The 62127-nt window shown below is 40.9% G+C and overlaps 1 protein-coding gene across 1 annotated transcript; it reads right to left on the reverse strand.

Annotated features, from left to right (window-relative positions):
• Positions 1-16296: 16296 nt before the first annotated feature.
• On the reverse strand, positions 16297-52351 carry LOC121855013. Its single transcript, XM_042349849.1, is given in 7 exon segments — positions 16297-18445; positions 19891-20048; positions 20162-20393; positions 22211-22344; positions 29047-29182; positions 52150-52264; positions 52266-52351. Coding segments are annotated over 6 exon segments (729 nt in total). The 5' UTR covers positions 52298-52351; the 3' UTR covers positions 16297-18445; positions 19891-19968.
• Positions 52352-62127: the final 9776 nt, after the last annotated feature.

Genomic DNA, 62127 nt, shown 5'->3' on the forward strand with positions numbered 1-62127 from the left:
CATTATGCTGTCGCCTAACAACCTCCCTCTTAACTACTGTAATTAATCACTTTAACCCTTGTCTCACACGCTGTTAATATCACCACCACACCTCACTGTCCCGTGACAACCTGACCTAACCTGACCTGACCTGACCTAACCCTCTCAGGTAGCTACGTGTACTATATATTCATCCCACGTTGATGATGGCCACAGGTGCGTTAATGATGGCCACAATGTGCGTTGATGATGGCCACAATGTACGATGGATAGGTCATTAATGTAAGTGGATGATGGCCACAGGTGCGTTAATGACCACACAGATACACAATGTACATTATGGCCTCAGGTGCGTTAATGATGGCTACAGGTACGTTGATGATGGCCACAGGTGCGTTCATGATGGACATTAGTACGACAGGGATGATGGCCACAGGTGCGTTGATGATGGCCACAGGTGCGTTGATGATGGCCATAGGTACTATACGTTAACTTTTCTCTTTCACCACACACTCCTTCCTTCCTTCTTTCTTTCTTTCCTTTTCCTCCTCCTCCTCCTTCCCACTTTCAGCCCTCAACACACACACATCCTCTCTCTCTCCTTCCTTCCTCCTTATTATCCTTCCTTCTTCACTCCTCAAATTCTCTCCCTCCTTCTCAGTTTCCCTCCTTCCTTACTTCCAACTCTCCTTCCTTCTCCTCATTCTCCTTCACATTACTCTCTCTCTCTCTCTAAGTGTCAGGCAATTAGTTAGGCAGTGGAGATGAGATGGTCTGGTGGCCGCTCAGGGAGAAGACCATCAACAACAACAACAACAACAACAACAACAACAACAACAACAACAACTAGAACAACAAAAATTACATCAACAACAACAAGAACTACAACAGGAAATACAAGAACAAATACATCAACACCCTAAAACAACAACATTTACAACAACAACAACACCGCCACAACAACAACAATAACAATAACAATACAAATACAGAAACAACCTAACCTAACCTAACCAATTGTATAGGAATCAATACCATGAAAGCTATACTGTATTATGGAAGCTATACTGTACCATGGAAGCTATATGCTGTACCATGGAAGCTATACTGTACCATGGTATCTGTCATGGAGTTATACTGTCCATGGAAGCTATACTGTACCATGGAGCTCTACTGTACCATGGAACTATACTGTACCATAAGCTATACTGTACCATGAAGCTATACTGTACCATGGAAGCTATACTGTATTATGGAAGCTCTACTGTACCATGGAAGCTATACTGTACCATGGAAGCTATACTGTACCATGGAAGCTATACTGTACCATGGAAGCTATACTGTACCATGGAAGCTATACTGTACCATGGAAGCTATACTGTACCATGGAAGCTCTACTGTACCATGGGCTATACTGTACCATGAGCTCTGTACCATGGAAGCTATGCTGTACCATGACTATACTGTACCATGGAAGCTCTACTGTACCATGGAAGCTATACTGTACCATGGAAGCTATACTGTACCATGGGCTATACTGTACCATGGAAGCTATACTGTACCATGGAAGCTATACTGTTCCATGCAAGAGTAAACGTAGCCATTAAGTGATTATCATATTATATGTTGACCCGCCTGAGTATTGAGGCATAATATAAAAGGCTCTATTTTGGCACCGTGGCACTTTGAGTACATATTTATTATTGTGTGGCACTATTTGACACTGTATTTGGCACTATGAGTACTTTTATTATTTTGTGCTATTTGACACTGTATTTGGCACTATGAGTACTTTTTATTATTTTTTTACTATTTGACACTGTATTTGACACTATGAGTATTTTTATTATTTTTGGGCACTATTTGACACTGTATTTGACACTATGAGTACTTTTTATTATTTTTTGGCACTATTTGACACTGTATTTGCACTATGAGTACTTTTTATTATTTTTGGCACTATTTGACACTGTATTTGACACTATGAGTACTTTTTATTATTTTGGCGCTATTTGACACTGTATTTGACACTATGAGTACTTTTTATTATTTTTGGCACTATTTGACACTGTATTTGACACTATGAGTACTTTTTTTATTTTTTGGCGCTATTTGACACTGTATTTGGCACTATGAGTACTTTTATTATTTTTAGTGCTATTTGACTTTTGGCACTATATACTTTTATTATTTTGTGGTGCTTTGACACTGTATTTGACACTATGAGTACTTTTAATATTTTGGCGCTATTTGACACTGTATTTGGCATAGTACTTTTATTATTTTTGGCGCTATTTGACACTGTTTTGGCACTATAAGTACTTTATTATTTTTGCGCTATTTGACACTGTATTTGGCACTATAGTACTTTTATTATTTTTGGCGCTATTTGACACTGTATTTGGCACTATGAGTACTTTTATTATTTTGGTGCTATTTGACACTGTATTTGACACTATGAGTACTTTTATTATTTTTGGCACTATTTGACACTGTATTTGACACTATGAGTACTTTTATTATTTTTGGCGCTATTTGACACTGTATTTGGCACTATGAGTACTTTTATTATTTTTTGGCTATTTGACACTGTATTTGACACTATGAGTACTTTTATTATTTTGGCACTATTTGACACTGTATTTGACACTATAGTACTTTTATTATTTTTGGCGCTATTGACACTGTATTTGGCACTATAGTACTTTTATTATTTGTGGTGCTATTTACACTGTGACACTATAGTACTTTTAATATTTTTGGCGCTATTTGACACTGTATTTGGCACTATGAGTACTTTTATTATTTTGGCGCTATTTGATACTGTATTTGACACTATGAGTACTTTTTATTATTTTTGGCACTATTTGACACTGTATTTGACACTATAGTACTTTTTATTATTTTTGGCGCTATTTGACACTGTATTTGACACTATGAGTACTTTTATTATTTTTTGGCGCTATTTGACACTGTATTTGACACTATAAGTACTTTTTATTATTTTTGGTGCTATTTGACACTGTATTTGACTATGAGTACTTTTATTATTTTGGCGCTATTTGACACTGTATTGACACTATAAGTACTTTTTATTTGGCACTATTTGCACTGTATTTGACCTATAGTACTTTTATTATTTTTGGCCTATTGACACTGTATTTGGCACTATGGTACTTCTTATTATTTTGTGGCACTATTTGACACTGTATTTGATAGACTTTTATTTTGCCTATTTGACACGTATTGCATAGTACTTTTTATTATTTTGTGGCACTATTTGACACTAGTAAGCAATATTTTTTGGAACTTGTAGCGCTATGTAATTATTTTTGGCATTATTCTGATATTTTTTTTTATTTACGGCACCATTTGGCACTAATTTTGACACTAATATGGCACTATTTGGCACTATTTTTGACGCAAATATGACACTATTTGGCACTATTATTGACGCTAATATGACACTATTATCTCATATGTGGCTCTACAAATTGTGTTGCTTCACTGTGCTGTACTAGAGTCTCTCAGTTACGTCAGCAGCTCTATGTATGTGGTTTGGTCACTGACTCGCTCAATACATAGGTATATTTTTACACCCAGGAGACGCTCAGCAGGTCACCTTCAGTAGATCGCCTTCAGTAGGTCGCCTTCAGTAGGTCGCCTCAGTAGGTCGCCTTCAGTAGGTCGCCTCCAGTAGGTCGCCTTCAGTAGGTCGCCTTCAGTAGGTCGCCTCCAGTAGGTCGCTTTCAGTATGTCGCCTCCAGTAGGTCGCCTTCAGTAGGTCGCCTTCAGTAGGTCGCGGTAGGTCGCCTTCAGTAGGTCGCCTCCAGTGGGTCGCCTTCAGTAGGTCGCCTCCAGTAGGTCGCTTTCAGTATGTCGCCTCAGTAGGTCGCCTTCAACAGGTCACCTTCAGTAGGTCGCCTCCAGTAGGTCGCCTTCAGTAGGTCGCCTTCAGTAGCTCTCGCCTCCAGTAGGTCGCATTCAGTAGGTCGCCTTCAGTAGGTCGCCTTCAGTAGGTCACCTTCAGTAGATGCTTTCAGTATGTCGCCTTCAGTAGGTCGCCTTCAGTAGGTTAATTAATGCCGCGTCTTGGCCTGGGCGTGGAGGGGATAGCAACCACCTCCTTACCTGATGAGTGTGTAGCCTTGGCACCTGTAGGAAGTAGTCGTGGAGAGTAGTCTGGGGCGTGGGGGGTAGTCTAGGGCGTGGGAGAGTAGTCTAGGGCGTGGGGGAGTAGTCTGGGGCGTGGGAGAGTAGTCTAGGGCGTGGGAGAGTAGTCTGGGGCGTGGGAGAGTAGCCTAGGGCGTGGGAGAGTAGCCTAGAGCGTGGGAGAGTAGCCTAGGGCGTGGGAGAGTAGTCTAGGGCGTGGGAGCATAATCTATAAATTCCTCACTAACTTGAACCAATTAAGGGATTTCCTGGTGAGAGTTTTGATGTCTGTCTGTCTGTCTGTCTGTAGTGATCATAGACATATAAGGAGCTGTCTTTTTCTATGGTTCGTCCCTTTCACGTGTTCAAGGTTCTGGTTGTCAGATTATTAGTCTGTCTACCTGTCTGTTTACTTATCAGTCTTTCTACCTGTCTATCTGTTTATCAGTCTTTCTACCTGTCTGCTCATATATCAGTCTCTGTAAGTCTTGGGTATGACGGAACCATCTGTCTCCTCATCGGTCTTTCGTGTGAGACAAGAAAGATTAGTTTATCCTCTTCATATAGACAGATCAGCTCATGGTGATCCTGTCACACCACGTCTCCATATTGTCTGTATTAGTGTTGCAGTGACCATGAGTTCTCTCTCTCTCTCTCTCTCTATCAGCGTGTGTGGGTGTGAGGCTCCCCCCAGGCATCAGAGGCTACGTCAACACTCCACCTTAAGACTCTATGAGGGGGAATTCCCTACAGTCAGCTGGAGGATATATACAGCTCTTCATCCTCCTCCTCCTCTTCTTCTTCTTCTTCCTCTTCCTAGTCTTCCTCCTCCTCCTCTTTCTCTCTCTTCCTCCTCCTCCTCTTTCCTCTCTTTTTTCATCCTCTGCTTTGTTTTGTTTCTTGTTTTCTTGTTTTCTTGTTTATTATTATTATTATTATTATTATTATTATTATTATTATTATTATTATTATTATTATTATTATTATTATTATTATTATTATTATTATTATTATTATTATTCCTAATATTATTGTTATTGTTATTAATATTATTACATATTATTATTATTTATTCATTAAGGATAATCTCGACCAGATTAACCTAATGACCATAATAATTTACGTTAACTCAATAATGACATTTAACCCCAGTAGGTAATTATTGTTCTCTCACTTAATCGTTAATTACGTCTTTATATCATTAATTGTATAAACTCAGTGAAATTTTAGGGGAATAAACTAACGAATATCATGGGAAAAAACTCAAGCTTACTGTTGGGAAAAAAACGAATGAAGAATATCCGGGGTAAAAAACTCAAGCTTACTGTCGGGAAAAAAACGCACGTAGAATATCCTGGGAAAAAACTCAAGCTTACTGTCGGGAAAAACCGAACATAGAATATCCTGGGAAAAAACTTTTCTGTCGGAAAACCGACATGAATATCCTGGGAAAAACTTACTGAAAGAATAAACAAACAAAAGAGAAAACCTGATGGGATAAAAAAAAATCAGCTTATTGTTAAATCGACTATTAACTTAATTGTCAAACTTTGGAAAAATACTCAGATTATTTATATATTTTTTGGGGGGGGAGGGGAGGGAGGGGGGACTGATAAGCATCGCACGTAAACCTTGTATTAATGGTGCTTTCGTCTCTGATTGAGTGTGTGTTGTGTGTGTGTGTGTGTGTGTGTGTGTGTGTGTGTGTGTGTGTGTGTGTGTGTGAAATATCTCTCACTACACCAGTCACCACCTACACTACACTAGTCACCACCTTACCACTACACCAGTCACCACCTACACCACACCTACACATCACCACACACCACCAACCACACCCACTACACTAGTCACCACCACCTCACAGTCACCACCCTACACCACCAGTCACCACCCTACACTACACTAGTCACCACCCTACACTACACCAGTCACCACCCTACACTACACCAGTCACCACCCTACACTACACCAGTCACCACACTCCTTGTTCAGGTGTGGTAATAGTCACTCACCAAATAGCCGCTTAAATTGTTACTATCTCCGTCATTAAGACACTAAAATGGTCTGGTTCGGATACTAGTGACCAGGGACGGTGATTTAGACCTGACATGGTGGCAGACAGGAGTAAACACACTGTCTTAGGGATCAGGGACAGTAGAGGTACGGTATACAGAGCGGGTACTACATGGAACTCTGTACTGTCAAAGAGTGAGTTATTTAAGTAAGTATTAAGCTGTCAGGGAAGGATGGAGGAAGGTATAGAGTGAGACATGATGAGAAAGATATAGATAGAGAGACAGAGAGAGACAGAAAGAGACAGAGAGAGAAACAGACAGAAAGAGAGAGAGAAACAAACAGACAAACAGAGACAGAGAGAGAGAAACAAACAGACAGACCAGAGAGAGAAACAAACAGACAGACAGAAAGAGAGAGAGAAACAAACAGACAGAAAGAGAGAGAAACAAACAGACAGACAGAAAGAGAGAGAGAAACAAACGGACAGAAAGAGAGACAGAGAGAGAGAAACAGACAGACAGACAGAAAGAGAGAGAGAAACAAACAGACAAACAAAGAGACAGAGAGAGAGAAACAGACAGACAGACAGACAGACAGAGAGAGAAACAAACAGACAAACAGAGGCAGAGAGAGAAACAGACAGACAGAAAGAAGAGAAACAAAGCAAGAGACAGAGAGACAGAGAGAGAGAAACAGACAGACAGACAGAAAGAGAGAGAGAGAAACAAACAGACAAACAGAGAGAGACAGAGAGAGAAGAAACAAACAGAGAAGACAGAGGACAGAGAGAAACAGACAGACAGACAGAAGAAGAGAGAGAAACAAACAGACAAACAGAGAGACAGAGAGAGAAACGAACAGACAGACAGACAGACAGAAGCAAACAGACAAACAGAAGAGACAGAGAGAGAGAAAACAGACAGACAGAAAGAGAGAAACAAACAGAGGACAGAGAGAAAACAGACAGACAGACAAAAAGAAGAGAGAGAGAAACAAACAGACAAACAAGAGAGACAGAGAGAAGAAACAGACAGACAGACAGACAGAAAGAGAGAAACAAACAGACAGACAGACAGACAGACAGACAGACAGACAGACAGACAGAAAGGTTAACTTGTAATTGACAGTAAACCGAACATTGTGGCTTCCGTGTGATTGTTTTAATAGTGTGAGATAGCATCCTTCTCTCTCTCTCTCTCTCTCTCCGGTATAATTTTTCCCATTTATCGACGTTTACAACAACTTACAAAATGAAATTCTCTGAGAAGTTTAACTCGTTCTTGTCCCTTCCCTCCCTCCCCTCCCTCCCTCCCTCCCCCTCCCCTCCCTCCCTCCCTCCCTCCCTCCCTCCCCCTCCCTCCCTCCCCTCCTCCTCCCTCCCTCCCTCCCTCCTCCCCTCCCCTCCCTCCCTCCCTCCCTCCTCCTAGTATATTTCTCTCTGTATAGTTCACGAATATATTTATCTCATAGTTCAAAGAGTGAGGTTAGGTTAGGTTAGGTGAGGTTAGGTTAGGTTTGGTTAGGTTAGGTTGTTAGATTAGGTTAGTGGTTAAATGGGGTTTTACTGTATACTGTAACCAACCATGTGTATGTCTTGGCTAGATGTGTTTAGATATTAATGTTAGATTTTACCTTCTTTCTTAAGTATTAGTCAGACTTACGTAGATTTGTTTTACTGATTCTTCTTCATTATTTGTTTATTGTTATTCTTGATTCGTTTATTCTTGTTTTGATTTGTGTGACCTTGTTTTTATTGTTTGAGTAAGAATTTATTTATTTATTATTATTTTTATTATTATTATTATTATTATTATTATTATTATTATTATTATTATTATTATTATTTATTCAAATTAGTTTAGTGAGGTTAGTTAGTAAGTCTAGTTTAGTTGAGTACATTCATACACACACACACACACACACACACACACACACACACACACACACACACACACACACACACACACACACACACACAAAAACACACCCACACACACACACACACACACACACACACACACACACACACACAGTTCTACCTATCTATAGCTTCACCAGTCTACCTACAAGTCTTCCTCCTCTGCCTCTCACACCACACCTGAGTCGCCTCCTTAATCACCTTGTTAACCTGGAACTACTACTTCAGTGATGGTGTGTTTATGTCGATGTTATGGACTAGAGTTGTTTTGAGGTGTTGTGGGAGGGTCGTTTTGGAGGTTGTGAGTGAGGGTCGTTTTGGAGGTTGTGAGGGAGGGTCGTTTTGGAGGTTGTGAGTGAGGGTCGTTCTTGAAAGTCCTGAGTGAGGGTCGTTCCTTAGGTCCTCCTCTCGCCTACACTAGAACCCCTTGGCCCTCTCGTGGCACTCTTGGCCCTCTCGTGGCACTCTTGGCCCTCTCTTGGCACTCTTGACTCCACTGGCACCCGTTGTTTTCCTCTGACGTAGATATTGGTATCTTGTGTTAGGTCAGGGATGAGGGTTGAGCACTGTGAGGTCTCCCATAAGCGAGGTCAATGTTGTTATTGTAGTGCCACCATTACTACTGTTACATGTATACTGACCTCATATGATCTGACCCTCTCTTACTCCTACCTGACCTGACCTAACCTGACCTGACCTGCCCCACCATAGGAGACAGTGCCACCATTATTACTCTTACATGTTCACCTCACCTCACTTGACCTGACCATCTCCTACCCCTACCCCTCCCCTCTCCCCCTGAGTCTTGGGCCGGAGAAGAATGGGAAAAGTGTGGAGTCAATTGTCTTTGTGGTCTTAAAAATAGTTTTCCAAATGGTGGTGATTTATGGCCCCGTGGGAAAGATTGTTAATAAAAAGAAATACGGCCCAAGTTTGGTGGCGGCCATTATGAATCACGCGCCTCGGCCATGTGTCTTGCTGGCCATTCCTTCCTTCACCAAGTTGTGGCCACTGAGGTGAACTTCCCTTCCTCTCCCCTCACCTCCCTCCCTCCTTCCTTCTTTTCTTCCTTCCTTTCACCCTTTCCTCTCTCTCTCTCTCCCCCTTCATTATGTCTTTTTTCATGTCAAGATTATCTCCTTCTGGCTATTATTATCTTTACACACACACACACACACACACACACACACACACACACACACACACACACACACACACGCGGAATTTACATGTGTTTTTATGTCGAACTCTGTCTAAGGATGAAGGATGTAAGCAGAGTATACCCTCCATCCTGGCATCTCCCACCTCCTCCACCCTCCCTCTCCTCACCATCCCTCTCCTCACCCTCCTCTCTCCTCACCCTCCCTCTCCTCACCCTCTCCCTCACTCCCTCTCCCTCACCCCTCCCTCTCTCCTCACCCCTCCTCTCTCCTCACCTCTCTCCTCACCCCCTCTCCTCACCTCCCTCTCTCCCTTCACCCCCCTCCTCACCCCCTCTCCTCATAATTCTGCCATCTAGTGGATGAAATTAACGGCAGAAAACGGTAAGATTTGAGAGCCTCTGGATCTAGGTCGTCTTCACCTTCCCATTTCCTTTTATCACCTCCTTCCCATTTCCCTCTTTTATCACCTCTTTCCCATTTCCCTCTTTTATCACCTCTTTCCCATTTCCCTCTTTTATCACCTCTTTCCCATTTCCCTCTTTTATCACCTCCTTCTCATTTCCCTCTTTTATCACCTCCTTCCCATTTCCCTCTTTTATCACCTCTTTCCCATTTCCCTCTTTTATCACCTCTTTCCCATTTCCCTCTTTTATCACCTCTTTCCCATTTCCCTCTTTTATCACTCCTTTCCTATGTATAAAAAGGACATAGAAAGGGGGGACAACAACGAAGGAGTTATAACGTGTAAATAAAGGAATCAACAGAGACTACTTGATAATATTTAGTGTTATGTGATATGATGCTCTGGGCTGGTGTGTGTGTGTGTGTGTGTGTGTGTGTGTGTGTGTGTGTGTGTGTGTGTGTGTGTGTGGAAAATATTTAGTGAATATCCTTAACGACACACACACACACACACACACACACACACACACACACACACACACACACACACACACACACACAGACGTAAACTTTTCATCCATTTCGTAAAACAAATTATCGTCCTCTCTGCTCCAATCAGCTAATGTCCTCACTTTCATCTGTAATCTCATTGGCTAGCTGGTCGTGTTAACCTTGTGTCCACCCGCTCAGGTAATGTATCCGTTGAAATGAGTCTTTTACTAACTATATCCCAGGGCGGGTTCACTGTGGGCGGGTTCACTGTGGGCGGGTTCACTGTGGGCGGGTTCACTGTGGGCGGTGTCACAAAGACGGATTCACTGCAGTTGGGTTCAGTCTGGGCGGTTCACAAAGGCGGTTTCACTGTGGGCGGGTTCATGCTGGCGGGTTCACTGTGGCGGGTTCACTGTGGGCGGGTTCACTGTGGCGGTTCATCAGGCGGTGTCACAAAGACGGATTCACTGCAGTTGGGTTCAGTCTGGGCGGTTCTGGCCAAAAGGCGGTTTCACTGTGGCGGGTTCACTGTGGGCGGTGTCACAAAGACGGATTCACTGCAGTTGGGTTCAGTCTGGGCGGTTCACAAAGGCGGTTTTACTGTGGTCGGGTTCACTGCGGTCGGGTTCACTGCGATCAGGTTCAATGCGGTCAGATTCACTGCGGTCGGGTTCACTGCGGTCGGGTTCACTGCGGTCGGGTTCAATGCGGTCAGGTTCACTGCGGTCGGGTCACTTACCTCCAATTTTAACATTCTAATTTTAGCAATACGTCACTTCCTTATTCCAGAACACAACTTATTTCCCTCAATGGGTTTTGGAATAAGTCTCAGCTCAGGTTTATTAGACTTCAAATGCTAAATAAGACTCTACATTATATACTAAGACTCCGTAGGACAGCTTAGTGGGAGTAATACAGTCTACAGCTACAAGACTCGGCCTGTTACTGTAGCATTGGGTTACCTTCTTGGGGGTACAGACAGACAGACAGACAGACAGACAGACAGACAGACAGGTGTGGTAGTGGGGAATGAAAAAGATTATACAAAATTGATAAGGATTTTATTTATTTTTTTATTATCTGCGGAAAATTGTCATCGTATGGAGTTTTTTCTTTGAAGGGAATTGATATAGAGAGAAAGTGTGTGTGTGTGTGTGTGTGTGTGTGTGTGTGTGTGTGTGTGTGTGTGTCTGTGTGTGTCTGTGTGTGTGTGTGTGTGAGTGTGTGTGTGTGTGTGAGTGTGTGTGTGTGTGTGTGTGTGTGTGTGTGTGTGTGTGTGTGTGTGTGTGTGTGTGTGTGTGTGTAAGTGTGTCTGTGTGTGTGTGTGTGTGTGTGTGTGTGTGTGTGTGTGTAAGTGTCTGTGTGTGTGTGTGTGTGTGTGTCTGTGAAGAATACGAGTATGTGTAAGTGTGTGTGTATGAGTGAGTGTATCTATGTATATGTGTGTATGTGTAAGTGAGAATATCTATGTATGTATGTGTGTGTGTGTGTGTGTGTGTGTGTATGTGTAAGTGTGTGTGTGTGGTGGCGGTAGTGAACCAAACCTGTCGTCTTGGTGGTGGCTCAGAATCACAACATATTTAGCATTAAAACACTAATTATATTCATTACATCTCACCTAAACCATTCTCCACCTTTTTCTCTCCATCCACAAGACCTAAAATCCATTATCAGGCCTCTTGTTAGACATTCCTGCGAAGACTTGCCATTCTCGACCTTCTACCCAGAATACATAAGGCTTAAAATCACTTAGTATCCCGAACTGAGAAAACTTACCTCGATTACATGCCATTTTCGTTCTTCTGGCCATCGATCATAACGCCTAGATTCATATGTATGTCTGGGGAATGAGATTTTGATATGATAGCTGTCATTTTCGACCTTCTGGCTATTTAGATTTAAGGCTCAAAATCCCTTGGTGTAGTATGTTTGAGGACTTTAGATAAAATTAATTAATAGAAGTTTGGCGACTGAATAATTAATGGTATATAATTACTCATACATGACCAATGAGTCTATGTATAATCTGAGCTATATATGGTGCTAGGATTATACACTATGACGCCATATAGTAATATTTAAAATCACTATAATTATAAATGATTTAATTATGATCTCGTGAGTAATTAACCAAAAGAGAATAATGTTAGTTTGTGTTAGTATGATAATTAACTAGTATACTGGTGAAGGGTGATTAAACAGGTCGTGGTGGTTAAATATAATGAAATAATCCGTATATATAATAATATTTATTAACCATCATTATCATCATCATCATTATCATCATCATCATCATCATCATCATCGTCAATAACATTATATAGTAAACTCTGGGTTAAAAATATCAATAAATGTTAAATATTTCCCTTAAAAATAAAAAAATAAAATAAAAAAAATAATAAGAGGAGGAATTATGCATAAATTATCTCACTTAAATTAATCCAGACGGAGATAAAGATTAAAAAAAACAATTATTTTTTTTATATAATTAAAGTTTGTTTATTGGGACAAATTTAACGCAAGGGTCAGGTAGAAAGATAACATACACAGGTGTTAATGAAGCTCTGTTAAGGTTAATTAGAGTTAAATAACACAGGTAATCAGGTGGTGGTAATTAGGAGATATTAACATAATTAACAAACCTGTAGATTATTTTTGACTGTTAATATCAATATGTTAATGACCTTAAATAATGAGAAAAATTAACATATGCAGGTAATGTATGGAAGTTAATGAAACCTGTAATGAAAGAATACCGTAAATTATCAGTTCTTAAATGAGTGGAAGGTTTAAATATGTCCAAGTGACAATAATAATGTATTGAGTCATTAAACAGAAACTTGATACACGAACTTAATCGAAATTTTGATCGAAATTTGTTGAAAAGTGACCGGAAATAATTGAGAAATGACAGAAAATTTATGGAAAATGAAAAAAAAACCTGAAAATAACACAAAAACCTAACCTAACCTAACCTAACCTAACTTAAAAAAAATCTGAGCAAGTAACAAACAAAGAAACAAAAACAAACAAACAAACCTAATAACTGATCAAAAATTATGACATTTATATTTTTTTAGACCTTTTGTGATTTTTTCCTTCATATTTATTTTTGTTTTCGGTTTTTTTTTTTTGGCCGTTTTGATTCGCCATTACTGAGAGTTTATTGAGCCAAGGATTGTGTGACCTTAAACTAACAGGTCAAAGCGGTGCGTGGAAATACTTGAGGTGAATCTATATATTTTATTTATATATTTACTGTATATGGTGCAGACAGACATACATACTTACATACATACATACATACATACATACATACAGACAGACATGAATGGGAGAGGTATATATATGTACATAGATGGATTTATTACATGGAATTATTTAGAGGATGTCTCATATATGGATAAATAAATTAATAAATAAATGAAAAATTAAATTATCCATGATGTGAACCGTAATTAATTTGTTATTGTTGGTAACGTAAATATGTAACTACCATACACAGCCACACTGATTCACACCATGAGAATCACCATACCATCACCATACAGTGGCTGTGTCACCATCACCATACCGAGAGAAATTATAACCATAATCACCATACAATAAGTGACATCGTAGTTATTATTACATCACCGTATAAAATCTGCGTGATGTCACATTCACCATACACTCAGTCACCACATAGATCACCATTAGTCACCAGTTTGATGACGTCACCTGACAAGTAAGCTGGTGCCATCACATTCAATTGCTAAGTGACATCAGCCAATAGTGTCGTAATGTAGTGTTATGGTGACGTCAGTATATATAACGTAGTGACATCATCTTTCAATGGCCTGGTGATGTCACTATACAATGATCATCTGACATAAATATACAATGGGTTGATGATAGTACTGTACAATAACTTGGTGACGTCAGTTTACAACAATATTGTGACGTCACATTCAATAAATTGGTGACGTCAACATGCAAATATCTGAGTATTTCAACCTACAGTTACCAGGTGACATCCTAATACGATGAACAGATGACGTCCTGAAGTAAAAAGCTAGTGAAGTCACCATCCACATACCATACGAAGCCACTATACACACCTGTTGACGTCACCATACAATAACTAGGTGAGATCATTACACAAACACCTGATGACATCACAATAGAATGACTTTGGTGATGTCAGCATACAAAGACACGGCTAGACGTCACCCTACAACAATCTGGGTGACATCATTGTGTACATGAATCTATTTACATCATTCTTGACATCCCAGGAAAAATAATTCAAATACATTTAGCATAAAATAAGTTATTAAGACGGCCTGACAGACGCACTCCACACACACTTACACTTAAGGGCGTCTTGTGAGGGACTTTGTTACCTCATCTCTTATCCTTCGCAACGTAGAGATCATGAGGAGGAGGGTGAGGGAGTGTGAGGGAGAGGGAGTGTGAGGGAGAGAGAGTGAGGGAGAGGGAGTGTGAGGGAGAGAGTGAGGGAGAGAGTATGTGAGGGAGAGGAGTGTGAGGGAGAGAGAGTGAGGGAGAGAGAGTGTGGGAGAGAGAGGTAGGGAGAGAGTGAGGGAGAGAGGTGTGAGGAAGAGGAAGTGAGGGAGAGAGGTGTGAGGGGGAGAGAGTGGGGAGAGAGGTGTGGGGAGTGTGAGGGAGAGAGTGTGAGGGAGAGAGAGTCAATGAGGGAGAGTGTGTGAGGGAGAGAGAGGGGGTGTGAGGAGAGGGAGTGTGAGGAGAGGGAGAGAGTGTGAGGAGAGAGATTATGAGGGAGGAGTGTGATGAAGAGAGGAAGTGAGGGAGAGTGTGAGGAGAGGAGTGTGAGGAGAGAGTCTTGAGGAGAGAGTGTGAGGAGAGAGGGAGGTAGTGTGAGGGAGAGAGTAGAGGGTGAGGAAGGGCAGTATGTCATCGGCTGAAGAACACAGAACATGAACACAGTGAAGCGACACACTAAATCTGGCTCTTATGTACAGTGCTGTGGAGAACACGGGGAGAGGAGACGGGGAGAGGAGAGGAGAGGAGACGAGACGGGGAGAAAGCTGTAGAGTGTGGGGAGAAAGATTGTTCTTGGTTGGGGAGGAGTGAGCTGGTTTCTGTATGTAACGTGGCGGAAAAATAGGAAGGCGGTGAGTGGGGAGAGGTTATATAGGGCGGAGCGTGGTGAGGCGTGGCGAGGTGAGGTGGGGCGTGGTGAGGTGTGGGGTGTGGCGAGGTGGTGGAGGGGGTGGTGGGGCGTGGCGTGGCAGGGCAGGGTGAGGTGGGGCGTGGGGCGTGGCGGGCGGGCGGGTGGGGCGTGGCGTGGGTGGGGGAGGCGTGGTGGCGAGGTGAGGCGAGGTGGGGCGTGGCGAGGCGGTGGTGGGGCGTGGTGGGTGGGGCGTGGCAGGGGTGGGGTGGTGAGGTGGGGCGTGGTGGTGGGGCGTGGCGAGGGGGCGGGGAGGGCGAGGTGGGGTGGGGCGTGGCGAGGTGGGGCGTGGGGGGGGGGCGAGGTGGGGCGAGGTGGGGCGTGGCCGGGGTGGTGGGGCGTGGCGTGGCGAGGCGGGGCAGAGGGGTGGGTGGGCGGTGGGGCGTGGCAGGGGCGAGGGGAGGGAGGTCAGTAAGCTGTTCTTAAGGTTGCACACACACACACACACACACACACACAGGAGCCACCGCGTTTACAAGGAAACTCGTCCGTCCGTCCGTCAGTCACAGCCTCCACCCCCCACTGTTATGTCGCTGCAGCTGGACGATGAATCAAGAGCAGGCTGGGGGGTAGGGGTGGGGGGAGAGGGAGGTGGGGGTAACAACAGCACAAGGTCGACAACAGCTGCCTAAACACACCCTGCTCCCCCTCCCCGGCCTCCCCTGCCCCCCCTGCCCCTCCCCCGTGATTTAACTGAGCAACACTGCCTGCGCCACACCTCCCACCAGCTTAAACTGTTTCATTTCTCTTAATTACACACGTATTCATAAGCTCCTCACGGGCACCTGCTACAATCAATAATGAGCCTTGAGAACTGTGGGTGGTAGGGTGGATGTCCCTCACTGTCGCGTTGCACACACACACACACACACACACACACACACACACACACACACACACCCCCACCATACACACACACACCCCACACACACACACACAGACCACACACACACACAGACACACACCCTCCCCCCACACATCGCCTGCAGCTGTAAGGGACACATGCTACTATCACCGTCATTATACACAGTAACAGTTTTAGCCACGCTGATGCTCCGGCTGTTGCTTCTGACGAGGGTGTTCCTCTTATACTATCGCCAGTGTCGTCGTTGGCTGTTACTTGTTTCTGGGTACTGTTACCGCTGCTGATAACCGCTGTGTTCCTGTTATTACCACCGCTTTGTTCCTGTTATCATCACCACTACCCAAACACTCCTGGTCCAAAGCTGTTAAGAGATTCACCTTATTTCATCTTTCTTAATGAGTTCCAACACCTAACCAACACAATTAGTAAGATTATAATATATTCCCCCTTTTACCATATTACCATGTTTATCATCTATTTCCCTGTTACATCATTCTTAACATTTATTATCTTATTTTTATTTTTTTCACGTATTCTTAGTGTCTTCAACATGTTCCCTACAGGTAAAAATTCTTCTTCTTGTATAGTTCATTAGGGCATTACTCTTGGGTCAATATACTACTCTTGATATTAATTAGTAAAGGTGATCATTGTTACCTGAGATGTGAATTGGTGTCAGCTGCAGCGGGTATCGGTACTACTATTATCGGTACTAGTATGAGCAGTAGTATCGGTATCTGCACTTATCGGTATCGGTTATCGGTATCAATATAGGTATGTACTGCTATCGGCATCCCCATTAGTATCGATATAAACAGTCGTATCGGTGTTGGTATCGGTATTAATGTTCACTAGTATCGGCTTTTTTTTACCCTGCATCACGCCACTCTAGATACGTCATCACTAACGTCACTGCCAACGTCACTGCCAACGTCACTGCCAACGACCTTACACTAAAGGCTTCACGTCACTGTTCACGTTGGTTGAGTATTTCCCTTGCGATATCACTTTTGTTCAATTCGTTAAATTTCTTGCTAGAATTATTCGTTAAACATCTTGCAAAATATCAATCGTTAAGTAAATGTCTTGCAATATCACCTTAAAATTAACACTTTTGCAATATCACGTTTTTTGCAATATTGCACATTAAAAAATAACTCATGCAACATTAAATTCTTCATCATTATCTCCTTCATTATCTCAAGAGACATAGTTCTCCTTCTCTTGCTTCTCTTGGTAATAATTGCAGAATGTGATTAACCTTGCAATTAGCATTCTCGTTGCACATTAACAAGGTAATCTATGTACCCCATGAATCTTTGTTAGTTGGTTTAACCCCGTGAGAGTGGACAACATAACCCCGGAGTGGATCGTATGTAAAGGGTTAAAACCTCAAACTAAAGGGGTTAAGTCACTTTACTTGGGTTCTATTTATACCATCACCTGTAGCCTCATACCTTATAGCTACCTGTTTCAGCTTATACAACCTGTAGTCTGACACCTTATATTACGTATCATAAAATAATCTCTTTCTTCTCATCCGCTGATCAGTAATGTTGAAAATTATAATGTTGCATAATAAAAACATCAACTAAGGTGATATTGCAAGATAAATACTCAATTATGATTATATTGCAAGATTGACATTTTCATTTAAGATAGCATCGCAATACAAAAATTCTCAACACTCGTAATCTTGCAAGACAAATGCATCATGTAGGTGGTGTTGCAAGATACATTCTCAGTTAGTTATACAAACACTCAAAAGGTGATATTGCAGGAGAAAATGATGTGGTAAAATATTGCAAAAACAAATACTCAACACAATGGTTAACTTCATTAATTTGTTGTTGTTTTTTAGAATAAATTTATCTTCGTCGTCACAACACAAACATTTAACGAACCATTGTACACAGCTCAGGGCTTAAATAAGTTCCATTTCTGTGTATAATATTTTCACAAATGGCTACTTACTTAAAATTACACATATCAACATTCACTCTGAGAATACACACTTAAGTTGCTTTTTTTTCCAATGTTAAGTCTTTAAGTTGCATTCTCAACTTAAAGTATTACCAGGTTGCATTTTCAAGTTGCACTCTCAATTGGCAAGAGAGAATTCACTGCATTTTTCAGGGTTGCACTCTCAGGTTGACGAAGCAGTGTTATATATTTTTAATTTTTTTTGGCACAGAGTAGAGCAGTGGTGAGGTGTGGCGAGGGGCGGCAGGTGAGGGACACACACACACACACACACACACCTGTAACGAGAGAATAATTGGTTACTGTAATGCTACTGGTGAGAGAGAGAGAGAGATGAATATCAAATTACAAGTATCACTGACGATTTTACTGAATATCTATCTATCTATCTATCTGTCTGTCTGTCTGTCTGTCTGTCTGTCCACTGACTAACTATGTATAGTGTGAGGCTACGCCACAATAACTCGCTATAGTGTGAGGTTACGACACCCTAACTCACTATAGTGTGAGGTTACGACACCCTAACTCGCTATAGTGTGAGGTTACGACACCTTAACTCGCTATAGTGTGAGGTTACGACACCCTAACTCGCTATAGTGTGAGGCTACACCCTAACTCGCTATAGTGTGAGGCTACGACAGTGTGAGGTTACGACACCCTAACTCGCTATAGTGTGAGGCTACGACACCCTAACTCGCTATAGTATGTGGTTACGACACCCTAACTCGCTATAGTGTGAGGTTACGACACCCTAACTCGCTATAGTATGTGGTTACGACACCCTAACTCGCTATAGTATGTGGTTACGACACCCTAACTCGCTATAGTGTGAGGCTACGACACCCTAACTCGCTATAGTGTGAGGTTCTTCTTATAGTGGTAAATGGCTGTTGGTCTCCCTGCTCACCATCCTGTAGTATAAACTTGCTGAAAATATCACATCATCTTTATAATGCAAACGACAAGAAACTGTGGAGCGCTTAAGACTTTAGACTTTAGTGTAACGTGCCGGCGACCCAGACTTTAATGTTCTGCATCTTCATAACAAAGACTTATTTTTAATATAGTAGTAAGTTCTCAGTCAAGTAAGTCTTAATCTAACCTAACCTCTCCTCCCCCTTCTGTGGTTTAAGCCTTTGATGGTGATGGTTTTAAGCCTTTGATGGTGATGGTTTAAGCCTTTGATGGTGATGGTTTAAGCCTTTGATGGTGATGGTTTAAGCCTTTGATGGTGATGGTTTAAGCCTTTGATGGTGATGGTTTAAGCCTTTGATGGTGATGGTTTAATCCTTTGATGATGGTTTAATGGTGATGGTTTAAGCCTTGATGGTGATGGTTTAAGCCTTTGATGGTGATGGTTTAAGCCTTTGATGGTGATGGTTTAAGCCTTTGATGGTGATGGGATGGTGATGGTTTAAGCCTTTGATGGTGATGGTTTAAGCCTTTGATGGTGATGGTTTTAAGCCTTTGATGGTGATGGTTTAAGCCTTTGATGGTGATGGTTTAAGCCTTTGATGGTGATGGTTTAATCCTTTGATGGCGTAAAGTTGTAGAAATTATATTATAAAGTTATCCCCAAGTAGATTTTTTTTATTCCTATTTAGTGATGTCTGTCTGTCTGTCTGCCTGTCTGTCTGTCTGCCTGTCTGTCTGTCTGTCTGTCTGTCTGTATGTATGTATGTATGTATGTATGTATGTATGTATGTATGTATGTCCACCTTACCTGTGTGGGAGAAGCGTTGCCGAAGGAGTGTGAGGGCCAGCTGGGGGGTGGAGAAGGAGGGAGGTCAGGTGGCGAGTGTTACCTCAGCAACACCAGCGCTACACCCAGCAACACTACCAACACCACCTCCACACCTGCTATACCTGGCGAGGACACACCTGCAACACAAATGACACCAGATATATAGAGATAAAACTTAAACTTATTATGTTTTTGTTCTACCTGTAATCACCTTTGACCTCACCTGCAGTTACCTGGTGATAATACTGACCCGTAAACATACCGCGACTCTCTAGCGGGTCGCGGCGGTGAGTTAGGTGGGCGCGGGCGTAGATGGTGTTTTCGCGGAAGTAGACAGAGGCGATGGTAGCGGTGCAGCGGAGTTTGAGGTGACCCTGGCGGAGGTGACTCGGTCGGGCGCGGAAGTGAAGCCCCAGGATTGAAGTCTCGAGGCCTTCCCCGTTGGGTACCGGGGCGTAGTCCACCAAGGAGCCGCTCTCCGCCTGGTGGTGTGCAGGAGGAGTAAGAGGGGCATAAGAGAGGGAGGGGGAGGAAGAAGGGGAGGGTGGGTGAGGGGAGAATGGGGAGGAAGAAGGGAAGAGGAGGAAGGGAAGGATGAAAAGAGGGGGAGGGAAGAAGAAGAGAACAGTCATTAATTTAAACACCTTCATTAACAGGTTGCAGTAATTACATCAGGTATCCTGGTGAGAACAGACAAGTGAGGAGAAGCTTGTGCATTATGAACTGGTGATATAATCTGGTGAACATTATTAACTGTTCATCAAATGTTATACTGTGGTTGTTCTTCATAATAAGTCCTGATCCCCTGGAGAACAAGTACCAGTGACCTGACCTGACCTATCCTAATCTAACCTAACCTGACCTTGAAAAAAATTAAAACTCATTAAAGTCTTCATTTTTCTTTACACACACGCACACACACACACACACACACACACACACACACACACACACACACACACACACACACACACACACACACACACACACACACACACACACACACACACACACACACACACACACACACACACACACACACACACACACACGTAATCTACTTAGTTCAAACTTTTTATAATCTTGTTTCCGCCCAGTGTAAAATTCTTCTTCTTCTTCTTCTTCTTCTCCTTCTTCTTCTTCTTCTCCTTCTTCTTCTACTCTACTTGACGATCTGTCTATTCCTGTATGTAAGTTTGTTTGTTTGACTTTTTCCTGTATATTTGTCGACCTGTCTGTACCTACCCCCCCCCCCCTCCTCTCTCTCTCTCTCTCTCTCTCGTTTTATCATTAATTGGACGTTGTTTCTTTTATTATTTCCGTAACCAAATACATTTTCGTTAGATAATTATATTGAGGTTGACGACACACACACACACACACACACACACACACACACACACACACACACACACACAACCTTTGATCAGTTTCCTAAATCGGTGTTTGTGTGTTGTGTTTACACAGATTTATACGTGTAGGCCCGTGTAATAAACTGTAGTCATATGGAAACCACTGTTTTGTTTAATGTGGTCTTTTGTTTGTGTTTACATTTTGTCAGTTTGTGTTTACATTGACAGTCTTGTTGTTTGCACTGTCAGGGGTTGAAACAGGTGACGTCATTGGTGGTGTGTGTGTGTGTGTGTGTGTGTGTGTGTGTGTGTGTGTGTGTGTGTGTGTGTGTGTGTTGACCCCTGGTTCTCAGTCCTCCCACACCCTCCTCTCTTATTAATCTCAACACCCTTCACCCTTCCTTCCTTCCCTCACCCTCCCTTCTTACTCTCCTACTCCCCCTTTCTTCCCCGCCTCCTCCTCCTCCTTCCTTCCTCCCTCCTCCTTCCTTACACTTCTTCTCTCCCCCTCCTCCTTCTTCCCCTGTCCCTCCATCCGGCAAAGGAGGGAGGGGAAGGGTGTCTCTCATATTGGGCTTCATCATCCCTCCCTGGTGATGGAGAAGCCTGTGGAGATCCTTAATAAGGCTCTCTCCTCCCCTCCCTCCCCCTCCCTCCTCCCCCTCTCCTCCTACCCTCCTCCCCTCCTCCCCCTCCTCCCCCCTCTCCTCCCCCCTCCCCTCCTCCCCCTCCCTCCCCTCTCCTGCCCCTCCCCTCCTCCCCCCTCTCCTGCCTCCCCTCCTCCCCTCCTCGCGGCGTATGACCAAATAATGAGCTAAAGTCTATGTCCGAAGTTGGTGATGTCTGTCCATATTGGTGTTGGGTAATGGTGCTCCCGAGAGAACCATTATACCTGCAGGAGGAGCTACTGCAGGGCGCCATCACCGTCTCCTGGGTTAGGTACTCACCTGTTTGTCGTTAATGTACCACATGAGGGCGGCGGCGGGCTTGGAGGGTGAAGAGGTACAGTTGACTTGGACCACATCCCCAACATGGTACTTGTTCCGGGTACCAGAGATGTGAGGGTCACTCTCCGGGGTGTCTGGGGGGGGAGGGGAGGGATTATGTGGGGGTGAGGTGAGCAGCGAAGGGGGTGATTATAATGATGATGATGATAGTAATAGTAATAATAATAATAACAATAAACTTTAGAAACACAAATAATTAAAGGACCTAAAAAAATTCTATCGAGGAGGAATTGTATATGAAGAACAACACACACACACACACACACACACACACACACACGCACACACACACACACACACACAGAGTAACCATTATAAATTCCAATAAATATTAAAATATTTCCAAATTTATATAAATAAATAAAATAAAACTAGTGAGCTAATTTGACAGCCAACATTCTCTCTCGCTGAAAACATTATCATAAAATACTTTGGTCAGTGTATTTACAAAATGTTTATTCCACCCCAAAAAAACTTTCATTTACATATTGTGAATTATTAACCATAACCTAACCTAACCATAACCTAACCTAACCTAACCTAACCTAACCTAACCTAACCTAACCTAACCTAGCCTAACCTAACCTAACCATAACCTAACCTAACCTAACCTAACCTAACCTAACCTAACCAATACCCATCTGTTATAGAGTGTAATACATTAGTGTTTTGGGCAGTAATGAGAATTATATTAATGTGATTATTATTATTATCATATTTGGAAGGGTAAAAATAATTATTCCCTTTGGCTGGTGATGTTGTGTTAGAGAGAGAGAGAGAGATAAACAATTAAGTAAGATTGATGACTTACATACATAGCTGATTTTTTATTAGTATATATTTTTAGTGTATATTTACGTATACACACACACACACACACACACACACACACACACACACACACACACACACACACACACACACACACACACACACACACGCACACACACACACACACACACGCATACACACACACACACATTTATTTATTTCCTTTCTTTGTATTCAAATGCTTATACAAATAATAATAGAAGAAGAAAAAGAAAAAGAAGAAGACACAGTTATATAACATTTGTCCAGGAATAACACTGACAATTTAGTTACCACTACTACAACAACCATTACCACTACCACAACCACCACTATCACTACAACTACCACAACCACCATTAACACTACCACTACAACTATCACCATTACCACCACTACCACTACCACTACAACTATCACCATTACCACCACTACCACTATCACCACCACCACCACCACTACCACAACCACCATTACCACTACAACTACAACTATCACCATTACCACCACTACCACTACAACTACAACTATCACCATTACCACCACTACCACTACCACTACAACTATCACCACCACCACCCCTCTGAGCACCACCATCACTCGTCCATTCCACCTATACATTATCCAGGCTATCCGAAAATTTCTTCTACCCGTACACCATCCTGGGAAAAAAAATACCATTACCTCCCATAACAAGAACCTTCAATCTTCCCTACCTGTAATAACTAGACTTTTTCTCTTATATAATCCAGGATGAACAACGATCATGACAGGAAACGAGGGTGTCTCTTATGCTTGGTTAACTGGGTGTGTGTGTGTGTGTGTGTGTGTGTGTGTGTGTGTGTGTGTGTGTGTGTGTTTAAAGATACAATTCTTGCCTCACTCCTTACACTTTCTACACCTCATCACCACAAACAAATCATAAGTGAATCTTAAGACTATATAAAATTATCGTAAGTCTGAACTGAATGAGGAGTCTAAGTTGGATTAAAAAAAAGTCTTAATTGAACTCAAATATCCTAAGTGAATGAGATTTTTAATGCATAGTCTTAACTCTGGAGAAAAAGTCTTAAATTAGAAAACAAATTACAATTAAAAGAAGCAATAATATTTTTCACCCAAAGTCTAAATTGAGTCATTATTTGTCAACAAAGTCTTAAAATCACAAAGAATCTTCATCAGAGTCTTAAAGAAATCATTAATTTTTCCTCAAGTCGTAATTGAATTCCCAAAAAATAAATTAATCCAAAAGTCTCATTAATTCAGAAGTAATTTTCATCACACGACCTCTTAATTGCCTCATTACCTGCCACACGGTTTATTAATTATGGCAGGTGTTTTGACGCGGCCCCACCCTCACACACACACACACACACACACACACACCTGTACACACACTCACCTGTACATACACACACACACACACACACACCTGTACATACACACACACACACACACCTGTACATACACACTCACCTGTACATACACACACACACACACACCTGTATACACACACACACACACCTGTACATACACACACACACCTACATACACACACACACACACACACACACACACACACACACCTGTACACACTCACCTGTACATACACACACACACACACACACACACACACACACACACACACACACACACACACACCTGTACATACACACACACACACCTATACACACACACACACACACACACACACACACACACACACACACACACACACACACACACCTGTACACACACTCACCTGTACATACACACACACACACACACCTGTACATACACACACACACACACACACCTGTACACACACACACACACACACACACACACACACACACACACACTCTCTCTCTCTCCCTCTCTCTCTCTCTCTCTCTCTCTCTCTCTCTCTCTCTCTCTCTCTCTCTCTCTCTCTCTCTCTCTCTCTCTCCCCCAACAAAACTGTAGCGTGGAAAATCTTTAGTCCATTACCTGTGCGCGACACCTCAGGGGTCCGCGAGGGGATTTCCCCGTCAGCACCAATATATACCGGGGAAAGTCCCGTCCCCAGGGCCACTAGGGGTCAGCCTCTCAGTAATTAATTCCGTAAGGGCTATCTGCTTTAGGGTTTGTAATAAGCGTGCCCTATTTTTTAATCACCAGAGGATATTTTTGGTTTCAGGGTTTGGGGAGGGGATAGGGGAGGGAGGAGGAAGAGGTGTCGACTGTTGTTGTTGTTATGGTTGGGTCGAAAAAGCTTTGTAAATAAGGTTGAGAGGGTTAAAGGGGGAGTAATGGGGAGGGAGAGGAGAGGATTGGCGGTGCAGGGGGGTAGAGAGAGAGAGAGAGAGAGAGTATTTACCCATAAACAAACTAATATTAAGTGAGAAAACAAATTAGGACGTAATATTTTACAATTGTTAATCTCCCTGGCTGTGGCAACCCTTCCGTTCATGGGATAGTGAAGACCCTCCATATAACGGACTCCTCTCTATATAACGGACTTTCCTCTTTATATAACAGACTTTTCCCTCCATATAACGGACTCCTCTCTATATAACGGACTTTCCTCTTCATATAACGGACTTTTCCTTCTATATAACGGACTCTCCTCTCTATATAACGGACTCCTCTCTATATAACGGACTTTCCTCTTCATATATCGGACTTTTCCCTCCATATAACGGACTTTTCTCTATATAACGGTCTAATCTCTATATAACGGACTTTTTTCCCCATATAACGGAATTATCTTCATATAAAGGAATTCTCTCGCCATATAACGGACTCCTCTATATAACGGACTTCCTTCTCTATATAGTCCGTTAAGTAGAAGTTTCATTGAGACATTTCTCCTCAATTTATCCGGTGTTTTCTTGATCGTTTATCGTTTATTATTTTCATTGTCTAGTTTATTATTCATTTCGTGTATTTATTATTGTTATTATTATTATTATTATTATTATTATTATTATTATTATTATTAAATTATTATTATTATTATTATTATTAAATTATTATTTTTTTTTTTTTTTTTTTTTTTTTTCTCATTTTCTATTTTTTTCCGGTTTGTCTGTGTCTCTGTCTGTCTGTCTATCTGTGTTCAAGTCAATATATAGCTCTGTCTTTCCTACCGATTTACAATAGAATTTAATGAGACACCTCTTTCATTTTTCTCTTCAGTGCGGTGTGAAAATTAAACGAAATATAAATAATCAAGTTTTATTCCCAGGATGATCTTGATTAACATAATACACCAACACGAACATCAATTTTTATCCCAGGAAGGTTGTCGTAACAGTATTTTTTTCTCCTAGGATGATCTTGATTAACATTATACCAAAGGCGAGTATTTATATTTTTTAATCCCAGGAAGGTTGTTGTCGTCGTATTAGGATATATAATCGTTCAGTCAAGGATTAGAATTCATTGAGCTGACTGACGCAGGTAAAAGAAAAGACTAATTTTATTGCGATGTACAGTATGTATGTATGTAGATAGTCACTCTTGGTATTTTAGTGGAGTATGTATGTATGTATGTATGTATGTATGTAAATGTATGTGTGTGTGTGTTAAATAGATGTGTGTGTATGTACGTCTGTGTGTGTGTGTGTGTGTGTGTTATAAGTGGATTTTTCCTTTTCATTATTTAACACTGAGCTGATATGTTTGCCTGCCAGGCCGGCTCGTGTGTGTGTGTGTGTGTGTGTGTGTGTGTGTGTGTGTGTGTGTGTGTGTGTGTGTGTGTGTTAGACCCCGCCAGTTATTAATCCCTTTTAATTAAAAACTCCATCGCATTTTTAACAATAGTTGTGTTACCTTCTTTTTTTTTCATTTGTTTCGCTGTGAACTGCTTCTATGTTTATATTGTAATTACATACATACATACATACATACATACATACATACATACATACATACATACATACATACATACATACATACATATATACATACATACATACCTAACCCCACACCCCGTCCACCTACCCACCGCCACCCCCCTTTACACACCCCCACCCACCCACTCTTCACCACCCACACACCCACCCGTTGGTATAGGTGGGTGGTGGCAGCAGCTGTTATACCTGCCTGCCATTCGGTCCAATATATTTTTTTTGGCCTCCCACTGAGACCTATAACTCTCGACCGACCAAATAAAGACCGAAGTTGGTCTCTCGAACTTGTGGTGACGGAGGGGAGTTGGGTGGTAGTTGTGAAAAGTGCACACATGAATCTTTCTGGCCACCTTTCAGTTATCGTGTGAGTGAGAGAGAGGGGAGAGGGAGTGAGAGGGGGGGTGAGAGAGGGAGTGAGAGAGAGAGAGGGAGTGAGAGAGAGGGGGAGTGAGTGAGGAGAGAGAGGGAGGAGTGTCCCCATGTATATATTTCACATCTGTTGGTTACTGAGAGAAAAATGTGTGTGTGTGAAAGAATTAATGGAAGGATTACTCATATCAGGAGATTATGTCCTAGAGACTACTGGTGTAAAAAATATAGAGGGGGGGGATTTATAGCATTGGGATTACCGGTAGATAAGATGAGATTACAGGGATTACCGGTATATAAGACTTGAGATTACAGGGATTACCGGTAGATAAGACTTGAGATTACAGGGATTACCGGTAGATAAGACTCGAGATTACAGGGATTACCGGTAGATAAGACTCGAGATTACAGGGATTACCGGTAGATAAGACGAGATTACAGGGATTACCGGTAGATAAGACGAGATTACAGGGATTACCGGTAGATAAGACTCGAGATTACAGGGATTACCGGTAGATAAGACGAGATTACAGGGATTACCGGTAGATAAGACTCGAGATTACAGGGATTAGTGTGTGAAAAATTAAACCTCTTATGGTGTTGAAATTAAAACGAATTATTGGTTTAAACAGTGACCCAGGGAAGGCTTTATAGGTTTATGAACGATTTATACCGGTATATTGGTTTACAAGTTCCTGGTATATAACTCGTGATTAATTAAGGAAGTTACAGTGGGAGTTCAACAGCTCGTGAGATCACAAGAGTGGAATAGATTGGAATGTACACAAGGAAACTAATCGGTTGTGTGTCAGTAGGTAAGGTAAAGGTTTTGGTTAGGTTAGGTTTACGTGTTGACATTTTCCTCTCTCGTGTTTTGAGAGTTTGAATCGTTAGGCATTTTGTTTTTGGTTGGTGTGTGTGTGTGTGTTGTGCATTCATGTATGTGTCTGAAATAAAATAAAAATATTGAAAATGCTGCAAAGTTGCGAGAGGGGGTGCGAGCAATCATACATCAAAGGCAAATATGAAAGCTCAGTTCACTCCCTGTGCCCTGCTGCCTGACACAAGTAACGGCAGAGCTCAACACTTGCTGGGAGGTGAAGGGGGGAGGGTGGTAGGTGAGGGGAGGGTAAAGACATTTGAACTTTCGAACGTGAAGTGATATCAACGGTGGAGTTATTGCCACTATTGAACTTCATTTTGAACAGGAATTTGGGTGAAAGTTCAGTATGGATGAACATAAGGAAAAGACATTGGTAAAGGGAATTAGTACTTTTTATCGTGATGGTTAGGTATAGTTGAATACTGTTATCTGAACTTTCTAAGGCATGGACTTGTTGCTAAAGCTGAAAAAAAATAAAAATATAGAACTTTCAAACGTAAGATATTACAAATTATCAATAATAATAAAAATAACAATATTTACCCAAATTTACCCCCCCTCAAAAAAAAACTGAATTCATGGATAATCACCAAGTGTAAACATTACATACGATAACTTTCACAACCTATACGACAGTCTTAACGTATGAAAAGTTTCCGAAGACCTCCAGGCCAAAAAACTCCTTTACAAAAAAACAAAACCTCACTGATATTAACAAAGAAAGATGATCCATGAAAACGATATGAAATAAAAACTTAAAACGAATTAGTTAATCGTAATAACAAGCGGAAGACGTTAAACGATGTAGGATGACTTACGGACAACCAGCAGCTCTCCCACCCCTGAGTCAGTGTGGAATGAGGGCGATTCAGCAGATACCTCACACTTGTACTTCCCAGAGGTCTTGAGTGACACTTCCTTTAATGTCACTTTCCGGTCACTGCTCTTGCCCATCTGTAAAGGAGAATTAAGTTTTTAGTTTTGGTTTTAATTATATGTAAGGGAGAGACGAGCGCTAGTTTACCTTAACCGAGTTTACACGAGAGACAGATCTTTGGTTTTTACCTTAGATGTTGAAGTTAATGAAGCTGCAGATGGTGAAGTTAATGAAGCTGCAGATGGTGAAGTTAATGAAGCTGCAGATGGTGAAGTTAATGAAGCTGCAGATGGTGAAGTTAATGAAGCTGCAGATGGTGAAGTTAATGTAGCTGCAGATGGTGAAGTTAATGAAGCTGCAGATGGTGAAGTTAATGAAGCTGCAGATGGTGAAGTTAATGAAGCTGCATATGGTGAAGTTAATGAAGCAGATGGTGAAGAAGTTAATGAAGCTGCAGATGGTGAAGTTAATGAAGCTGCAGATGGTGAAGTTAATGAAGCTGCAGATGGTGAAGTTAATGATGCTGCAGTTGGTGAAGTTGGTGCAGAAGTTAATGAAGCTGCAGATGGTGAAGTTAATGAAGCTGCAGATGTGAAGTTAATGAAGCTGCAGATGGTGAAGTTAATGAAGCTGCAGATGGTGAAGTTAATGAAGCTGCAGATGGTGAAGTTAATGAAGCTGCAGATGGTGAAGTTAATGAAGCTGCAGATGTTGAAGTTAATGAAGCTGCAGATGGTGAAGTTAATGAAGCTGCAGATGTTGAAGTTAATGAAGCTGCAGATGGTGAAGTTAATGAAGCTGCAGATGGTGAAGTTAATGAAGCTGCAGATGGTGAAGTTAGTGATGGTGATGATAGAGTAATAGTGAAAATGCTGATGGTAAATATAATAATGGTTGTGATGGTGAAAGTGGTGATGGTAGTGAGGATAGTGATGGTGACGTCATTGATAGTGAAGATAGTAATGATGACGTCATTGATAGTGAAGCAACAGTTGGGTAAAGCCACTGACAATGACAACTGCTCAAAGAATCAACAGTGAAGAAGAAACTAGTGAAGGTCCTGTTGAATTAACACACACACACACACACACACACACACACACACACACACACACACACATACACACACACTAAAAGACAGACCGATAGGTATTGAAAGACCGAGACAGTGAGACAACCTAAAACACAGACAGACAGACAGACAGACAGACAGACAGGCAACCTAAAACACAGACAGACAGACAGACAGGTGGTGATGGTGAGGCTTTATGTTGTTCACTATACAAGAGGACGTGTGAGTACATGTAGGGGGGGGGGAGGCTTATGTCCTTACACAATAGACTCACAAGGATAAAAATACTTCACAAAAGCAACATATACGACCATCCGTACCGTCCGTCCGTCCGTCCGTCCGTCCGTCTGTATGTCTGTCAGTGTCTGTATGTCTGTCTATGTCTGTATGTCTGTCTATGTCTGTATGTTTACGTTCTATAGTGAGTAAAAAACTTTGTCTTCTAAAATGGGATAAAAAAAGTGTGTTGATGTGTGTGTGTGTGTGTGTGTGTGTGTGTGTGTGTAATGGTTGTATGTGTGTGTTTATTTATACACACACACACACATATATACACACTACAGGTACACGTACACACACACAGAGGCGCACACACATACAGAAGCGCACACACACACACAGACGCGCGTACATACACACACACACACACACCTTAACCATCCCAACCTATCCTAACCCAGGCTAGTCAGAGGTCAGAGGTCATGTCTCTTCAACACAAAGTCAACAAGTCGTTCATGGCATTGCTGTTTTTATTTATTTTTTATTTTTTTGGGTCGTGTTGGTGTAAAAAAAAAGTCGTACCACCGACACAATGTTTATTTGCAGAGAAAATAAGAGACAGTGTTGACTTTTTAAGAAATTATATTATGCACAATTCTTTTTTTTTCAGTTTAATGTTTATTTAATCAACATATGACCTGGTTTTTATATTTTTGTTTTTATATTTTGTTTATGTTTATATTTAGGTCAACTTAACTGAAAATGTTTATCTGTTATTTCTTGTTGAGGTCAATTTTACAAAAGGAGGTTTTTATAAGCAATGATGAAATAATGTTTAAAAAAAAAAGACAAAATTCTGGAGTTTTTATTAACAAACAACGTATAAAAATATAAGTAACTATCATTAGCAAACAATAACACGGTAAACAAAAGAAAACAAACAATAATAACAGTGACCGCAACGACCTGTCACGCTGCCGCTGATGTAAACAACATAAAAATAATTCATTCTTATGTACCAATATTTTACCCCAAATTTATCGCCGAATTACCTCAAAAAAATTTCCGAGCGCCCGAATAAGTTAAAAGAACACCAACATGCCAGCCAATGGGATCGCGCTATGGTGTATCGGTTAATTATGATTGGCTGCCTTTATGCTGGATTCATATTTTTGTCCTAATTTCAGTGTGTCCTCGGCAGTCGCGTTCATGTATACGTGATATTGAAGAATTTGTTCCAGGGATTAATAGAATTTACGGAGGAATTTATTTAGTAAATTTTTTGTTGCGTGGATTAAATAATGTTATAAATATATAATAAAATACTAATAAAGAAATAACTAAATAGGGGAAATAACGAAACAAATAAACACACAAACAAATAAAAACCTAATTATTTTATTAACCAGAAAAAAAAGGTTATCATAAATTACCAAATACATGAAAATAAATTAAAATTGTTATCATAGTTACGTTATGTCTGTATTAATTACGTGTATGTTATATCTTCTGTTATGACTGTTATCTCCTCGGTGATGTGTGTATCTTATAACAACCATGGTATGTGTGTTTGTGTGTTGGTAATGTGTTTTAATTTTACTTATCGTTTTTTTTTTCATAATTATTAAATCTGGATGCGTTTCTTTGATCTAAGTCGATGTGTTTTGGTTTTGAGTTACTTAGGTTAGGTTAGTTGAGGTGAGGTTAGGATAGGTTAGGTCATGTTAGGTCAGGTTAGGTTAGGTTAGGTCATGTTAGGTCAGGTTAGGGTTAGGTCAGGTTAGGTTAGGTCAGGTCATGTTAGGTCAGGTTAGGTTAGGTTAAGGTTAAGTGTGAGGTCTAAGGTGTATTTTATTATATCCTGTGAGCTATAACTACCATAGGTGACAGTACGTGACCTTGTTGGATCTGAGAGTTTAGACGTGTTATGAGGAGAATTTACCATATCACTTAAAAAAAAGGTCAACAACTAATTAGGTCAGATCATTCAAAGTGTAAAATATTATTCTTCATCTGTATAAAACTAATACATTAAATCAGGCTACCAGGTTATACACTATATATTGACAACCACCACCACCACCACCACCACCACCATCACCACAGACCACCACCATCACCACAGACCACCACCATCACCACCACCACCACCAGCAAAGAGGTTCAAATTGAGACTATAACAACAATTCCAGAGTTTAGGAAGTTAAAGAGAATAGGATTTACATCGTGAAGGGAGTAATATTGTATAACAGATCAAGGTAGAATTTGAGGGGGATTGAAATGTATAATCCTAACTACATCATGGTTGGGTACTCGTATAGGATTGAATGACAGGAATTAACAGGAACAGAGGTCAATTAAAGTGAAGCTACACAAGTGATGAGAATGGACTGGGATAATTATATGGAGCATTTGAACAAAAAGGTTTGGTTAATGTTAGGTTAGGTTAATGTTAGGTTAAGTTAGGTTAATGTTAGGTTAGGTTAATGTTAGGTTAGGTTAATGTTAGGTTAGGTTAATGTTAGGTTAGGTTAATGTTAGGTTAGGTTAATGTTAGGTTAGGTTAATGTTAGGTTAGGTTGGGTTAATGTTAGGTTAGGTTAATGTTAGGTTAAGTTAGGGTTAGTTAGGGTGGGGTGTTACCGTTTCTGTCCTTGATGAAAAGAAGTGAGATGACACACACACACACACACACACACACACACACACACACCTAGTAATTGCTCTACAACATCGGGTTTTGTGTGTGTGTGTGTGTGTGTGTGTGTGTGTGTGTGTCAGTATACTCATTTGGGTGTTTTTTTGGGGGGGGGGTGTACTGTATAATCACTGGCTTTAGGGGGGCTTAAGCCAGATTGTTATTTCATCCGTGTTGTAATACGTGGTGAGATTAGAGTCCACTTGTGTTTGTTTTATGTTTGTTTCAGTGTATTTGTTTGTTTTATGTTTGTTTCAGTGTATTTGTTTGTTTTATGTTTGTTTCAGTGTATTTGTTTGTTTTATGTTTGTTTCAGTGTATTTGTTTGTTTTATGTTTGTTTCAGTGTATTTGTTTGTTTTATGTTTGTTTCAGTGTATTTGTTTGTTTTATGTTTGTTTCAGTGTATTTGTTTGTTTTATGTTTGTTTCAGTGTATTTGTTTGTTTTATGTTTGTTTCAGTGTATTTGTTTGTTTTATGTTTGTTTCAGTGTATTTGTTTGTTTTATGTTTGTTTCAGTGTATTTGTTTGTTTTATGTTTGTTTCAGTGTATTTGTTTGTTTTTTCGTTTATTGTATGTTGAGTTTTGTTTGTTTGTTGTTTATGTTTCAGTGTTTGTTGTTGTTTATGTTTGTGTGTTTGTGTGTGTCGTCACCTTATCATGTAGCACGAGGGACGGTATAGTATGGAAAGGCAGACAGACAGACAGCGTTTAAGACAGACAGACAGATTGACAGCTAATGAAAGAGAATCTGTTCCTCTCTACAACATCTGTCAGCCCCAGTCATACACCATACACTAAGAATACTTTATCTATGTATCATACACTAATACGTATTTGTGATAAAAACATACAAGGATTACCTATACACATACAGACATACGAAAGAAATACAGTGGATCTTGTCATTCTGTTTTATATAGTGTTTTAATGAACGTGTTAATTACTGTATGAGGAAGAAAAACACTCACTGATTCTTGTTTTAATATGAAGGGATTTTTGCTTCAGAATACATCGACTCGTGAATCAAAATGCATCATTCCCTGCTTCAGAATACGTTCCTTGCTTCTCAATAAATCGACTCATGTTTCACGACGAGGAAGATTCACCGCTTTACAATAACCCGACTCCTACCACCACGCCTCCCACACCCTCTCCGTGACAGTATAGGGAGGCAGTATAGTGGAGTGAGAGGCAGTATAGTGGAGTGAGAGGCAGTATAGTGGAGTGAGAGGCAGTATAGTGGAGTGAGAGGCAGTATAGTGGAGTGAGAGGCAGTATAGTGGAGTGAGAGGCAGTATAGTGGAGTGAGAGGCAGTATAGTGGAGTGAGAGGCAGTATAGTGGAGTGAGAGGCAGTATAGTGGGAGGCAGAGTAGTGGAGTGAGGGGTATAGTGGGTGAGGCAGTATAGTGGGGAGGAGTATAGTGGGTGAGGCAGTATGGAGGGGCAGGTATGGTGGAGTAAGAGGCACTATAGTGGAGTGGAGGAGAAGCTTAGGAGGAGTGAGAGGCAGTATAGTGGAGTGAGAGGCAGTATAGTGGAGTGAGAGGCAGTATAGTGGAGTGAGAGGCAGTATAGTGGAGTGAGAGGCAGTATAGTGGAGTGAGAGGCAGTATAGTGGAGCGAGAGGCAGTATAGTGGAGTAAGAGGCACTACAGTGGAGTGAGAGGTACTTTACATGATTCCCTCTCTGCCAGTCAGTTTATGAAGACTTGTCACTAACCAATTTCATTCAGCGACGAGCACACACACACACACACACACACACACACACACACACCATTAAAAAGTCTAATATTATGTATTATTGTCATTGTTCTTATTGCAATTAACCCAAGTATTGTCTGTCTGTCTGTCTGTCTGTCTGTCTGTCTGTCTTTCTGTCTGTCTGTCTGTCTGTCTGTCTGTCTGTCTGTCTGTCTGTCTGTCTGTCTGTCTGTCTGTCTGTCTGTCTGTTCTGTCTGTCTGTCTGTCTGCCTGTCTGTCCTGCCGCCTGTCTGTCTGTCTGTCTGTCTGTCCGGTTCGCTCATCTCTCTGTGCCTGCTGTCTGCCTGTCTGTCTGTCTGTCTGTCTGTCTGTCTGTCTGTCTGTCTCTGTCTGTCTGTCTGTCTGTTCGTGTCTGTCCGTCCGTCCGTCCGTCTATCGGTCTGTCTGTCTGTCTGTCTGTCTGTCTGTCTGTCTGCCTGTCTGTCTGTTTGTCCTCGTCTGTCTGCCTGTCTGTCTGTCTGTCTGTCTGTCTGTCTGGCTCAGTCTGCCTGCTGTCGTCTGTCTGTCTGTCTGTTTGTCTGCCTGCCTGTCTGTCTGTTCACGCTTCGTCTGTCTGTCTGTCTGGTCTGTCTGTCCTGTCTGTCTGTCTGTCTGTCTGTCTGTCTGTCTGTCTGTCTGTCTGTCTGTCTGTCTGTCCTCGTCTGTATGTTATTTTATATATTAATTTTAATCAGGTGGAATGTTTTTTAAGGAGGAAAAATTATTAATATACATCTTAAGTTTATTATGTCTAGACTATGTTTGTTTGTTTGTGTTTTAAAGCTCAGTGTGTGTTTGTTTGTTGGGTTTATGATGGTTTGATGGTTGTTTTATGGTTAGGTTAGGTTAGGTGTGGCTGAAAGACATGTAGATATATGTCTGATTATGTCTGGTCAAAGATGAAAGGAAAATAATTAAATTGTTAACAGTAGAGCAAAGGACAGCTCTCTATATATGCCTGAACCTGACCTGACTTGACCTGACCTGACCTGACCTGACCTGACCTAACCTAACCTAACCTGACCTAACCTAACAGTCTGAGCAATAGGAGGCGAGATGGCTCAAAGTACTCAACATGTCTTTTAAAACACGGGTTAGTGACCATTAACCAAACTCCGTGGTACTACGTGGTACTCAGCGGTACTCAGTGGTACTCAGCGGTACTCAGTGGTACTCAGCGGTTGGATCTATGGCTAATTCACCAGTACTAAGAGCTAATGGGGGTCAGTATATGGCTACAATAGGTGTAGTAATGGCTGATGGGGGAGGGAGTGGAATGGGTGGGGAGAGGATTGATGAGGGGTGGAGGGGTGATGAGGTAGGGGTGATGGGGAGGGAGGGGGTGATGGGGAGGGTGATGGGTGGGGGGGTTATTGGTCACAGAGGAGAAGGAGAATTACAACCGGCCGCCATAAAAGGTTTACAACACTGGGTTATACTCATTGATCCAATATACACCCATATACTTCATCCAGTATACCAAACATACACGGAAGTTTGTATGAATGTGTGTGTGTGTGTTTGTGTGTGTGTGTGTGTGTGTGTGTGTATGGCAAAAGTTGTATGTTAATATGACTGTATGTGTATGTGAGAGCAAGCTTTTGATATTCTGTGTATGTATGTATGTATGTATGTATGTATGTATGTATGTATGTATGCCCAAATCTTAAAGGTACATTAATTAAATCACTACATATGTATATCTAGTTATGAAGTTAAAGTATTGTAATATGTGTATGCTTGTTATATGTGTGTATAATATGTATGTATATATGTAAACTATCAAGCCAGCCCAAACGTCACCAGTGATTCAATTTTCAACTTGTGTTCAGCTCTGTGTTGCCTATCCAGTGTTGGGTGTGTTGTATGAACCTAACCTAACCTAACCTAACCTAACGCCATATATCACCAGTTGGAACATACATTAGGAGATTACTATACATACATACATACATACATACATACATACACACATACATACATACATACAGTAAATCTCTCACAATATATGGAGTCTTTCAAGCTGTCTCTTCCATCCATCTTTCATTCTGTCTCTCTTTCCCATCTTTCATTTCTTTACTTCATTCCATTTTGTATCTTGTCTCTTAGTTTCATTCTTCATCTTTTATCTTCTTTTTTTATTGGTTTTCTTATGCTTTCGACCTCCTCCCCCCCCTATCCTCCCCACTCCCTTCCTCCCTCTCCTCTTCCCCCCCCCACCCCACCATTGGCACCACCTCCTCCATTCTCCATCCACCTGCCCCATGGTGGATCAGCTGCACCGTCAACACAGGAACCTCACACATCTGAAGCCCACACTCGCATGACCATACCTGTCTATGGTGGTTTAGGGCAATTAAACCATAAGGTCACTCTGATGGTTTAGGGGCAATTAAACCATAAGGTCACTCTGATGGTTTAGGGGCAATTATACCATAAGGTCACTGTGGTGGTTTAGGACAATTAAACCATAAGGTCACTCTGATGGTTTAGGGCAATTATACCATAAGGTCACTGTAGTGGTTTAGGGCAATTAAACCATAAGGTCACTCTGATGGTTTAGGACAATTAAACCTTAAGGCTACTGTAGTGGTTTAGGGCAATTAAATCTTAAATTGAAGTGGTTTAGGGGCTGGGTATTGGTCGCCACCAGAGAAAACAGGACGAAAACTTCTCTCAGTATGTATGTCAGTCAGAGATGGCATTCGTGGAGCTTTCTGACGCTTCTAAGTGTGTTTCATTATCTCTCATTATGAACCTTTCCTTCTCATTGTGTATACGGTGTTATAATGCATATATTCATTATACAGGAGACAGCGATAGGGGATGATAGAAGGAACAGATGAATCATACTCACTTTACCTGCTGCCTCTAGAAAGAACAGGTAGGTAGGTAGGTAGGCAGGTAGGTAGGTAGGCACCCACGCTGATAGCCACATACACATGTTGCCATGCCACATAGCACACACACACACACACAGTCAGTCACACATGCTGCTATACATATGCTATATAAAGGGCAGGTAGGCAGGTAGGTAGGTAGGTAGGTAGGTAGGTAGGTAGGCAGGTAGGTAGGTAGGTAGGTAGGTAGGTAGGTAGGTAGGTAGGCAGGTAGGTAGGCAGGTAGGTAGGTAGGCAGGCAGGCAGGTAGGTAGGTAGGTAGGTAGGTAGGTGACTGAAACTCCGGATCCAATATCGTTAAATTGGAAATACATCTTTAGTTTAATTGAAAGCCGGGAATTAAAACCTGAATATTAATACCGGTGTCCAGGTAATATTGGCAAGCCGCAGACATGACAGATTCACCTGGCCGAGGAGAACAAGGTGAGGTAGGGAAGGAAAGAGGGGGGGGGGTAAAGAGGGAAGGTTACCTGTTTGAATCCTTTCCCTCTCCTCCCCCACCCCCTCTTCCCTTCAACTTCCACCTCCTCCCCTTCCCATCCCCTCCTCCCCTTCCCTTCCCTTCTACCTCCTCCTCCTTTCCCACACCTCTAGAAAAATACCTTTTGTTCCTGTGTTGTTGGAAGTGTTTGTTGATATTTTCGATCGTTTTTCTAGTGATGAGAAGCTATAATCCATGTGAATCCGCCATCCGGATTTTAAAAGCATGACGTATGTGTTTATTCTCTGTACGGGAATAAGTGAATGTATTTTCTTAATGTAGTCTCGGTGCTATTTGGACGCCATCTTGGTCAATAGTCTCACGGTAATGACTGTTTGTGTCTTATCCGGAGATACAAGATAACATGGCGTCTGTTTATATGCGTCAGTCAGCTCTTTGGGGGTTATTCTTACTTCACTCACTCACTCACTCACTCACTCGCTCGCTCACTCACTCACTCACTCACTCACTCACTCACTTTAGGAATATATCACAACGCCGCGAATACGTGACAAATTTTTGGTCCCTTTTATTGTCCTGGGTTGGTGGCGGCTTTTCCTCTCACTTGTCTCTCGTGGCCGGACCTTGTGACAGCTCACTTGTCATACACTCCTACTTGTCATACACTCCTACTTGTCATACACTCCCTAGCTGGTTTCACTGTGATATATACACCTAAAAGAGACATACACCTCACCTATTTTAACTTGCATCTGGTCACACAAGATGGCCACCTATCAGAGAGGTCGCTTACTACACTAAACAAACCACCTATCAGAGAGGTCGCTTACTACACTAAACAAACCACCTATCAGAGAGGTCGCTTACTACACTAAACAAACCACCTAATCACTCCTCTGTTTTATCTCCAAGTATAAAAATATCACAACAAACTAAATGTCCATAAATAATAAATAAATATACGAATGAATAGAGATAAAAACCAACAATAATAAACACAATAGAGAGATAAAAAACACTAATAAAACACAATAGAGAGATAAAAAACACTAATAAAAACACAATAGAGATAAAAAACACTAATAAAAACACAATAGAGATAAAAACACTAATAAAAACACAATAGAGAGATAAAAACACTAATAAAACACAATGGAAAGATAAAAAAAACACTAATAAAACACAATGAAAAGAATAAAAACACTAATAAAACACAATGAGATAAAAAAACACTAATAACACACAATAGAGAGATAAAACACTAATAAAACACAATAGAAGATAAAACACTAAAAACACAATGAAAGATAAAAAAACACTAATAAAACACAATAGAAAGATAAAAACACTAAAAAACACAATAGAAAGATAAAAAACACTAATAAAACACAATAGAAAGATAAAAAACACTAATAAAACACCAAAGAGAGATAAAAACACTAATAACACACAATAGAGAGATAAAAAACACTAATAAAACACAATAGAAAGATAAAAAACACTAAAACACAATAGAAGATAAAAAACACTAATAAAACACAATAGAAAGATAAACACTAATAAAACAATAGAGAGATAAAAACACTAATAAAACACAATGAAAGATAAAAAACACTAATAAACACAATGAATAAAAACACTAATAAAACACAATAGAGAGATAAAAACACTAAAAAACACAATGAAAGATAAAAAACACTAATAAAACACAATGAAAAGATAAAAAACACTAATAAAACACAATAGAGAGATAAAAAACACTAACACAATAGAAAGATAAAACACTAATAAAACACAATAGAAAGATAAAAAACAACAAAACACAATGAGATAAAAAACACTAAAAAACACAATAGAGAGATAAAAAACACTAATAAAACACAATGAGATAAAAAACACTAATAAAACACAATAGAAGATAAAAACACTAATAAAACACAATAGAGATAAAAAACACTAATAAAACACAATAGAAAGATAAAAACACTAATAAAACACAATGAAGATAAAAACACTAATAACACAATAGAGAGATAAAAACACTAATAAAACACAATAGAAAGATAAAAACACTAAAAAACACAATAGAAAGATAAAAACTAATAAAACACAATAGAAAGATAAAAAACACTAATAAAACACAATACATAAAACAAAACCAATAATAAGACCCACGTTAGGCCAGATCGTAAACAAACTCGACCCTCTTTCAATGACGCTGGTCTGGCTGGTAGATCCCATTATAAATTCAGGTCAGCTGGTTGTCGACAGTCACTTTGTGTGGGCAGCTCGACCAGGGCAAATTAACTGCGACCGTAACGTTGTTGATTAAGGATTAATTATCAGACTGCACATTAAAGTTGACTGACGGGAGGAGTAATGTGGAAGGGGTAGTGTGGGTGAGTCTGTCGGGTAGTGTGGGTGAGGCTGTCGGGTAGTGTGGGTGAGTCTGTCGGGTAGTGTGGGTGAGGCTGTCGGTAGTGTGGGTGAGTCTGTCGGGTAGTGTGGGTGAGTCTGTCAGGTAGTGAGTGAGAGGCTGTTTGTTGGTCAGATAGGCCCTGTCCTAATGGGTCCTAAACTAACTAAACCTAACTAACCTAACATAACAACTAACCTAACTAACCTAACCCCTAACCTAACCTAACCTAACCTAACCTAACCTAACCTATTTGCACCTAACCTATTACGACAAGTTAAAGTATTTGTAAGTTATCTCCAAAATACTTCTACTTGAGGGTTTATAAGTAATAGTAATAATAATAATAATAATAATAATAATAATAATAATAATAATAATAATAATAATAATAATAATAATAATAAAATAATAATAATAATAATAATAATAATAATAATAATAATAATAATAATAAACAATAATAAAAATCTGATGACGTCATTTGAAGAGGTAAAGCTGTAATCCAATAAACAAGAATAGTCAACCAATCAATGACGAATACAAGGACAGAAAGAGCCAATCAGCTTTCGAGTTACCACAAGAGGTCTCACTTACTGATAGCCAATAGTAAAGCCGTTTTCACCAGGTATATTCCCCCCATGAAATATTAATTGGATAACATTAAAACTATGTGACTATATCCAGGTGTTTTATCGGGGGGAGTCTAGGAGCTAGAGGAGGAGGAAAAAAGAGGGATGAGGAGGCATTAGATGAAGGGATAATTTAAAATGCAGTGATCTCGTGTGTGTTGTGTGTGTGTGTGTGGTGTGTGTGTGTGTGTGTGTGTGTGTGTGTGTGTGTGTGTGTGTGTTGGTGTGTGTGTGTGTGTGTGTGTGTGTGTGTGTGTTGGTGTGTGTGTGTGTGTGTGTGTGTGTGTGTGTGTGTGTGTGTGTGTGTGTGTGTTGGTGTGTGTGTGTGTGTGTGTGTGTGTGTGTGTGTGTGTGTGTGTGTGTTGGTGTGTGTGTGTGTGTGTGTGTGTGTGTGTGTGTGTGTGTGTGTGTGTGTGTGTGTGTGTGTGTGTGTGTGTGTGTGTGTGTGTGTGCAGGGATGGCTCTATACCCTGAAGGCATTCTGATGATTCCACCTGTAGTGCTGTGAAGTTTTCTGTGATAATTGGCTTTGAGTTTTTCTATTTTCTTTCATTTCTTTCAATTTTATCTTTTTTTTTATTTCTTTAGGTATTATCATTTTATTCACTTGATCTTAACACAAAAAATGGCTTTAAAAAAATTTGTCTTTGTTATAATCTGAATCTATTTTCCATTTTTTATCTACCTAACCTAACCTAACCTAACCTAACCTAACCTCCTGGGCTTAATGCAGTATATGAGAGAGAGAGAGAGAGAGAGAGAGAGAGAGAGAGAGAGAGAGAGAGAGAGACACACAGCAGAAAAGAAAACCATTTATACACAAATTTCTTCAAGTCTTTCCCCTCTCCCTGTCATTCCCACGGGACAACAAAACCAAAACATAACCCGGAAACAAGAGCTAAAACAAAACGAACTCTCTTATTTCCAGTTTATAAAACCAAGGGGTCAGGGGATTTACAGATAACAGGGATAAGAGGTAGCTGGTATCACAACTGCCACATGCTACCTACTGTGTTAGACAATATGACACAACGGACGAAGGATTTTGACAACACTACCGAGACAACAGGAATCACAGTGTTCATATAGGAATTTTATTGACCCTGCCATGTAAAGATAGTTTTTTGAGTGAGGGGAGAGGCCAGGAAGGGGAGAGGGGAGAGGGGGGAGGGCAGGGAAGGGAGGGAGGGGGAGGGCAGGGAGGGGGAGGGCAGGGAGGGCAGGAGGTGGGGAGGGGAGGCAGGAAGGGGAGGAGGGGAGGGCAGGGAAGGGGAGAGGGGGGAGGCAGGGAAGGGAGGAGGGGGGAGGGCAGGGAAGGGGAGGAGGAGGGGTGGGGCGGGAAGGAGGAGGGGGAGGGCAGGGAAGGGAAGAGGGGGAGGAAGGGGAGGGGGGGAAGGAAGAGGGGGAGGAGGGGGAGGGGGGAGGAGGGGAAGGGGAGGAGGGGGAGGGGCAGGAGGGAGGAGGAGGGGAGGCAGGAAGAAGAAGAAGAAGAAGGGAGAGAGAGAATATGAAAGAACGGGAATAGAGAAAGATATTAGGTTCAGAAAGAGAAGGGAAGAAATAGGGTATGAAGAAGAAGAAGAAGAAGACACCAGAGAAGAAAGATGAGGAAGAGGGAGGAGGAGGAGGAGGAGCAACAACAACTCGCCACCAGATTGCGTCTTAATTGCGAGACTGGGGAGTTAGTACAAGTTGTTAAAAAGTTTGAAAGCCGCCCTGGTGGTGAGTGACTGGCTTAGTGGTGTTGACTGACCGGCTTAGGGGTGTTGAGTGACTGGCTTAGTGGTGTTGACTGACCGGCTTAGGGGTGTTGAGTGACTGGTTGACTGGTGGTGAGTTACTGGCTTAGGGGTGTTGAGTGACTGGCTTAGTGGAGTTGAGTGACCGGTTTAGTGGTGTTGACTGACCGGCTTAGTGGTGTTAAGTGACTGGCTGGCTTAGAGGTGGTGAATGGGTAGAGGGTTGGGGAGAAGAGGAGTAGGAGGATAGGGAAGGAATAGGAGGATAGCAGGATAGGGTTAGGTTAATCAACAGGCAAAATAAACCGTGGTGTTCATTCTTCAGGTGATCTGTTTATTGTAAAGGAACAAAAACAACAACAACAACAATTGACATGTGGAGGGAGGAGGGGGGGGGGAGGTACCTTTTTCCACAAGATTCCACCTCACCCACCTGCCTCTACACCTCCTTGTCCTCCCCCTGCCACCCATCCCACCCATCCTCCCCACCCATATCTCCCCACCCTCCCCCCACCCATCATCTTACTAATTGTTGTGAAGACTTTAATAACATCCTGTGAGCTTGTCTTTAAGTGATCCTGTTGGCTCGTTTCATCCTATCCACCCTATCCCTCCCTCACCCGATCCTATCCTACCCCTCACCGGACCCCATCCCTCCCCTCCGACCCTATCCTCCCCACTTCTCCCATTAACTCACCTCCATCCATCTCTCCCATGAGTAAGATAATGAGGAATATTATGATGTACCAGAACATGGAGGAGGAAGGAGGAAGATTACCTACCCTGAGAAATATAATGAGAAATATTATCGTGTATGAACAGGTAGAAAACAAGGTTGAAGGTCTCAGTGTTATTAGAAACCACAGTTGTTGTTGTTGTTATTGTTGTTGTTGTTGTTGTTGTTGTTGTTGTTGTTGTTGTTGTTGTTTACACTTCCAAAATCGACTCCCACGTTAACCTGGTTCCCCGCTGACCAATAAACAACCAGTACTGTATACACTACCCCAACTTCTACAACTGATTGGCTGATTCTTTAACCAATGAGAGGCTGGGAAATTGATCCTGTGGGTGGATTTTTTTTATTTATTTTACATCACCTCTTTTTATCGATCTTTTAGGCTGTATAAAAATGGTCTTTTCTCTTTCTTCTTCTTCTCTTCTCTTCTCTTCTCTTCTTCTCTATATATCTTCATGTTTATCGCCTGTTTTCTTTTTTATTTCAATCTGTATGTCAGTCTATCTGTTGGTGTGTGTGTGTGTGTGTGTGTGTGTGTGTGTGTGTGTGTGTGTGTGTGTGTGTGTGTGTGTGTGTGTGTGTGTGTGTAAGGAGGAGGTAAGAGAAGTCATTTTAGGCAAAGAATCCGAGATAATAACATTTTTTGTTCTAAGTCATTTCACCCATTGTGTCTTGAGATCATCTTTTGGGAGGGGAGGAAAGGGGAAGGGGGAAAGGAGGGGCAGGAAGAGAGAGAGAGGGGAGGGAAGGGGAGGACGTAGGAGTGTTACATCCAGGGGGGTAAGTCGTGTAAAATATGCGAGTTATCCCTTGTGTAGCGACCCGTGGCGCTTGATAGAGAAGGAGCTGTGTCTGTCTGTCTGTCTGGCTCTCTCTCTCTCTCTCAACACCACCCAAAATAACACCGCCAGATGATTAACCTCTATGCCTGTAATGACCTCACTAACAGCTCAACACCCTCGTTAATATCTACACCCCAGCACTCACACACCTCCTGAGGGTACAAGTTTCTACACCTCAAGTAAACATTCTACCCACGTCCTGTCATTCTGTTCAATGTTCTAGCCCCTCTACCCACGTCCAGTCATTCTGTTCAATGTTCTAGCCCCGCCCTGTTCATATATCGTGTTAGTTATTAAAGTGAATAATGAATTAATGAGTGAATGAATATATACTTAAGTGAATAAAATATGTATGTATATATTATGTATATCAGTCTCTTCCCAGGTATTCACACGTAAGAGTAGAATGCATATATAATAGAATGAACGTCCACACATTCTAACTCGTGACTGTGTGGTGTAAGGGAGAGAGTACACACACACACACACATACATTTATCATAGTTCAACATCAATAAAACATCCTTTGAAAAACCATGTAAACATTTATTTGACTATAGTTTTAAACTCTGTATTGAGAAATTGTGTAAACTCACCGTGTTGTTGTGGTCCATATCAGTAACTAAACCTGAATCACTTACTTAAAACTTTGGATCAGATAAGCTGGCTGGTGGATCAAAGCTTTTTATTTCTTTTAATATTTTTCGTTTTCTTTTCTTTCTTTCTTTTCTTTTTAGTCTCGATATTTTCACTTGAGGTTAGGGACTGTTGGGGAGGGGAGGGGGGGAGGGGGGTATTGGCTCACCTGATGAATTTGTTGACGGTAGGACCAAAGGTGAGGTTAGGTGAGTCAAGTTTTAATTAAGGTCTACGTGACACCTGGTGAATTAACAGGTATCTTATGTGTATTATTATTATTATTATTATTATTATTATTATTATTATTATTATTATTATTATTATTATTATTATTATTATTATTATTGTTATTATTATTATTGTTATTATTGTTATTATTATTATTATTATTATTGTTATTATTATTGTTGTTGTTATTGATGTTGTTAATGCATCGTCATCATTATCATATCATCATCATAATCATCATCACACTACATTATTCACACTACACCAAACAATTATTCAGAAAGTCAACACACTATATATTTTTCACACCATTATCACCACCTTTGGCATACTCTACCCCCCGGTGTTTTGTCACAGCTCAACACAGGAAATCAAGAGTTGTGTTTGTCTTTTGTTAACAATTTACAGTATAATTTCCTTCTTAAACTTATCCCTCGTTGTATGTTTTAATGTTATGTAAATGTGTTTATAAATGTGTGTGTGTGTTTAGAGTTAAGAGTCATGGTGTGGTTAGTTGTTTGTTTTTGTTTTCTGTTTTCTTGTGTGTGTGTGTGTGTGTGTGTGTGTGTGTGTGTGTGTGTGTGTGTGTGTGTGACCAAGAGACACTGGTGATAACATAAGAAACATAAGAAAATAAGGAGTCTGCAATAGGCCGGTTGGCCTGTGCATGGCAGCTCCTGTCGAGAGTTACTACCACTCTCTATCATCCATGAATCTATCTAGCCTCCTTTTGAAACTTTCCAGAGTTCCCGCACTTACTACAAAGTTGCTAAGCTTGTTCCTCGTCCACCACCCTATTTGTGAACCAGTTTCTTCCCATCTCCCTCTAAACCTAAACTTATCCAACTTGAATCCGTTGCTCCGAGTCCTATCCTGCTCGGATATTATAAGAACTTTATCTATATCCCCTTTATTGATTCCTTTCACCCACTTAAATACTTCTATCATATCTCCCGCACTCTTCGTTTTCTAGGGAATGCAAGTTAAGTTTCTTTAACCTATCCTGATATGGAAGGTTTCTAAGTCCCGGAATCATTTTTGTCATTCTTCGCTGCACCGACTCTAGTGAATTTATATCCATTCTATAATAGGGCACCAGAACTGAACCGCATAATCGAGGTGCGGCCTGACTAGCGCAAGATATAGTTGCAATAAGACCTTTGCACTCTTGTTACTTACACTTCTATATATAAAACCCAATACTCTGTTTGCCTTATTTCGAACATTAACGCACTGTTTTCTAGGCCGTAGGTCCGGGCTTACAAGTACCCCTAGGTCTCTTTCACAAATCGACTTCTCTAGGTTGATGTTGTTAAGGCTGTTTTGATCAGGATGGCAATGATGAGTTAGTTGGCTTGTTATGGTGACTTTGTTGTCGTCTTAGAAAGTAACAAGGAAAGATTATAAGATGCTCTCGATAACAACAACACAATAACTACCACAACTACCACAACTACAACCAAAGCAACCACAACAATTCCAACAGTGGTTTGACTTTTATAATGTAAGAGAGAGAAAGATATTGATTCATATACGTTAGGAGAGGATGATGAATACAATAAATAAGTAGAATAGAGGTGAGGGAGGGAGGGTGGAGGGAGGGAGGGGTGGAGGGGGATTGGAAGTGAGGGGCGTTTAGTTTTTACTGTGTTTCCAGAGTGAGAAAAGAGTGAGAGAATCAGAGGGTTGGGGTAGGGAAGGGAAGGGAGGGGTAGGGGGGTAGGAAGGAAAGGGAGGGAGGGGGTAGGAAGGGAGGGAGAGGAGAATAGGAAGGAGGGATGACATTTACTGCCTCAGCTAAACAAACCAACAAATGGCCAAACTCAATATTAAACACACACACACACACACACACACACACACACACACACACACACGACAAACTTGCTGGGTATAATAATAACCTAATGCGGCCGTGAATGAAACCTGTAGTAAATTATGCAGCTGTGTGTGTGTGGTGAATATAATTACGGTAGTTACTCTAATTAGGTGTTTTATACTAAATTAATGTCAGGCAATAGATAACAGTTGGGGAGAGTGTGTGTGTGTGTGTGTGTGTGTGTGTGTGTGTGTGTGTGTGTGTGTGTGTGTGTGTGTGTGTGTGTGTGTCAGGTACAGGTGTGTCATATGTGTCATGTAATTTGGTCATGGTTTATCACTTGTCCATCTCAACAACACCTGTGCATCATGAGGCTCAGGGAGATTATGGGGGAAATTTGATCAAGTTTCCATTATCGGGAAATTAACTCCTCACTTACCTTGTTTATTTTCTCCCTGGTGTTGTTTATTTTTCTCCCTGGTGTTGTTTATTTTTTCCCTGGTGTTGTTTATTTTTTTCCCTGGTGTTTATTTCTCCCTGATTTGGTTTACTTTCTCCCTGTTTTGTTATATTCTCCCTTATTTAATTTTTATCCCTGATGTTTATTTTCCCCCTGACCTTGTTTATATCCTCCCTGACCATGTTAATATCCTCCCTGACCTTGTTTACATCCTCCCTGACCTTGTTTATACCCTCCCTGACCTTACTTACTCCCCCTTAGCCAATGCCTCCCTCCTTCGTAAACACAGTAAACACCCAGAGTTCACTTAAACTAGCGTTCACTAATTGCCATTGAACGCTGGGTCACGCGCGGCGTTGTTGAGATACTATTGTGAACGTTTAGAAGGTCCTGTGAACGCCTAGCCTCCAGTGTGAACGTTATGGTGGACTTTCTGAACGTCTTGGAAGCTCTTGTGTGTGTGTGTGTGTGTGTGAACGTTGGGTATATATTGAACATTCAGATTTAATAGTATAAAAGTTCAATTATCTATTTTTTTTAAACCCAGGTACTCATTTGAACTTTTGGACTCAATCGGTACTCTTGGTCTCTAAAGTATCATATACTCAAATTGGACTCAACCTAGTCCCTAAAAAAAATGACCAGAATACAAGACAAAGAGACGAATGAGTGAATCCAAATCTAATTTAAATAACACTCTCCTACTGCTAATGCTGCGCCTTCTGCTGGTATACCTTATCACCACCACCACCACCACCACCGCCGTCAGGAAGGAAGAAAAAACAAAATAAATAAATAAAAAGGATACATTACTCTCAGCTGTCGTTTCAATTCACAGACGATCGCTATCAACGTCGTGGGGAAAAAGAAAAAAAAATCCATAATTATTTTACCTTGATAGGAATCTTGAATTAATTGAACCGATAACTTGTTTAGAGAAGAAAAAAATTGTATCATTTTTTTTATTCCGTCAAGCAACCACTCTGTTGTTGTTGTTATTGTTTGATAGGGTGTTGTTTTCTGTCTGTCTGTCTGTCTGTCTGTCTGTCTGTCTGTCTCCCTAAAAATAACTCGACAACGGGTTGGTGTATTTGTATGAAATTAGTTGTTTATGTTAGGTTAGGTTGGGGAAAAGGAATATTGTGTGTGTGTTGTTGTGTGTGTGTGTGTGTGTGTGTGTGTGTGTGTGTGTGTGTGAGGTAGTGTTTGTGCGCGTGTGTGTGTGCGCGTGTGTGTGTGTGTGCTGTGTAAGTAATAATAATAATAATCAATTCTTAGCACGACAGATAAAGTCAGCATCATCTTCCGTATATACCAATAGCTAACCCTCAACAATAACATAACATAACTCACCAATTCAAGTCAGTTATCATACAAGAGTCATACAAATTTACTTCCTGTGAGAATCCTTTAACCCGAGAGAATTAATAATCATACTTCCGGGGTTCATTAAAGTCTATCTATTAATACGAGAGATTAAAAACATTTCAACAAGATCAAATTTCAATGATACCAATTTTTTATCGTCATTCGCAGTACTTAATTTAGTGTAATTAACTATGTAATGACCCCCTTTTTCCCCACCCCCCCAAGGCAGGTAGGAGCTTAAAATCATTTCGTTAATTACCAGGTTATTTGTATAATTATAGCGTCTTTAACATTATGTATTCAGTGTCGTAGTTTAGAATTAATGAGGATTATAATGGAGTCTAATTAATAATCCCAGGCTGAGCTATTTTGTACTTAACAGATTTTTAGAAATATGCCGAAAAGTATTAATTTTAAAGTGAACTAAATTAATCGTGGTGATATAAGCAGTCGTGACGTAATGACTGATCTGAGAACACTATAAGGAAAGACCAGACAGACAGACAGACAGACAGACAGACAGACAGACAGACGACAGACATATCTCTTCACCACCTAAGGCCCAACAATCAGGATACTTAGTGCTTAGTTTACCCTTAACTTCAGTACAAGTTATCTTAAGTTTACCCTTAAAGTTCAGTACAAGTTATCTTAGTTTAGCTTAAAGTTCAGTATAAGATATCTTATGTTTACCTAAAGTTGCGTCATAATATACACGATACATAAAGGACCAATCAGTGAACGCCCTGCGCATATGAGTGGATACTGCCACTTAGAGGGGGGGGGGAAACCTTGTGTTAGGTCTGGTTGAGTCGCAAAGAAACACGGCGTTGGCTATTGCTGATGGGGTCTTGTTCTTCTGACGGAGGACCTTTCTTGTTCTTGTTCTTTGTGTTCTTCTTGTTCTTCCTCTTCCTTTTTCTTACTCTTCCTCCTCCTTCTCTTACTCTTCCTCCTCCTCCTCCTCTAAAACTCTTCTCGTAGATGTTACCCGGTTCTTCTTCTGGAGGAGTCAGCCTTGGTCCAACACACACACACAGTAAGTTCCTCCACCACCACACCACTACACCACCACACCAACACCACACCACCACACTACCACAACCTCCAACCACTACATCATCATACCCACCACCATACTCACTCCCATACCACTATACCATCTACCCAACCATTCATCATCACACCACGAGAGAGTGTCAGTCGCACTCAGGGCCAGCTCAGTCACTAGTGTATATCATGGGAAGGCAGTGTTCCTCCCGGCTGTGGTAGTATCCTTGGTAAACACTGGTGTACCTCTCCCAACACACACACACACACGCGCGCACTACATAATATTAACTCGTGGCTGTGTAGGTTGATCCAAGTGAGGTATCGATCCCAGGCCGCCTTCGTTGGGGGTGTCTTGTTAGGTGAGGTTAGGTTAGGTTAGGTCAGGTCAGGTCAATTGAATCCCAAACATTTGAGATTAAATTTTGTTGTGGTTGGATTAGTTTTTTTAAATCGTTAAATATTTAGTTATTTTTATTGATATAGTTTTTATGTACTTTATATCTTACACTGAGAGCTTTATATGGTATGTATGTATGTATGTGTATGTATGTATGTATGTATGTATGTATGTATGTATGTATGTATGTATGTATGTATGAAGTTTAAACCAAACACATAAATTATATTCCAGTGTTTTATTATGTTTTAGAAATCTAGTTTGTTTTAATTGTTTGGATTTTCAGTGTTGGTTTAGTCAGAAATAGAACTTTGCCCCTGGTGTAATTTTACGAGCTGGTGAAAATTGGTGAGAGAGAGAGAGAGAGAGAGAGAGAGAGAGAGAGAGAGAGAGAGAGAGAGAGAGAGAGAGAGATGAACCAGCTGTATATAAAGAGAATATTGCTTTGGGTAATTCCATTGTGGGGTTTAAGATAATCTCTAGTACAAATATTTAACATTCTCCCTTTGCCTGCATCATCCAGAGAGAGAGAGAGAGAGAGAGAGAGAAAGACACACACACACACACACACACACATCAGTTTCTAGTGCTCCAACTTCACTACCAATATATAACCTTCACTTTTTACTGAACACAACATGATGTCTATATTCAATCAGCAGGAGTGTCCGACCTACCTGTAGACCCACCTGTACACCGACCTACCTGTACACCGGTCCTTCTACATTAATTAATACCTGCAAATATAACCTGTAAGTCTGTATGTCTGTCCTGCTCTATGTATCAAGTTTAACAGGAATAATTATCAACGTAAGTTTATTTAGATTTTCTGTGTATTTTCCGGTTCAGTGTAATTGGTTGTGTTTCTGTGTATATTTTGTATTTCTAGTATGTTCTGTATTTTTGTCAATGGTGTGTGTGTGTGTGTGTGTGTGTGTGTGTGTGTGTGTGTGTGTGTGTGTGTGTGTGTGTGTGTGTGTGTGTGTGTGTGTGTGTGTGTGTGTGTGTGTGTGTGTGTGTGTGTGTGTGTGTGTGTGTGTGTGTGTGTGTGTGTGTGTGTGTGTCCCTCTCTACGATACAATGAATATTTATCAATTTACCCCTTCCGAGGTGTGTGTGTGTGTGTGTGTGTGTGTGTGTGTGTGTGTGTGTGTGTGTGTGTGTGTGTGTGTGTGTGTGTGTGTGTGTGTGTGTGCAGGTGTTCCAACCACTCATTAACCTTGAGGGAAGGTATCTGATCCACCTCTTCCTGTTTGCCTCCCGCAGGTACGAGAAAAACAACTTATTGGTGTGTTGATGGACTACCTGGTGTGTTCTGCCTTATTGCTTAACCTTTTGACCATCTTTATTTGTTTTTCTTACTTATATGTATTTGTTACTTAAATAAATGATTGATGTTCTTGTAAGTAATAATATACAATATGTGATGATGATGATGATGATAAAATGATAATAATTAGTTATTTTATTGTATTACTAGTTGTATTTGTTGTTGTTGTTACTGTTGTTATTATTCACTTGTTTCTACTATAGTGTTTTTGTTGTTTTTACTATTATTATAAATTTCATTGTTATTATAATTGTTGTTATTACATGTGCTGTTGTTGTTGTAGTACACATATCTTCGCTACTCACATCGACGTGGACACCAGGTAGATCAAACACCTGTATGGGCGGGTTGTCTGCTGGTACATAGCGAAAGAACTCCTTGATGCCCTTATACCACTTCAAGGAGTAGAGCTGGTCCCCTCAACTCGTACTGGCACTCCAACTCCACGCCCATACCCTTGATCTCGTGAGGTGGCACTATCACCTTCTTCACCCGGAGGCCCTGGCACCCTGTAGGAGACGATGAAAAGGGGGAGGGGTTAGTTAGACGTGGCACTGAGAGGCACTTATGGCAGAGGGGTGGTTCTGTGTGCTGTTAGATGGGGTGTGTGTGTGTGTGTGTGTGTGTGTGTGTGTGTGTGTGTGTGTGTGTGTGTGTGTGTGTGTGTGTGTGTGTGTGTGTGTGTAATCTCAACCTGTCACGCATCTTATTTACACTCACACGCCATCTTCTCGCTGCGGCAACGAGTGTGTTTACAGACAGTGACGTGACGTGAGGTGACGTGACGTGACACACCAGATAATAAAATTCACACTAACGATTGCTGATAAACATGATAACGTTTACACTTATAACAATCATCAGGTCGTAAAGACAAGGGAGACATGAACGTGTGTGTGTGTGTGTGTGTGTGTGTGTGTGTGTGGGTGTACTCGCTTTTCATCTGTAACATGTATGGAAAATATGTTGGTCATGTCATCTATCTCTCTTCTCTCTCTCTCTCTCTCTCTCTCTCTCTCTTATTTGAAGAGTAAATTTAAAATTAAACCATTAAAAAAGAATAAATCCGAACACTTGATTTATAAATGTTTTTGTCCCGGCGCTGGATGACACTACCGGAAATAATAAATAAATAAAAAAGTTCTCATATTACACAGCTACGGGAGGGTATTAAAATATTCTGTAGCGTCAGGAAGTTTTGTCTAATACTAGTTTAAAAAAATACTAGTTTAAGGTATAAGGCTCACTGATAGTCTCACACTAGTATAAGGCTCACACTGATAGTCTCACACTAGTATAAGGGAGATAGGAAGGAACTGGCTCACAAATAGGGTGGTGGACGAGTGGAACAAGCTTAGCAACTTTGTAGTAAGTGCGGGAACTCTGGAAAGTTTCAAAAAGAGGCTAGATAGATTCATGGATGATAGAGAGTGGTAGTAACTCTCGACAGAACATAAGAAAATAAGGAGTCTGCAATAGGCCGGTTGGCCTGTGCATGGCAGCTCCTTTCGAGAGTTACTACCACTCTCTATCATCCATGAATCTATCTAGCCTCTTTTTGAAACTTTCCAGAGTTCCCGCACTTACTACAAAGTTGCTAAGCTTGTTCCACTCGTCCACCACCCTATTTGTGAACCAGCTCCTTCCTATCTCCCTCCTAAACCTAAGCTTATCCAACTTGAATCCGTTGCTCCGAGTCCTATCCTGCTCGGATATTATAAGAACTTTATCTATATCCCCTGCCAACCGGCCTATTGCAGACTCCTTACTTTCTTATGTTCTTATGATAGTCTCACACTAGTATAAGGCTCACACTGATAGTCTCACACTAATAGTCTCACACTGAGATATAATGCCCTCAAGATTAATGCTCACGTGGTATAATTGTGTCTCAAATCTCTCTGTATTATACGTCTGTAATACTCTTATATTACTCTAATGATCTATAATGCTCTCACGCCCCTGTAATGTTCTCTCTCCACTTTGAATATCATGAATTACGTCATTGTACTCAAGGGGTTAAGTCATTGTACTCAAGGTGGTTAAGTCATCGTACTCAAGGGGTTAAACATTCAGGTAGTGGGAAAATTACCTCTTTTCCCATAATTAGGTAATAGTTTACCTGGGGAACCACAGAACAGGTGATAATAATAATAATAATAATAATAATAATAATAATAATAATAATAATAATAATAATAATAATAATAATGTTTAAAAAAGGTTTATTTGATTCTGAGAGAGAGAGAGAGAGAGAGAGAGAGAGAGAGAGAGAGAGAGAGAGAGAGCACACACACACACTCAACAGCTGAGAGTTTGAGTTATATACTTCAAGGAGTCACTTCACTGTCTCATTACTGATCTCTTTAAGCCTCTCCTTCACCCTCTCACCTGTGTTACCTGTCTCACCTGTGTTACAACTCTCACCTGTGTTACCTGTCTCACCTGTGTTACAACTCTCACCTGTGTTACCTGTCTCACCTGCCTCACCTGATAAATTCTCTCTATCACCACTATATCCATCCAGTGTTGAAGTAAAGTTGTTTTTAAGCTTCAATATGAAGAGAATAGTTCTGTGTTATATATACGAGTCTTATAGAGAACAGGTGTTATAGAGAACAGGTGTTATAGGAACTCATTTATAGCGAATGATTGACAAATTATCCACCAAATAGTTTTATGAAGTCTTTTAATTTTATATATTAAGAAGATAAAATAGTAAAGGTAACCACTAAACAAATATAAACACAAATAAACACAAATAAACACAAATATAGTGAGAAAAAAAAATTAATAATAATCTGAGGGAAAAAGTGAGTAAGGACAGCGGGTGAGCTAAACAGAGGAGGTAGCAAGCAGAAAACATGATTATGGAAAGGTTGACCCAGCTGCCGGGGTGATGTTTTTTTTACACACACACACACACACACACACACACACACACTCACACATACACACACTCACACATACACACACTCACTCGATCGCTATATTGAAGCACCGGAACTTGTTACTGGGTGAACTAGTGTCTTCGGAGGCCTCAATGAGTCTGGAGCCCAACTCTCTTAGGAACACCAGCTCTTACGTGTCCCAGAATTGCCTAAAGACTTCCAATCTTTATGGAACCAAACCATTCGTGGCTCAGTATGTCTTAGGTTAGGTTAGGTTAGGTTAGGTTAGGTTGTTTGATTGTGATGTCTCCTCCTCTTCCTCCTCCTCCTCCTCCTCCTCCTCCTCCTCCTCCTCCAAGTGGTTGCCTCCTTAAAACTCGAGTCGTTTACCTCAGCAACTGTTCTGAGGTGATTCTCCTGACCCATCCTTTTAATGCTATGAGTCATACTACCACTATCTCTCTCACTTAACTACTACGACCCTCTCACACACAGCCACTATCCCCTAACCTAACCTAACCTAACCTAACCTAACCTAACCTAACCTATAACCACACACATTCTTTTTCCATAACTCCATCCTGAAATAAAAAAAAATAGTAAAAATGTTGGGAACTTTATTTTATCATCGAGTAATATCTTAATGAAAGAAAGTTCACAAAATGTCGAGGGTTTTATGACGTGAAGTTTGCAAAAAAAAAAAAAAAATAATAAATAATAATATTAATAATACACAATAATAATAATACACACACACAATAATAATAATAAATAATAATAATAATAATAATAATAATAATAATAATAATAATAATAATAAAACAAAAATAAATCCTATTATATATTCATGGGTATAAATTTATTTTGAGAGTAAATATATTTTTTATTTTTTTGTTTTTACGTAAACATTTAGTGAGTGTTTGTTGTCTTAGTGTTTTGTTGTGGTCTTGAGTTTATTGCACCTGTCTATACTAATTAGTTTACACACACCTGAGCTGGTGATATTGATGATGACAATGATGATGATGATGATGATGATAAATGAAAAATAATACTGACGATGGCGATGATGATGATGATGATGATAAGTAAGTCATAAATATAATGAAAGATGAGTCACATTATAATCACTCTGACTGACTGGTTGGATGACATGGCTTGATGGATGACGGGGCTAGATGGATGACTGACTGGCTAGATGGATGGCAGAGGGCTAGTTAGGGATCATGTTCGGACTCCTCCAACAAGCTCGATTTTCAGCCTCATTATGAATTTTGTTGGTTGTGGGCGAGTCTCTCTCTCTCTCCGTGTAAAATGATTATTCAATATCTGGACATTCAGGGACTCTTGCCTAGTACAGAAAACACACACACACAGAAAAAATCTCTCGTGTGTGTGTGTGTGTGTGTGTAGAATCATGCATATATATATATTTCTCCGTGTATTTGAACATGTGTCTATCGGAACCTACTTTTTTTTTATTTCTCTATCATTCATTTCACTTTACACATCACTTTCAAGACTTAAAAAAAAATATACTCTGGCAATCTTTCAAAATGTCTGTCAACATCAGGAGAGAAAAAATGATTACTAATGAAAATAATACGATTTTTTCTTTCCTTTGCTGATATGAGGTAATTACTGCCTGGGAACAGCTGATGGAGTGTGTTGGTGATGGGTAGAGTGCGTTGGTGATGGGTAGAGTGCGTTGGTGATGGGTAGAGTGCTTTGGTGATGGGTAGAGTGCGTTGGTTAGGGAGTGTGCTCGTCCGTGAGTATGATGGTCAGGGAGTGCGTTGATGATGTACTGAGGAGACGACTGTATACGTGTGTCTGTGTGTGTGTGTGTCTGTGTGTCTGTCTGTCTGTGTACCCAGAAAGCCTCACACACACATAACACTGGCCAGGACGAGACACCCAGTTAAGGTAAAGTCTCAGTGAAATTTCGCGGCCATTTCTCTCTCTAGATTTGTGTCGTCGCCTGAATGAACCTGTTGGGATGGGTGCTCTGTGTGGGGGAGGGGGAGGTGGGGGAAGAGAGGGGGAGGTGGGGGAAGAGAGGGGGAGGTGGGGGAAGAGAGGGAGGTGTAGGGAAGAGAGGAGGGGAGGAAGGGGGACAATACATACATACTAACTGCACAATAAGTAACATTATATTTGGGATTAAGTAACATTATATTTAAGATTAAGTAACTTTATATTTAAGTAACATCACATGTATTATTTAAATATGAAAAAAAAATGATCCGCATATAATCGTCGATAAGTAGCGGTGATCTCCAAACAGTGTCGTGTGTAATATATTATCATCCAGCACAGTGTCCACTTTACCGCGCACATTATCCCACTTTATCATTTTGTTTACAGAGTCATAACCAAATTACATTTAGGCAGGAGGTATAATGTGTGGGCCAGCGATAGCATTAGGAATCAACTGTGGGTCAACTTAATGCCTCTGTATGTGTGTGTGTGTGTGTGTGTGTGTGTGATAATTCTGTACGATGATTATTATTTTTTTGAGAGAGGGACATTATTTCTGGTTTAGCCACACACGGGGGAACTACAGCATAACCCATACATAACGAAGAATAAGGTGTCTCGTTCCCACCATTAATCCAATACAGGTTGTCCCTTGCTGGTCTATACCTGAAGGTAATTTACCCAGGTACCCGTCGACCACCTGAGTTATGGTCGGACAGACTGACGGACGGAAGTTGGACCATGGGTGGGAGTTATTGGGGGAGGTAGAGGGAGTAGGGATTGTTGGGGGAGGTAGAGAGAGTAGGGATTGTTGGAGGAGGTAGAGGGGATAGGGATTGTTGGAGGAGGTAGAGAGTAGGGATTGTTGGGGGAGGTAGAGAGAGTGGGGATTGTTGGGGGAGGGTAGAGAGAGAGATTGTTGGGGAGGTAGAGGGAGTAGGGATTGTTGGGGAGGTAGAGAGAGTAGGGATTGGTTGGGGGGAGGTAGAGGGAGTAGGGGATTGTTGGGGGAGGGAGGGAGAGGGGATTGTTGGGGGAGTGTAGAGAGAGAGTAGGGACTGTTTGGGAGGTAGAGGAGTAGGGATTGTTGGGGGAGGCAGGAGGAGAGTAGGGATTGTTGGGGAGGTAGGAGGGTAGGGATTGGGGAGGTAGAGGGAGTAGGGATTGTTGGAGGAGGTAGAGAGAGTAGGGATTGTTGGAGGAGGAGAGTAGGGATTGTTGGGGAGGTAGAGAGTAGATTGTTGGGGGAGGTAGAGGGAGTAGGGATTGTTGGGGGAGGTAGAGGGAGTAGGGATTCATAACTAAAATAAGTGAGAGAGAAAATGATAAAGAAACAGAAGATAATAATAATAATAATAATAATAATAATAATAATAATAATTTGGCCATTCAATTATAATTTTCATAAACGCCAGTGACAAATTTTTCCTCTCAATGTAAAATATATATAAGAGGAAAAAGAACCCACAGATTGTCCTCAGTAAAGCAAAACAATTCTCCAGGAAGTAGACGAAAGGACAAGAGAACAATGGAGAAGAGAAAGAGAGAGAGAGAGAGAGAAAGGGAAGAGATTGAGAGACAGAGACAGTGCGGATAACGGGTGACGTCAAGAAAGTTTGGAATTGTCTTCGAAAAAGTTAAAACGTGATGGTGTGTGGTGGTGGTGGTGGTGGTGGTTGGTGGTGGTGAGAATGATGTACGAGAAGATGATGTATGAGGGCATGGTCGCCAACCTTCAGACAGAGATAATGGAACAATTAACAGATACATTTCCTATCATGTCTCATTCCCGGTTTTTTTTTGTATCAAGTCATATTCTTGTCTTGTCACCTTCACAGCCCAACGCTTCTCAAACTTACCCAGCCAATATCTGAGGGTTCGTCTTATTCGAGGTCATTCTCAGTCAAGGATTAAGGTCAAGGTTAGGTCAGGTCAGGTCAGGTCAGGTCAGGTCAGGTCAGGTCAAATAAAACACGAAGAAAAAAGGTCATTTATCGCGTGTCTACATGTCGGCCAGGTAATGTAGGGAATAATTATGTATTGATTCTAGGTCAAGACGTATGTATGTATGTATGTATGTATGTATGTATGTATGTATGTATGTATGTATGTATGTATGTATGTATGTATATATGTATGTATGTATTACCAGTCATATAGCACTCATAATCAACATGTCACAAAGACTATTTACACCTCATCACACTAGCTGGATCTCTCTCGTCTTAGTTGTATCTCTTTTTTTTCCCTCTAGGTCTTTCTATTGGATTTCCAGGAAGTACATCGCCCCACACAATCCCTTCGTCTTGACACTCCTGGGTAAAAAAATCCCACTGACTGGTGTTGGGGGGGGGAAAAAGGAGGAACTGTTTCGATTTAGTTGTTGTTCTGTCTCTATCTGTCTGTCTATGTCTTTCTTTCTTTCTTTCTTTCTTTCTCTTTTTTGTGTCTTTCTTTATTGATCTGTTTGTGAAGATTTGATTTATTTTGTTTTCTTTTGTTTTATTTATTTTTTCACGATTATTTTGTTTTCGTCTGTCTGTCACACACACACACACACACACACACACACACACACACACACACACACACATACACACACACACACACACACACACTCTACAGACCAAAACAACAGACCAAAACAGGACCTGTATCCCCTGGGTGGCTGGTGTGGGTCTGTTGTCTGGCCGTGGTTAAGAGTTAGTCGTGGGTGGTCAACAGATTGGAACACTAGGAGAACCTGTTATCTGGGGTGACTCTGGTGAAGGTGTGTGATTCAAGCACTCTATTGCACACGCTGGGTCTGTTCTGTGTGTGTGTGTGTGTGTGTGTGTGTGTGTGTGTGTGTGTGTGTGTGTGTGTGTGTGTGTGTGTGTGTGTGTGTTCGTCCCCATCAATACCTTTTAATGTTCATCTTTATTAATTTTCCTCTTGCTTTCTTTAACATTTGCCTCCTACTCTTCTTCTTCCTCCTCCTCCTACTACTACTATTCTTCCTGCTCCTCCTCTTCCTCTTCCTCCTCCTCCTCCTCCTCCTCCTCCTTAGCGTAATGCCACCTAAATTCACTCCTGGGAGCCATCATCTAAACACATTCTTCGGCTTTAAAGGGAAAGTAGTCACAGTTTTCTTGTAGAGAGAGAGAATGTTCTCTCACCAATGTGTTTGTCTACCTGTCCACTTCACACCCCTCTTTATTTCTCCTCCCTTCCCTTTTTCTCTCTCTCACCTCAATTTCTTTCTCTCTCTCTCTTCTTGTTTTTTCTTCCTCTATTTCTTTTTCTCTTCTTCTGTATCCTCTTTCCTCTTTTTTCTTCTTTCTTTTTTCCCCTTTCTCTCTTTTCTCTTCTTCCTCTCTTCCTTCAGTTTCTCCTTTTCCCTACCTTACATTATCTACTTCTCCTTTCTCTCCTTCATCCCATTTTTACAGACACGTACACAGACAGACACATACACAGGCCTAATCATTTACATACATACATACATACATAAAACCAGACAATTACACACACTCAACCTAGATATGTACGACAGACAGACAGACAGACAGACAGACATACAGACAGACATACAGACAGACATACCAAGACACTCACTCAGACAGACTCTACAATTTTCTCAAGAATGTGGTATCTCTTTCCAGGATGACGCTGTGAATATTGATGTAAGCTATTTTTTTTTTCCTTCGTACGCGTCCAAGGTTTTGAGGTCTTGTCTATTTTTTTCGTGTTTTTTAGGTGGAATTCACGATACAAGAACGACTATAAGACACAAGAGAGATGCTGCAAGTGTCTCTGTGTGTCTTGTGGGTCGATGTTCATTTGTTTTTTATCTATAAGGTGTGTGATGTTTGTCTCTCTTATGGGATGATGTTCATTTGTTTTTTTATCTATAAGGTGTGTGATGTTTGTGAGTCGATGTTCATTTGTTATTTTATCTGTGTAATGTTTGTGGGTCGATGCTCATTTGTTTTTTATCTATAAGGTGTGTGATGTTTGTGTCTCTTATAGGATGATTTTCATTTGTTATTTTATTTTTATACTTTTATTGGTTAACTTACCTCTCTCTCTCTCTCTCTCTCTCTCTCTGGTTTACATACCCTCGTCAGTGAAGAGAAAACTACCATTTTTGAGCCTCAGACGACATCAGTTTAATGGCGTCACGAAGAACTAATATTGTTGGAGGGTGATGGCGGGAGATTAACCATGTCCTTCTATCCCGGGAGGTTCTCTCTCTCATCAATTGCTTTTCTATCATGCTAATCATTCTGTGGGTTGAATATCATGTCCATTATCCCGTCAAAAATCATGAACCTCACACACTCCCTTCCCCTTCCCCACATCACCCCCCACCTCCATCACTCTTGTTCATCACCCCCATCTCATCACCCTCCTCCCTTCTCCCATCACCCCACACACACACACACACACACACACACACACACACTCTCAAACTGCCCAGAATAGCAAACTGTAATCCCGAGCTTTCTATTTACACACACACTCACTATTCCAGGGTTACGTTGGCACTGGAGGATGGAGGTATGACATGAGAGCTCCTCTCAGAGGGTAATGGCCTTGGTGGTAAGTAGTTGGTGAGTGAGTGAGTGAGTGAGGAGTATTACTTTTTTAAGTTCTAAATTTTGTAAGCGTGAGATTGGTGATAATGCAGTGTTGTGTTGTGTTGTGTTGTGTTGTGTTGTGTTGTGTTGTGTTGGTGTTGTGTTGTGTTGTGTTGTGTTGTGTTGTGTTGTGTGTGTGTGTGTGTGTGTGTGTGTGTGTGTTGTGGTGTGTGTGTGTGTGTGTGTGTGTGTGTTGTGTTGTGTTGTGTGTGTGTGTGTGTGTGTGTGTGTGTGTGTGTGTGTGTGTGTGTGTGTGTGTTTAAAAGGTATATCTATTTAGCTGTCTCCCTAAGCTATATAATTCTATAGTGTTGTTTTAAGTAAGATTTATCTCTATGAATTATACATTAATCTCTCATTTAAGGTGTCTCTTGTTAGCTCTTTCTGTTGATATAGTCTCTTCTTAACAGTCTCTTTAACCACTGAGACAATTATGTTACCTGGGAATTATTAAAGCTCTTACCTGTTCAAGTGTTTATATCGTTTAATAATTTTCCACAAACGAATTATTATTGTTATCGGCAAGACTTTCTAAGCAAGGTTTTGTACCACTAATGCACTTGTTGCCAGTATACACAAACTTTCTCTCGGGTGTAGAGAAAGTGAGAGAGAGAGAGAGAGAGAGGAGTTGGGTTGCTGTGAGAAGTGAGGGAGTTTTTTTTTTCCTCACCTTCAAAGAACCCCAGTGAGGATTTTACCCCAAGTTTACAAGAGGAGAGTTTAGCAGATTGTGTGTGTGTGTGTGTGTGTGTGTGTGTGTTAGAGCGTAGTCATATTATCTTAACCTCAA

The sequence above is a fragment of the Homarus americanus genome, unplaced genomic scaffold (assembly GCF_018991925.1).
Source record: "Homarus americanus isolate GMGI-L3 unplaced genomic scaffold, GMGI_Hamer_2.0 scaffold16022, whole genome shotgun sequence".
NCBI classification, from domain to species: domain Eukaryota; kingdom Metazoa; phylum Arthropoda; class Malacostraca; order Decapoda; family Nephropidae; genus Homarus; species Homarus americanus.